The sequence below is a fragment of the Melozone crissalis genome, unplaced genomic scaffold (genome assembly GCF_028551555.1).
Source record: "Melozone crissalis strain CALT ecotype California unplaced genomic scaffold, PUWL_Pcris_2 ptg000027l_1, whole genome shotgun sequence".
Classification (NCBI taxonomy): domain Eukaryota; kingdom Metazoa; phylum Chordata; class Aves; order Passeriformes; family Passerellidae; genus Melozone; species Melozone crissalis.
This window is the reverse complement of record NW_026535805.1, coordinates 25,132,009-25,202,631: the sequence shown is the minus strand read 5'-3', so window position 1 is coordinate 25,202,631 and position 70,623 is coordinate 25,132,009. Positions and strand designations below refer to the sequence as shown.

General features: G+C 43.0%; 1 protein-coding gene across 1 annotated transcript; it reads left to right on the top strand.

Annotated features, from left to right (window-relative positions):
- The first annotated feature begins 27,753 nt into the window (after positions 1 to 27,753).
- On the top strand, positions 27,754 to 60,302 carry EGLN1 (egl-9 family hypoxia inducible factor 1). The gene is made up of 5 exons (XM_054280200.1): positions 27,754 to 28,816; positions 53,588 to 53,707; positions 55,781 to 55,917; positions 57,254 to 57,321; positions 59,099 to 60,302. The coding sequence occupies exons 1-5, from the start codon at positions 27,896 to 27,898 to the stop codon at positions 59,161 to 59,163; spliced, it is 1,311 nt and encodes a 436-aa protein (XP_054136175.1). The 5' UTR covers positions 27,754 to 27,895; the 3' UTR covers positions 59,164 to 60,302.
- Positions 60,303 to 70,623: the final 10,321 nt, after the last annotated feature.

The following is a 70,623-nucleotide window of genomic DNA, read 5'->3' as shown; positions in this document are numbered from 1 at the left end:
TCCCTGAAGTCTGCTGCTTTGAGCAACAACTTGCTTCAGCAGCACTCCTACACAATGTCCTTCAGTGAGGCTTCTGGTCCTCTGCAGTACTATCAGCAGAGACCACCTGGACATGGCACTCAAGGGAGCAGGAAAGGAATCCTTCCTTTCCCGTAAAAGCCTGAGTTTAACACTGACTCAGCTGAACTCTGTGAAGGGCAGACAGAGGAGTGTGGTGGGTCCAGCTCAAGAACCACACTAGTGAGGCTGCTTCAACACCTACAGCTTCAAGTAATGGAACTGCAAAGAGGTAGGACCCAGGTGATTTGTCAGACACATGAAATTACCACTACCATTTCTTTCTGCCTTCAATCATTTTGATGTAGCTCTGTGGAAACTGTTTAAGATCTCTGGGATCCCTGGCAGAGCTCATGGTGTAGCTCTTTATGCCCCTGTATGGCTTGTATATCTTTAGAGACAAATGCTATCTTTGTGGTGCCCTCCCATGTTTAAATAACCAGCTTGAGAATGTTTCCTAAAGTTCCTGCTAAAGCAGAATAGCACTATGGATAGTTAGAGCTGGAATTATCCCGGCGTATCCTTTTGGGTTTCATTTTACCTCATGGCATGGCGCAGTACTCTTGGAGCAAGACTGTGAGGTTGCCTTGGAGATGGAGGGCTTAGCCACGGGGCAAGCTGTCACACCGAAACGCTCCCAGTAGCCAGGGGAGCTGTGAAAGCTTTCCACAAACAATTGAGTGAAGTGAGGTGACAAAAAGCTTATGAAAGGGTCACAGGGGAATTGCATAAACTGGGGTCAGATGTTCAATTTGAGACTGTTCCATGAGCGAGGAGTTTCGCAGCTGGTTGAGGAAAGGAAGGGGGAGGTCAGCTGGTCTCTAGCTGTTATAACAACAACCTGTTATGTTTCTCAGGCAACAGAGATGCCAACAGCAGAGGCAGGATGGATCAGGAAGATGATTTCCTCATTTCCTGGAATAAGGTTTGAAAGCTGTGAATATTTTACTGCTGGTAGAATTTGAGATTTCAGGATGCAAGTGCTAATACACCATGGTGCAGTCTTTGGGTGGATCAGCAGGAAGACTTTAGGAATGCACCATTGATTTATCTGACTTGTAAACAAGTGAGTGGAAAAAAGGACAGAGAGAACCCACAGGTTTGCTGCAACATCCATCTGGGGAAAAAAAAAAAAAAAGAGCCCAAACTATGCATCGTCTTTACTCCTAATGTTTAGTTTATATCTTCCAAGGGAAAACTGGCAAGTGACCGCCTGTGAATAATGTACCCATGGGGAAAGTTTGTTTCTAAACATGAACAGTTAGTGCCTGGCTTATGTCTGGGTGGGTGTGCTGGCTATTTCATAAAGATTTCATTCTACTGAGGCAACCACATAAAAGAATTGCTTTGGAGGAATTCAAGGTGAGAATATCTTTATTTTGCATCAACACCAACACCCTTAATGCAGTAGAAGTGAAATGCAGAAATTAACCTTTCTCCTTCATCTCTCCCATACCCTGCTCTGTGTCTGAGCCCCTTGCAAAGTCTAACTGAAATTATATGATCCTTTGTATTTCGACAAGGAAAATGTAGAAATGCTCCAGATTGGCTTGATTGTTAAATGCTGGGCTTTTCTGCCACAGCATGGAGGTAGGACACAGAAAATGTAAGAGCTAAAGTTATAATGTGTTGTAGTTTTGGAAAAGATGCCGGTGGAGTAAGAGCTGCAAACAAAGAAAACCTAAAATGTTTCCTTCAGCTTTGGGAGTCAGGAAAGTGAGGGAACCTGAGGGTATGGCTCTCATCAGAAAAGGTAAATCCAATTACATAACAGCAGATTTTGCTTGGGTTTTTTGGGGTTTTTTTGTTTGTTTGTTTTTGGTACGCATGTCTAGGTCTCTCATCTGAACCCTATGAACCTTAAAGAATCTCAGATGCTTTTCAGTTCCTGCAGCCCTCAGGATCCCCTGCTGCCCCTGCACTGCAGTGCCAAATACATATTCTCCTCCACCCTCTTGGTGCTCTCCAATGCTGCAGCTTGGCAGTAATGGCTCTTGGCAAAGGAGTTAATCTGATTCATCTGCACTTAACTCTCTATAAGAAGGAATCTGAGAATAGCCTTTGTGTCTGCATCTGAGAGAGGCAATATATTATATTATATATGGAAAGCCCTTATTCACGCCGATGTAAATCAGGAATAATTACCTTTAAATTGGGTGCCATTGAGATGACTATCAAGCCTTGAGAATTCCCAATGTACAGAATATTTTATGCTGCGGTTTAGGTTGGGCAAAAAAAACACAGCAAGGCTTAGGTAGTTAGAGAAATGCTTTCCTAACAATTCCCACCAAAAAGTTCTGTTAAAAAAGCAGTTAAAGTTGCTCCAGGGCAAAACACACCCACACAAGAAATGACAGGTTAGGGGAACCTTCCCTGCATATGCTATCCTGCACACCTCACATTAACCACTCCCAGCGACAGACTCCAAACCCCAATGAGAAGCTCCCCTTGTTCTGCAGGATAGAGAAACAAACCAAACACCTCCTGCAGGCTCCAGTGTGAAACCCTCTGGCTTTTGGAGCACTAACATTAGCAGCTGGTGCATGTGGAGAGTCTATGGTGATTATAGGGGGAAATGGAGATAAAGTGCCCCCTGAGCATAGACTCTGTTGGTACTGCTGGTCTCAGGGACCTTCTGTGACTTCATCAGACTGTTTTTTCTGTGGTTGGCCACTCCACTTAGTAGAACTCTTCCACAATGCAGAGCTGAAGAGCCATCTGTTGCTTTTTATTACCCTGGAGAATGAGCTATTTGATATACTTACACCAGAATAAATATTTTCTCTTGCTGAAAAAAATAGCTACATCTGCACCAGGTATTAGTATGCAGCTTCTTTTAAGTGCTTTATTCCCAGTTGGGCCAGAAAACATTTTACATGAAAGCTGTTTTGTCACCCAACACTATGTGGTGGAAGGATGATGACATGAAGTTGTAATTATAATTAAAGCTGTATTTTTTTAAACAGAATTTTATGATTGGCATAGCATACAATTCTGTGACCAGAATCAAACATTATTTTTATCATTAGAATCAGCATACCCTAAGTTTCTAAGTAGTTTAGCTCAAAATTTGTATCACAGGTGGGCTTACAGTTCCTAATGACCTGGATGCTCTGCAGAATGGGTCAAATCTTTAACTTGGCTTGCAGTATCAATATAATAATCATAATATAGAATAAAAATGTGGAAAAATATGAATCACTCAGAACTCTGGGGAAGCAGATGATGGTGAAAGTATACCTGACCACTGGGAGATCATGGGTTTTGCTGTCCAGTGGCAACTGTGGTGCAAGTCCCACTGTGGTCTCACAACTGCTTGATTTTCTAGACAGTGCTCTGTGTTCTGCCACACCTCCCTGTTTTGTGATGGTGTCATCACAGCCTGGGTGCCTGAGACCTTCAAGGCTGGTAAGGAAGGGAGCCCAGGGCCCAGGAGCCTTGAGGCTGATAGGGAACGGGGCGAAGAATTCTGTCTGGTGCATGGGACCTTCCAGACCTGATGAGGAAGGGGAAGGAGACTGATACATGACCAGTTTGGTCACAGAGAATGGCCATCTGCCTTTTGAACTGGCATTGCTTAAGCTAGCCATACTATGAGGGGTCAAGAACAGGGGGTGCCAGTTACAGATTTGCATTGAAGAAGCCTTTGCTTCAGGGTGGTGCTTTTCCATCTAGTTCCCTACATAGCTTTTTACCTTCCCACAACTAGTGGCTGCTTTCATCCAAGTTTCTTCTGCTCAAGTGGGTCACAGTGACCAGTACTGACAGGTTTCACCTGGTTGTTTAAATGCTGACACAGGGTTAATTCTGCCTTTTTATGCCCCGGTACTCTGGAATAATGCTTTGGCATCATACTATAGGCTTTGTCTGTTACCCCTGTGCCACAGGGGGCTTGTGAGTCTTCTCATACTCTGCAGAAAGGTAAATCTGTGTTAGTCCAGGCACAGAAACCAGAATTTTTATGCTTAGTCTCAGGGGAGGGTTTTGACACAGCTACATCAAAACAAAGAATTCAAGATGAGTAGAGGAAGTACTCTTGTGTTACAGACCTTTGTCCATTCAAAATGAGCTGGAGAAGAGGTAGTAGGCTAACAATGTCATTTTGTGGCATGGATGATGACCTTGAGGACACTGAGGGCTGTAAACCTCCTCTCAGAAACTTTCATACATATGCCAAAGTTGTGACTTGGTCACAGGCTGTTACTTCTGCAGGTGTCTCCAAAACTCAGGCCCAGCTATTCCTGAGTGCTGCGCTGCATGATCAGCTCTGGCCTGGAAAACTGCAATCGTGTTAAAACTGTGCTCATTACAGACTGAACATTTTATAGTTCTGTCACAGTGTGAAGGCCCCAGAGTGCAAATCAATGAAGGTTTTATAAGCATTTATATTTTAAAAATCACCTTTAAAAAGTCAGCATGAAGTTTTTGTTTCCTGTCCTCCAGGAAAATCCACCTATTCCAACAAATCCCAGAGAATCAATACTTGTTTAGAAAACTGTAATAACTGAAACATTAATCCTAATTTTAAATGCTTCTATTACTGGTTTCTAAGTTTATCACAGGCTATGTAAGGGTAATGAACAAATCAGGGTAAGCTTGGACCACAGGTCTTATGAGGATACCTATAGATGACATGCATATCTCTACTCACTGGTCCAAGAATATGATCTCAAAATGGGTGAAATACTTCTTTTGTTCCCATGACAAGAATACATCCCATATGGAAGTCATCAGTATCAATGCTAAGCTTCCCTGTAAGCCCTTTTGAGCCACTCTTATTAAATACACATTACACATACACCTGTACAAGCTGAAGTCTTGGAAGGACATGTCTCTTCCCCAGAAATCAAAGTGCTTCAACGTGGATGCCTGCGGGGGGACAGTGATCATAAAGCAGCCAGAGAGCCAAAGGAATGCTGAGATTTCAGAGCCTGTGTGATTACCCACAGCTGTACAAACAGTACAGTGGAGAAAACAGACTGACCTTGGCCATGTTTTGAGAGTGCCTGATAACCAGGTCCTTCAACAAGCCCTGTTTCAACATGAAGAGGAAAGAAGAGACGGTGACCCTGAGGAACAGGAGGAAACCCAATAATGACTAAAGCAGCAACATGGCAAGTCAGCAGCTTGAACATCTTCCGGGGACTGGTCTGGGACAAAACTGGTCAGTGATCACAGAGATCTGCCTTATGTAGCTGGCAGCATCAGAAGTGGATTAAACTAGATGTATGACAGCAGTATCTCAAGTACAGCAGACAGCACACTTCAAAACATTAATTACTGTGCTTTGACCATCCCAGAAATATCCATGGCAGAGAAATTTTAGTCTGTTTGCAAGAATTTTGAAATAGAATTTGAAAAGCAGAGAGTGTTTCAGTGTATTTTTAAATCCACAGGGTTGTGGCTATCTTTTTCCAACTTATTAGTACCTATATCCTACTGTATAGAGAGAACATTGAGGAGGCCCATACTAGCAAATAATTGTAATGCTCATCTCACTGACCTCCCTTTCACCCTTGCAAACAGGTATTTTCCTTGCTGTTTCTTCACATGTCTGGGGAACACACCCTCCAACACTTGCAAAAACAAACACTATCACTGGGCTGGCCATCAGAGTCCCCTCTAACTCTTATCTTGGGCTGTGTCCCTCTAGGGTTGTTAAGTTACACACTTAACCTCAAGGAATCTCTCTCCCCTCCCTGTGGTGGACAAAAACTAACTTCTTCCAGAATATCTCACACCTCGGAGCAGGCTGTGGGGATGATCCTCGGAATGGTTGTAAGAAACAGCTTGAGGTTTGAAGGAAACTTTAGCTTTGTTTGAGCTGGAGGACTGAGCGTTACACAATACTTGTTTTTCTCACCTTTTGAATTCTGCCCTTTCAATGTGCAAATCTGTAGCATCCCTGTGTTCACTGCCATCCAGAATCTTGTTAAGAAGAAAAAAAAAAAAAACCCAAAAAAACAAACCTAAAAACAGAACAAGGGCAGTGAGAAGATGGAAGAAGATCAGAAGGTGAAGGTCACTATTGTGTCACTTAGTCATTTGTGGAGAACTCCCCTCCTAGCACAGGCAGTATGAAAGTGTTTCCTTGTTAAGTGTTCCCATCTGTAGCTGCTGCCAGCTTGGCAGGGAAAGCAACTCTCTGATGAAAACAAATTCCCTTGTTCCCATGACATTGAGTTGCTCCTGCAACACTGCAGCTGTCAAAAAACTTGAGTGACTCCAAGGAGAAACTGCATTTACCCTGGCTGTTTTGCTCTCTCTTTTCAAACACTAATTTTATATTCTACAGTCAGCCAAGCATCTCTTTACAAATTTTACAACCCATTCTCCCAAGAGCCCGAAGGCACAAAGCATTCACACAGTGCACAACCTGAGAACTAAAGCATAAAATGCATGAAAACACATAAAGCCTGTATGGACAGTCCTGAATAAGGTCAGGGAATCTGCTTGCACCTTCATGAGCAAGTGCTCACCTGACTAATAAGAATTAAAACCAGACCACGTTAAAAGTTGATGAAAGCACAAGAAGATACAGCATATTAATCTGCCACACAGTAATCCTGCATCTGATTTACAAGAAAGTGTATAAAGCATGTCCTCACCAGATTATCCACCAGCTGCATATCAAGAGCTTTAGAACAAATTTAGAGAATGAATAACTACAAATTGTATGTAATGAGTAGCTGGGAAACAGGATAAGATGCAAGATGAGTCTTTTAAAACTACACCATGCCAAACTAAGCAATTACCTTTCTTAGATGTGATTAACTCAATCCCTCTTTAGGCAGAAGTAACATAGTCTGTCTCAGCTATTGGACTTCAACAAAGCATTTGATTCAGTGCCACAACTTTGGTGATTAAAAGGCAAAGTGGAGAAGATGAAGATTAGTCAGCAAACTGTAAAGTAGGGAGGAACTGCCTTAAGGGAAGAATACAAGTTGCATTGGACAGGTGCTGTGCTGGCATGAGGGGGTTCCACAAGTACCAGTCTTAGGACTTTCAATGTTTTTACTGACAGTTCAGATATTAAAAAAAAAAAAAAAAAAAAAACAACAAAAAAACCCCACACCACCAAAAAACCAGCGGTATTGTGAAACATGACTGATCTGTGATGAAATCTGTCAACAGTAGACAGCTGGAGGGTGTTGCTGGTACTCAAAAAGTCATGGATATCACAGGCAGAAATCTCTCAGAGATGAAATTATACAATTAGAGTCAAATGGTGTAGTAAGAATCAGACAGAAAAGCAGTAGAAATTTTTCTAATAGCATTGTTGAAAAGACACTAGAGAAACTTCATCTGGAATATTGTATACAATTCCAGTTAGATCTATTTTCAGAAAGCTCTCAAACTGGAACAGGTGCTGTGAAGATATATCCAGGATATCCAGGAACATTACAGGGAATAAACAGCCCGTTCTATAAGACATTGGAAGAACTTCAGAAAAGCAAAGGATGACAGAGCTTATGATTTCTCACTATAAACAGTGTGGGGGGACAGGAGGGAAAAAGTAAAGCTGTTCAATTTGAAGGACAATCTGACTCAAAAATATTTGACTACAAGCTGGTCATCAGCAGATAAAGTCTTGAAATGAGAGCAAAGTTCCTAGTTACCAGAGGCATGACCAAAAAGACTACTCACAGAGGAAGACAGCAGCAAACATTGCTGCTTTTTGATATGAGATCTCTAGTTTCCAAAGAACCTCTGCTACATGGCTGCCTGCAGTGACTCAGGCCAGTGCTCCAAGAAATCAATCCCTGTTCCTGCCCCTGTCCTCACAGCAGTTGCTGGTGGTGTCCCAGGAAGGTGTTCCTCAACTCTGGTCTTACACAAGCAGGCGTTTCACTGGTTGCACAGACTTGAGAGGCAAATCTTTGTAGCTCTGTCTCCCAACCCTCAGGGAAGGTCACTCCCTTTTCTCACAGTGGTGTTCAAAATACAAAATCCTCTTCTATTTCTCCAGCTGCCAGTTTCCCAGAGGCGTTCTTCATTTTTATCTTTGGCAGCAGTTGAACAGCTCATTTCTCAGCCCAGGTGCTTCCTCCAACACGGGACAGGAAGCGAGCAGGCTCTGAGGCAGGCAGGTTACTGAGCCCCTGTGTGGTGTTTCTGCCCCTGTCCCAGCCCTGCTCTGTGCCCTGCCCCTCACAAGTGCCTGTGGGGACCTGCCTGAGCCAGCACCTGCTCTGTCCAAAACACACACACTACTGCACTTGAAAGAGAGGTACACACAGGCCCCTGGGGAGAGGAGAAGGAAGGGGGGGCACACAGCTGTTATTGATCATCCATGCTATGGCTACAGATCCATAGGGCCTTTCCCCATAAAGGGAAAGAAAAGTGTATTTTGAAAGGTTGAATGTTATCTTTTCTGGACCCAGCTACTTTAAAAACAGCATGTTAACTATGGCAGACAGTCAGGTGCTAAAGAACAACACAGAAGTGCTCTTTCATATTTTTGGACTTCAAAAACCCCTTCTTGGAACAAAGGGCAGAGGAGGGTGAGGGTCAGGCAATAGGACTGTAAGCTCTGTCAACTGTACCAACTCATCTGGAGCACCTTAGACCCCCCTAAAGCCATTATCATCCCTTGGGGACTGCTGTTGTGTGTGATCATAGCGATGCACACTTTCACCACCTGCTCTGACATGCAGCTGCACCTGCCCCTCCTTCCCAGCCTTGAGGCTGACCACGAGGAAAATGCCCTTTGTCACTTTGTCATTGCCGGCCATGCCAGGTTTACTAAACCACCCACCTTTTTTATTCAGCATTTTACTGGCCTTGTAAGATCTGGAACTTTTCCAAATACTGCTTGAAGCCACACCACCTCTGCTCCCTCTCCTTGCTGGCAGGGGCTTTCTGCAGCCAGATGAAGTAATGGGTACCTGCAGGGTGTCTCCTGCACCCCAGGAAAGCAGGGTCTGCTGGGAAGGTTAACGCTGACTTTTCCTTTGCACATGCTGGCATCAAGAAGGTGTCACAGAACTTGCCCATAGTTGCAGCTCATCTGAATGTCAGCTCTACTGGAACCCAGGAGTCCCCTGGGTTTTGAGAAGGGGATCTTGCCAGATTTCACAGAAAGCATTAACAGGGAACACACTGTGAGCAAGCTTGTGGAAGGCAGAGAATATGGGACAGGACTGTTTTAAATTTCTGTTACTACGGTACAATCCTGGCCTGGGCTCAAGGCTTCTCAAAACTGCCCAGTACCCACTCTAATGGTGATAGCATTCAGAGATAAAACTGTTCCTATGCAGATGGGACAGACAAATGTCACAATAAATAGTTCAGTAGTCTATCTTTAGAGCAGAGCTTCCGCACATAGACACAAAAGTAGCTGTTTCGCCCACTCCTTTGTATGTTGGCCCTGATGTCCCAGTCTGACTGACCTTTCACTAGTGTGAAACCTCTGAGGGCTATTTTCATCCTGCTGTAAATCAGCAGAGCTTCAGGGTTGGCATCACAGTAGGTTCTTACCTCATGGAGACTGTTCCAGTACAACCTTCCTCTGGAGCACACCTCTGGGCAGGAGATAACAGGATTTGCTGTACATGCTGACTACTGCTGGCTGTGGCTGTCCCCCCACCAGAGGAATTCTGCGCCAATCATTTAGCATTTCCCTCTTCCCATCCTTAAGAGAGGCCCCAAACAAGTACCAGTATCTCCCCTTCAGGCAGTACTTCTGCCACCCTGCTACCTCGCTGCAGCCAGTGAGGAGGTGAGCACTGCAGCTCTCTGTGATCTTCTGTGGTCAAGAGAGAGGGAGGTGCCTGCAGAAAGCAATTTATCCCTCCTAAAATCTTAACTTCTCTCTCTCTGAGGAAGTACCCAGGACAACTTTGTTCCTGACATTGGTGCTTCATTTAGACACCTAAAATGAGGTGTGGACAAATCCACACCCTTCTGCTTCTCCCATGATGTTTCACAAGCAGAAGTGTTGTAATTCTCCTGCTTGCTGCTCTCAGCCACTAATGTTGGATAGGATGTTAGATAAAATACATCCACCCACATTCTGGCAGAGCCCTTTCCCCCAAGTGACATAAATGATAACTTTCATCTTGCTTCACTAGATATTCAACATTGTGTAGTGCAAAGCATGCATATTTTCATTTTTGGCTGTGATCAATAACTCAGCTCCTATCTCTGGCAACAACAGCCCAAAACACCGAGGGCTGGATCCTCTGTGGCGGTTGTAAAAATGGCAATATTTTGTAATCAATAGTGTGAGAGTCTTTCTCGGGACGATTTGCATTGCAGAATCAACAGCAACAGTAGTCCAAGCCAAGCTGATGAAAGAGACAGTTAATCCCAAAGAGCCAAGTCCCTGGAATGTGCCCTGCTCTGGGAGGGCATCACTCAGCTACGTGCATATAGCTGGGTATGTCTGGTGTAGCTGAAGCTGGTAATTAGCCAGAGGTTGGGGCTTGGTTGGTGGTGGGGGTTTTTTTGCCTTCTTTTCTTTTTTTTTTTTTTTAAGTAAGAAAAACATCCACAGTTGTTCCACAGGAAAAGAACAAGTAATCTACCCACATGGAATATATGCAGTTGTCTTTGTTTCCTCCTTGCTTACTTTCACCTTCTGCTAGTGTAATTTGAGTGACAAGATTTTTCCAGACACCAAATTAGGATAAACTGCAGTTGCGTGCAAGAGATGAAGGAGAATAACTGGCAGGCTTTTAACAAATCAGGAATATGTGCACAGGGCAGATACTGAAATGCACAAACTTTGCACTGTTTTGCAAAAACAGCCAAAGGCAGAGTCGCATAGTTAGAGTCCTGCAGCTGTAGGGTGTCTGTGCTTCACTTCCCACTCTCCTCTTCCCCTGGAGGCAGCTACTGCTGAGCTGTGACAGCTGAGCTGTATGTGAAGCAACTCTTAAACCACTTAAAGTTTTCAACCTGACATGTTAAAGCAAACTCCCCTTTCCCAAGCAGGGGAGTGAAGGGAAGCCCAAGGCATGATTCTTCAGGGAGGTAAAACACCCCAAGTGACACCACATCCCCTGGTGTCTGAGGAGGACCATTTGCACACATGAATGGTCAGGAAAGGCCAGGACACAGTGGTTTGCACCTGCTTTGCCCAGATGCACAGGCCTCCACCCTGCCCCGTGCAGTGAGGGACACGCTCTGAGTCACATCCAGTGCAGTCAGGTCTGAGCCAACCGCATGCGAACGCCTGCTAGAAGGCAGCCTGTAAAACAGGCTTTCCTCACCACAGATCCTATGGAGCTACACACACGCTGGCAATGAAGCACCATCTCTGAAAAGCATCCCAAACACAAGCAAAACCAACAATGACAGTCAAAGCTAGAACCACATGAAACTACATAGGCAGGCCATATCACCTATGGTGTCTGAGCATCACTCGGCTCCATGCAAAACTGCTGACTGGCCAGTGCAAGGCCTGAATTAAATGTTTTTTAAGATGAGGTCCAGTCACTGACTATCTGCACTTTCCTAGACTGCTGCAATATAAAATGAAACAGGTCTGTGTTGATCATAAGTGAAGGTACCAAAACATGTCAACACCTTGTGTGGTGCTTGATAGAGCAGACCCAGGGAATGTTGCACTTCAGGGCACCCGGTTGGGTCTGACTGGGCAAAGCCATTTCTCTTGGCTCCCCAGCTGAACTGGCAAAGTTGACTTTTGCCACTCCAAGGATAAAAGACCAGGACTGGGACTGGCTCTTACCACTCAAGAGAAATGGTCAAGCTGTTACAGGGAGCTGCCAGAAGATCTTGGAGAGCTGAGTATGCTGTAATAACACCATCACAGGAGGCAGAAATAGCAGAGGTGGGAGCAGGGCAGTACTGTGTATCCTCCCATTCCAGCTTCCCAAGCTCTGCTCTAAAATACCTAGGAAAGCCACCACCATTGCTGCTGCTTACTTTGCCACCAGTGACAGACAACTTAAGTGATCGTTCCCCATGTCTTCCTGCCTCAAAGCCCAGAAGCTTCATTTCTCCTGGTGGAGGCAAGATGGTGCTTTTATTTCTCTGTCAGGCTTAGATAGGAGAGCCCAGATAAAGGAGAAGAGCACAGGCTGAGGATGGGGCCAGGCACCCAAGCCATCCATTTGCAGGAAACCCAGCATGCCCAGCGCAAGGCACCTGAGCACTGGGTGGAAACTAAAATGTGGGGCGGGGAAGTCGTGTAGCTGAAAGGGATTTACATGGCCGTGCCCTGTGTGCTGAAAGCTCCCCCTGCTCCTGTGCTGGGAGGGACAGAGTTCCTCCTGCCTGGCGCAGAGCTGCCTCAGCCCTGGGCTGCGTGCTGCCCAGCTTGCACCTTGGCCCCACTTGGATTCACACACACCACACAATGCCTTCACACAGATATATTTATCAAGCTAAAAAAAGTTCTGGTTAGCTGTTGTGTTGGCTGTGAGGCTGAGTTGCGCTATCTAGGAGGGAAAAAGAGGCCACCTGGAGCTGTAAAAATGTCACAAGCCAGTAAAATAAGGAGGGCAAGCATGCTGGTGGGAGGTTGGATATTTACTGGAGTGGAAGAATTCCAATACAGAAATGATTCATCTTCACAGCACGGTCCCTCCCCCACATTAAAAAAAATTCCTTTTACATATTTCCTAGAATATGTGATTGTACTAGAAGAGCATTTTATGCTCCTGTTATGAAAGGGAATCCAGACCAGTGGGAGAAAGTCATTCTTGGAATAACTTCCAGTGAAATCAAGAGTTGTAACTGGACTGACTTCAGTGTAGCAAGTCCTTGGGATATTGGTGGCTGCTGCAGTCATGTTTTTGTAGGCAGTCTGGATCTACAAGTTTTCCTAGTATAATAATTGCAGTAAGAACTGTGAGGTTTTGTAACCAAACTCGTTTATGCTGGCAAAATCCCTTCTTTGGATGATAGAGAGGTGACTTACATCACTTAATTTCTTCCAGTTTTTACTTGGGAGTTGCTGTTCTGTTATATCTTTATGCTGTCTGCACAATTGGTATGAATGATTACTTCTGCATTGTTGTAACAGTACCCTTTTCTAGCATAGACAAACTAAAATGTCTAAACTATTTTATTTTTTATAATGCAAATATTAGGATATGGTTGGGGAAGAAAGAAACTACTATCTTACAACAAAATAATAGATTGATGACCTACAATAGCCTGAAAGATAAATTCTGTGTGACAGTAAGAGAACAGAATTTACCAAAATAATCTAGATTATTTTCTTTCATTACTTTTATCATGATTGGGATCTTTATTTCCTAAGCAATCTCTATAAACATCTGCATGAACTTATAGCCTGTATATGTCTATTTTCATTTCTAAGATCCAAGTTAATCTTGTTTGCAGCACGCACAGAACTTGAGCAGGATGTGATACCACTTTATGTCATCCCCACTCAGAAATGCAGTAGCCCTGCAGTATCACTGCCTGGCCAGCCCAAGGGGTAGTGGGACACCCACAGATTTACCATTGCCAGTTTGACTGAAGATGATCTAAGGAACTTCTGGGAAGCAGATGTTTCCTGGTGCATCTCCTGGAAGTGAAAGGGAGCATGATAAAGAGAACAAAGTTGCAGGGGTAAAAATCTAAGCATAGTGAAATACAGCATCACCTTGAAGGAGGGATTTCAGCTTGTATTTTGTCCTGGAAAGAATGGAGATAGGCTTGGAAGGTTCTGAAAGCAAAGATAAGCAGGTGTGTTTGATGGTTTAAAATCAGTGAAACTCAATCTGTGCTTGTAGAGAGCAGCTTTACAATATTTCCCCATGTATGGCACATGGAGCAAAGTCGCTCCACCCGTTGTGCACAGCAAAGAAACCCATCTGCATGCACAGAAAAATACCATCAGCCACAATATAAATGCACTTGTATAAGTTGGGTTGAATTTTTCTCTTACTGAGGTAAGGAGATCAGTGGAAAGGGGTGACAAAACAGCAAGCAAAGAAAACAAATTTTGTAGCAGCCCTGTGGATGTGTACGCAGCTTCAGGGTCAATGAGTCTCACAACTAGAGAAAGGATGTTGCAGCAAGCAGTGTAAAAGAAGGAGAGTTTGGCACAGTTTGGGCTATCAGGCTGGCTAAAAAAAAGACTGTATCTTGTAGCTATTACCCAAAAATAGACTGCAAGACTAAAAATAGCATGGATATATCAACGTCTAAAAAGAGATCAAAAATGAAGCCCATAAAGATTGTAAGTCATATGAGATGCAGAACTTTAGAGCTTATAAAAGAGAGTGATGAAAATTAAATTATACTAATTCATACTACCTAGTTTCAATCACCAGAGGCAAAACAAGCAGACAGCATTATTTACTGTTCTTTCATTTTTTCTGGGATGTACAAACTGAAGGTGCTGTATGCCAGACCTCCCATGCTTCTCCTATACAGACCATGTTTCCTGCTTGCACAGGCCTTTCTCTTCTGCCACCACCTCAAGCATGTGCTTTGGTGGCTACCTCAAAAAGTGCCTGGAGGACTGAAAAGGTGAGAAGCAAGAAACTGGCTGTGTCTGGAGGAACAGGCTGTGTGAATCCCACTGTGCAGGTCAGACATCTGTCTCAAGTTTGCAGGGTTTTGCAAAGTATTTCACGTGCCACCTTCTCTTGCCCATGGGTTAGGATGCCCACCAAACAAAGTTGGTGTCCTGGTCTTGAAGAGACAGCAGCAGATCTGACTGAATAGGGACCAGCAGCTCACACAGGCTGCTGCTTAGCAAGTCTTGGCACCACCAGGGGTGTAGCCAGCTGCCATGGGGCATTTTAAACTTTACTTACAGACCCAGGACCCTTAGTTAAGATATATCCTGCTAAGATACTCTAATCTTTCATCTGATTTAACCCTCCATCCCTGCTCAGGGGTATTAAGGGTTTAGTTCAGCATTTGCAACAGGACTCAGATAGATGAACAGCTTAAGGTGAAAAGACAAACTAAGCAGAGGGGCTGCAGCAGAGGCTGATTCTTGTCCCATCTGGGGAATACACAGAGCCCTGTCATTCGTGCTGTGTGCTGCTGCAAGCACTGGACACGAGCTGGCTCAGCATGAGCAGTCTCTGCATGAGCACACCAGGCTCAGGTGAGACAAGGAGACAAGGAGAGCCACAGGAGAGGCAGGCAGGCTGCTGGGGCAGCATGGGGAAAGGAAGGGAGGGAACAGCTCTACTCAAAGCCCTGCTTGTGCAGTCATAGCCTGTCTGCAACCACAGCCATATGGACTGCAACCTCCAGCCAGGCTGGAGACTCAGGCTTCCAGCTGTTGTTGAAGTGTCAGTACCTCCATCCAATCCCACCCTGGCTGTTACAATTCTCCTCCTAACCATCACTACCCTGTCAGCAAAACTGTTTGTATGCTTCCCCTGCTCCTCTGCTATCAAAGTGAGCCGTGCTAGCTCAGGCAGCTGAAACACAAGGTCTGCCTATATCTAGTTCAATGCTAGTAAATAGGTCAAGAAAAGCTGGCAGGGTGTGTGTGTGCCTGAGAGCTGGGTGAGCAGTAATCTCCTCAGCCCACAGACCTGGAGTTTACACACTGACAGGCACCTCTGTGCTGCTCTGCCCCATGCACCCAGGAGCTGGCTTTGGCTTTGTTCAGGGCAAGCTACACCAAGAGGGTGAGTCTGGCCAGAGCAACTCCAAATGTGCCCCACACTTTTTCATCCCTACATTCTCCTTGACTGCCTCTCCCCCCCACTGGCAGTCAAGGAGGTTTCATTGAGGCCCAGCTGGGGTCAAGCAGAGCCACCATGCTGCACACACTGCCAGGGGCACAGTCCCTCCCTCCTGGAACAACAGGGTGTGAAAGCAGAGTGTGGATGGTCCTGGCCATGCAGGGTGCAGTCCCTCTGCCTCAGCACACCAGAGCATGATGCTGCTGAGCTGCCTTCTCACACCAGCAGTTTTCATGCCTCTAGTTGCTTGCAGCTAGTGAGACATGGTTTTGGTGATGCTTTAAATGCTCAGATCTTGACTACTGGGGCCTAGCAATGCTCTCCTCCTAGGTGTAATACATGTCCTGTGGTGTAGATGGGTTTGGGGTTGAGCTTATGAGAGCAGAGAATTTGCAAGTTCTCACCTCTTCCTTCCTTCCTTCTCAAGCCTCTCAAATCAAGATGCCACAAACAAACCACTTGTGTGCAAGTGCCTGTACTACTTACTGTTTTATGTAATTCAGAACTGCAAAATCACTTTCTCCAGTACCTTAGCAGGCATCAGTGTGAGATTCTCTGACAAGGGATCCAAGGAGACCTGGTGTTGACTTTTCTGTACAACAAGAACCTTTACTCTCTAAATAAGATAATTATCAAGACGGTGTTTGTGCCCATGCTTGTTTTCGGGGACTCTCCTTTCTCTTTGCCACGATGACTCATAAAACTCATTAAGCCAGAGTATGCCTAGCAGAACATTTAATTACACAGCAGTTGCAGGGTAGTGACAGAATCTATGTTTAACAGGCTGACAGCAAGATGGCTTTATCTACAAAGCTGCTTAGATGTCAGTATAGCCAGTGCCATCCATAAGGCTGGCCAAGCCATACCAGGCACCAAACCAGCAAGGAGGAAGGTAAAATTTGTGCCAGGAGTAGGCTCAAGACACTAGAGATTTGCATAAACAGTCTGAAAACCTGCCTGTCATCACCATGTCTAGGGCAATGTGTGGAAACATTATCTGGTAAATCAACAGCCTTGCACTGCACAGTGACCTAGATAGGAAATACGATGCAAGAAGGGAGAAGGCGAGACTGTGCACTGTTGTAACACAAAGATCAGCTTATTTGCTGCTGCATTTACTCTACCTATGAGTTTAATAGTCAATAAACCACTTGAAAACAAGTTCTAGCCTCTCCGTTCTTTCTCAGACTCTCTCACAGCAATACAGCACGCAGCCAGACTAATTTATGAACAATTTATTTCAGTAGTTAGCAAAATGTTAAGAAAATATTCTTAAAACCACTGTATGCATGTCAGGTATGGGTGCACAACTTCAAGAGTACAGCCTTAGGGTGTCTGAGAAGCTGCTCAGAGAGATTACACCAACACTGGAGTGACTGCTTCTCTCTTGTGTGTGTGTGAACAGGCTTGTTTACATCAAGAAACTCTTTCTATTGGGGCCTTGGAGATTGCAGTAGACAATTCAGTTGCAGCAGCCTGGGAATGACTTTGCTGACTGGAATAAAAAAGCAAAGGGAAGTTTTTGGGAGTTAATGCATGACACTGTTAGAAATCCCCTCCCATTTGTACATTTTGTCCCGATTACTTAGAAGTCAAGCATGACCAAGTGATTTGTCATCAGTTTTGGTTTTGTGAGGTTTTTCTCCTTGTAATTTACCTTACAATTAGCAGTTTGTATCATACATTCTAGCCCATCTAAAGGGCTGGTCTTAAAATTCCACCATAAAACCTCAGCACACTAATAGAAGTAAACTCTGTTCTGGTACAGAGAACACATCTCCCTCACCTTTAAAGAGATTAAGAAATTGTAAGCTTTTTTAAAGAAATTGTAGCTGGATGATACAGGAAGGCAGAGGAATGATAGCCTTGTAGGGCAGTGGCTCAGTTTTCCTATATTATTATTATTTCCATGTTGTTTTTACATCAACAAAATTAAGGTTTCTCTTAACTCTGAAACTGCTGGCAGGAAGAAAAACATTTAAAGATTGCATACAAAGGTCTTTGAGGTCAAACAATAACTTATCTATAGACAACCGTTCAATATGCAGTCTGTAAGGAGGAAAATAGTTTGCTTTCATTTTTTCATTCTTCTGTAGACAGAATATTGCCTCCAAAATTAGCCTTGTTCACTCCAAATTAGTGAGCTTAGCCAAAATTAGGCCTCTTTTTTATATTTTCAGATTTTTTCCCCCCAAAAGTAACCAAACAAGTAATGGAGTATGCCTCTTTCAAATGTATAGTATACAAGACTTCGATATTGCCATGAGGCTGAGCTATCAGAAGTCTGAGCAAAATTTTCCTTTTTCAATATAATTTTTTGAAGTTATTTATTTAGAAAATAATACATGAAACTTTACCCAAACACAACTTCTCCCCCATATTTAAACTCTAGCTAAATATTGGAAAATACAGTGTAGCTAAATTTTGGAAGACAGTGCTTTTTAATCTGCCATCACAATCAAGGAACTTCCCTACATTAATGAAAAGGGAGAGTGTTAGGTCAGACTCTTCTGGTTTCTGTAACAATCACCTGATTTCTTTCTGTATTTACATATTTTTCAGAAATAAAGTTCCAAGTGTTTTGCCCTTGGGACTTCGTCTAGAGTTATGTTTGTGATTACTCTCTCATCTATTACCACACTCATGACAGTCCATCAGAAAAATTGAAAAATTTCTACATGGTGAACTACAGCATTTCTAACAGCATGTATTGCCGTATTCACTGGTCCCAGTAAAACCATTTCTCCATTTGTGGTGGGGAGGGAAGGATCCACTCTTCAGGGGTGTTTCTTGACTGATTGAGGCAGGCATCTTTTTTTGTCATTTCCGGCTGACGGTCACTGTGGCTTCATTTTCCACACTGCTGCAGTACTCTCTGTATAGCATCTAAGGGAATTTCTCCTCCAAACACATTTTTGGGAAGAGCCTTATATCTTAATTATTCTCCTCTCAACCTGTCCTCACACCTCATCTCACAATCAAGAGGATCCTGTTCCCCTTCCTGGTTCCACCACACTGCTCCCTAACTCTGCTCCCTCTGCCTCCATTAGAGCTCAGCACTCCTCCACACAACATTGCAAAACCTCCTCAGGGATGAAGACCTCCTCTATTTATAGAGCACTGAGGCTAGATGAAAGTTTCCAGGGAGTTTTCTGGAAGAGCTCACATCTAGCTGCTCTGAAGGCTTACAAAGGGAAACAAGATTCCACCTTGCTTTAGAGCTTTGCTCAGCTCTAACAATCACTGAACCTTTGCAGTACAGTATGTAGTGCACCAGGCATGTGTTTGATGTTATATTGGCATTTATGAACCTCTGAAAACTTTTCTTCCTGACATGCTTGGGGCAGATTCTCTACCAGGAACCCATATTCTCAATTGATTTTTGTCCTAGGTCTGTGATGCAGAGCTGTCTTAAGATAACAGAGAAGAAAAACTGTTTTTAGCTTTGTGTTGCAGTTTTTCCTTAAAAGATTGAGGCTGCTACTTTAAAATCAAAAATAAGGTTCCATTAACAAATGCACTGCTGCACAGTGCTCCACAAAGATGTGATTCAGCATTTTTTTACTTGTGTCACAAGTTAAATACAGAATATGCTTTAAAATAGTGGATAAATGGCTGTAGCTGTAGCTAAAATAAGGTAGGAGTCAGGGTGGGTTCACAGGGGGGCAAATCCACAAACACAGTCTGCACATAAATGAGCAAGCCACGTTCAACCTCTGAAACTGATAAGTTGCTGTTTTAAAAAAAAGAAAAAGGCAGCAAGTCTTTGACTACTTCTGCCTACAGCACATGGCTTTTATTGGAGGATGTGTTTGCACAAAGGGAGGAGTGTTGCCTCCTACACAAATTTCAACAACCATTTGTACAATTTGGTAAATAGATGAGGACAGAGCCTTCATCTCTTGTCTGCCTGTCCCCTCCAGTCAGAAGTCAATCACACAGTGAGGAAGCTCTAAACTAAAGGAGAAATACTTTTTAGGAATCTGCTTTTTAATGAAAACTCCTGAACATGGTCCTGACATTACCGACAATCTGAGGGTAGACACATACACGCTGATACAAACAAATGAACAAACAACAATATACACCCAAAACAACAACAAAAACCAGAATAATTCCAGGGAGAAAATATAACCTAATGCAGCAGGAGTGGAAAAAAAGTGAAATCCACCTCCTGACAAGATAAACATTATCATCTTCCCTTGTACTCTAAGTGGATGAAGAAGGAGCGAGTTGCTTCTTGACCTGTTTTTTGCTTCTGCATAAAAAGGAAAGGCCATTTCTTCTAGTACCAATAAAATGCCACCTTTGCTCTAAGTCACTAATTAGCTGACTGGAGGAGCAAGGAACAGGTTCAGGTGACTCAAACAGTGACAAGCTGATGCAGAATGATAGCAAGACTCCATCACAACCCAGCACTAATTACAGCTCTGTAGCACATACTATCACTGTGAACACAAAACAAGGACGTTAATAATACAAATTTAGCTGCGCACTTACACAAAATCCTTGTAAGCTTAATTTTCCAGGACTTAATATTTCACTACTGCTTTGTAAAAGCTCTCCAATGTACAATTCCAACATTACGTTTCAGTGGATTCATGAACAGCATTGTGCCATCTGAATGCCCACTGAAAGAGATAAAATGAGTAGTGTCACTTTAGATCATGCAGGGAGAACAATTTTTGTAATACAGGAATTTAAATTACTGTATATCCACTACTAGCATTCCTGGTTTATAAGTATCTGTCCTTGGTAGAAGTTGCTTGGAATGTACTTTCAAACATGATGAAATATCTTACTCTGGTATTAGTCGAAGAGTATTTGCAGAGAGGATAGGAAGAATATGACAGAGAACACCATCATAACGAGTGTGCATCAATATCACAAGTTTTAATACCATATGAGTTCAGTTCTAAAATATCAATAACTATTATCATCAACAGCCAGAACCTTTCAACTACTAAAACCTGAAAAGAAAAACAAAGAAACAAACAAAAACTTACAAAATTGGAGTCCCTGGCATGCTATTTGCACCATCAATAGCCTGAAACACCTCTCCTTGCATCCTTAGACAGCAGTATCAGGTGACACTGGCCATTATCCTGTCTTGGTACAAAATACCCTGCCCTTTGCATCTGCTGATTCTCTCAATTCAGTTTCAAAATTAAAAGCTTCTCTTCAATCAGAGAAAAGAGAAAGTAGAAATGGATCAAGTTACATAATGTGAAGTAAATAAAAGTGAAGTTACATGACATGACCGAGTCAGCTTACTATTCTGACTTGGGTGGTCCTGCTTTTCCCTCCCAAACTCCTGGCCCTGCTGGTCCACACCCTCTCTTACACCACATCAAACCACTTGGTAAGCTGATCCAACTTGTTAATCCAACAGAAAACTACTCTCTTGAACTGACAAGCAAAGCGCTTGACAAGAGCGATGCCAAGGAGAAAGGCTCTGGAGGGAGCAGAACCACCCCTTCTGGTGGCAGCAACTCAACACTGTGTCTTAAGTGAACCACAAGTGAAGAAAGCCTTGAAGAAGGGCACGAGAGGAGCACTGAAAGCAAAGAGAGAGGCATAGAGTAAGGGCACTGTGTCTTTGCAAAAACAGACATCACAAAGCCCTTGGGATGGGATAGACACTGAAGGGTGCAATGGCAGGAGAGCGACAGGACACTGGATCGAGTTATGCATCAGAGGGGGGCATGGGAACACAGGCACTGTCCTGGCAGAAGGAAGCATGGCTAGTGACAGAAAACACAGTACTGAGCCACCTGGATTGCAGTGGCTCTTTGGGGCTAAGGCTCACAGTGCTCTTGTCTGTGCACATCTGTAGCCAGCCCTGGCAAAGGTGAACTCTTTGGGGCAGATGTGCTACTTTGACAGTTTTAACAAAACCTGAGCTGTAATATTGTATCTCCATTGTTCAAGAAAAGAGGGAGGATACCATTGTTCACTCAAAAAACAAACAAAATGAAACCTGTCCCCATTCTTCTCAAGGAACTGCCTCATCAAAAAAAGAGAGAACAAAAATCAAACCACTAAGTGTTATTGAGGAATACCACCTAGTCAGTCTTATCAGCTCAAAATCTCACTCGCTATTATCTTTTGCTTCCTCTCTTAAATTACTGAGACAGGTCTCTACTTTCATAGCAGCAGATCTTTTGAGATCACCATTTTCTTGGAATCTCCCCTACTTGCACAACTGCCTCTATAAGGAAAAGAGTTTAGGGGTTCAGAAATTATGCTAGTCATCTGGAGACAGGGAAAAAATGTCCAGGTTTTTAACAAATTTGTCTTCATAGTTTTAAGGAACACTTCTTGAGTTCCTCTCTTGAGCTCTGGGTAACTGTTCATAGGTAATCAGAAAAATAAATGAAAAAAGTGGAGTCTTTGTAACTCATTAAATAGCACCATATATTGCAATGCATGAACTGAGGTATTCTCAAGCTTCCCAAACCAAGGTACAGAGGGCAAACTGTCCTTGCCTACACCCCAGGGCATCCCTGTTCTCTTTTCCAAGTACAAGACCAGGCACTGGCAGAAGTATGAACTACGTGCCTGGCAGCCGAAAGACAAGGAAAGAGAAAATATGATGTGCAATAAATCAGGTACACACAAAATAATCGTGGCAGGTCACATCATCCTAACACTGCTCGGCATTGTTTCCACCTTAATGATCTTTCAGCATGTCACCATGCTGAATCATGATGACAGAGAGGCAGGAAGCACATATCAGATGCAGAATGAACAGGTCTTTTTGTGATTGTGCTGCTATGAAGCACTGGGCTTTCTTTATGTTGGAGTCCTCTGTTCTCACTCTGGAAGACTTCTCTACAGAAAAATCAAAAAAAAATTCTGGAGCAGTTCAGATACATTTGACCTACATACAGATAAAACAGGAATCTCTCTCTTTTTTTGCCCTCAAAACTGCTTATTGCTCTATCAGTGAGTGAATTTCAAATGGGTTTAGAGAGTGTTCTTTAAAAGTAATTTTCTGTTCATAACTGGACTTTAAGCACCCTGAGGGCCTGCTGGCTTGCTTAAGTTAGAGGCCAAAAATGTACATAATTGTCAATCTTTAGCAAGACAGGGAGTTCTTTTCTAACCAGAGCCAGAAATACTCCCTCTGGAGAAATCTCACAAACAATGTGAAAAAAAGCTTTTGAACTTTCCATGGTACAAAGTTTAAAATGAGGACAAAACTGGAATGAGTTGGTCTTGAGGATTTTCTAAGCTATGCTGCATTTCCATTGCTTTACAGATACAGACATCTGGAAGCAGAATTTTCAGCTAAAAAGAAAAAAAAACCCCATTGTTTTGTATTTCACTAGCATAATTAATTTTCCTTAAACATGAATAAAATTATTACAGTAGACAAAAATTTTAATATGTATAAATCTCTCTGGATCAACCCTAACCATATTTTGGTGTAATAAAAAGAGGCTATATTCCCAGATATGAAGCTGCATATAATTTCAGACAGATTCAGGGACAGCAAAACCAATTTTAGTTAAACAGCCTGGAGGAATCTCATAATATTAAAGACAGCATTAAACACAAGTTTACATAAAGTAATTGAGAATGCTCCTTATGATTTAGTCCAACACTTATAAACTCAGATTATAATGACAGGTTTTTTCTTTTAAACATTGGATCATTATGATATTCAGTGATAAACAACTTATTCTATGACTTTAATTTCAGCAAAAACTTTTAGAGAAACTCTACAATGGCATCAACTAACCAAAATGAAAGATGGTACAGGGTGCTGCAAGATTATTTTCAGAGCTCTAAGCCAAATTTCCTGTTGTCCCAAGGGCCCTATGCCACTTCATACTGTGGAAAATACCAAGTTCCTGGCATATCAAAGCCTGGATCTTGAAAAGTTCTGAGACCCCTTCAGTTGTGCTGCCCAGGTGACTTGAGGGGACCCTGTGTTTGGTCATGGGCTCCTCTGTAATGGCTGGCACTAGTCCTGCCAGGCAGTAATCCCACACCTTTCAGATCACATCTACTGGGTGACCCTTTCCTTGCCTTCCAGAAACAGGGGCCAGGGAGCTATCTGGGAGATGAATAAACCCTTTGAGTACCTCAGGAAAAGAGGGTGCATTCAACAAAGGAGCACTTGCATAGCCTTGTGGATGTACTCTGTACACTTTGTCCCGATTAGAAAGGAAGTGAGCTTAACAGAGAATCCAACTCAGACAAACAGTTCTGTCCTTTAATTTGGAAAATCTGCAACCTGTTACAGTTCACTTGCTAGTATGAAAAGCAAGCTTGAAAAATGGCACTGTTGAGACCAGTGAATAATGGTTTAAGTGGAATAGCAGCAGTCAGGGTGAAGAACATGGTGGAGTGGTCTGGGTGGAGGAGAGCAAATGCAACAAGCCCCCAAGTTCTGACTTTTAATTATGATGCTGTTGTGGACATGCATGTGTCTCACTGATGCCTGACACTACCACCCACCTCAGGAGCACAGGCAGTTTCCAAGAGGCCTTCTGGTAGCAATGAAAAGCTTAGCCTGGAGTCCAAGCACTTTTTTTCCCATTCACAGTGAAACTATCTCAGCATGAGATTACTTTTCATTTAAACTTTATTTCTGAACTGACTTTGTAACCTCCTATAATCTTGTTACTCTGCATACCCCTTCTCCCTGGACTTCAAAGATTCTGTTTGGGTTGCTTATATAATCTCAGTGCTGCAGTACACAAGCTAGCTAAAGCATGCTATAAATGCAGCTATTATTACTACTTAATAAAAACAGAAGAGTTATTCATTGACCAAACCTTTTTTTTTTCCCTTTCTAATAAACATATCAGATCCATATCTAAGTGGTGATTAAAAACTATGACCTTGCACTAAGTTTATCCCATAACATCCTCATCATGACTGGTATTTAATTTTAAAGACTTTTCATTGCATTCTCTGCAAAGCAGTATGTCTCATCATTACCTAGTTACCAGTAAAGCTTTTTTCCAACATTCACTGACACAGACAAGAAATTGGCTATCTTAGAAAGGCCACTTTAGGGGCCAAGTGAAGAGCAACCAGCTGAAAAAAAAAAAAAAAAAAGAGAAGGAAGTCCTTTCCTCCTCTGTTCTGGCAACCATCATATGGATCATTTTACTTAGTATACCACATGTTGCTTTTTGTTGTGCTTTGTCCTTACACTGTCTTTTAAGGCACAAGTTCTTTGGCAATGAATAGAGGCTTCTATGCTTGGAAAACATTTCTAGCATGTTGCAAACACTACTGTAATATAAATACTCATTGTCCTCCTGAGGTTCCTTACCACCACTGCTCCTCAACACAGATTTGTCACTTGTTTTACAGTTTTACATTAAGTTTTGTGTCACTGGTGTAGTGCTGCAATAATAAGGCAAATGCTTCATACACCCAAAGATGGATTTTGTTGAAGTTGGTATTTCTGTTAACCATGCTGTGAAACAGTATGATGTCAAGACAACCTGAAGTAGCTTAGCACATTAGCAAATGTGAAAACTAAGACCTTTAATTATATCCCAAAAAACATGTGGAAAAGAGAGGGAAAGAACAGAAGACTTTTGAAGCCAAATTAGCCTGTAAATTAATAACTATCATTAGATTTTAGCCAGGCACCATATTTGTGCCTTGGTCTCTTTCCTAGTTGTTTCATGGTTGGATGATTGACCTTCAAGTCTGTGACTTTCATCTCCATTGTGTTTGCTGAAGGAGTACACAACAAACGCAAAAGATCTTTAACTCTTCAGTTCCTATCTGGCAGAATACCATTGTATGCATTTCTCAAGTTTTTGAAAATAACAGCCTTGACTTTCTTCTCATTTAGCCCAGTTTAACAATGCTACAAGTCCAAGGAAATCAGCTGAATTAATCTCTTCTTAAGGCATGCTAGAGGAATGCCTAAACCTAGTATTTTTGACGTACCTCATACATCTATAGTTGAAGGAAAAACTCTCATTACACATATATAAAAATCTGTCCACTTCATGCACTGGATTTAAAACTTGGTTTTAGTCCACTTTCTTCTGCCCTTACCACAAAGAAATTACTAATCTGGAACTCTGATTTTAGTTTCCATCTTTTCCAGTCCATTTGCCACCTTGTTTTTCCTTTGGTGGTTGCTGTTGTTTTTAATTCTCCCTTGGAGCTCACTAGTCATATTCACCTTGAAATTTTATCCACTGGGCTTTCATGACCTTGTCCTCTGAGAACTCCTTTTGCCTTTCTAATAATTCACCCTAGTTTTCCTTCTCATTTTTCATGTATGTACCACAAGGCACTTGTAGCCTTGGTACACTTTGTTTCTCCTGCATTCTTCATATAGTACATTCAGTGCCTAACATTTCTTGAAGTCCTATTACTATGCCAATCAATCCTAAATCCAGTTCTATAGGAGAGATAAGAACTAAACAATTTTTTTATTAATTGCATGAATAAAGTCATGTCACTATAATACAAGGATATTGCAGTGTTACACCTCACAAAAGCCTGTGAGAAGCAAAAGCATTAGTATTCCTCTTCTAAAGTGGCAGAGAACAAATCACTTATCCAATGTCATGTGAAGTCTTGTGGCAGCCTCTGGGTTCATTTCACCTTTCTACCTCAAGATCTGTATACTGGGTCATGTATTTTACACTTCTTGGGCTTCAGAATGCCTTTGCTTAACTTACAGGCAGTGCAGACCAATGGCATGCATGGTGTCTCACCAGCCTACAGAGCAGCGATTTGCTGTCTGCTCACCAAATGGTTCTCAGAGAAGATGGATGGGAGAAGATCCAGCCCAGGAGGAATAATTGCTCTGCCTCACCACACAGCTCTGAAGCATCAATCACTGTGTTGGGCTGTACTGCTGGAAACTCCACTTTCCTAAACTATACCACAAGCAAGCAAAGCCATGGTTAATTGGATCAATGGAAGCTTAAACATCACCTCAGAGGAGTCCAGATGCCCATGTGGCTTTTGGCAACGGACGTGACTGAGCTGAGACCTTTGTCCCCTCTACCAGCACCGCTCTGCCAAACGAGCTTCCTTTTGCCTGTCAGGGACTTTGCCACGTTCATTACAGCACAGGCCCCAACTCCTGGGCTCGCCTTGTTTTGGCAGCTACATCAACTGGCTCTTTCTTCCTGCTTTTTGCTTTTTCATTTCTTAATCACCTAGTTCCAGCCTTCACTACCACTCCGTTAGGCGGGACACAAGCCACGTGTTATTTATGAAGGAGACAGCACATGTCTCTCCCGCGCTACCAGCTATCCGGCGCGAGTATTTTGGGGCCTACGGGAGTGACAAAACCTGGCTCTCCACTGTAGCCAGGTGCCGCCGCCGCCACCCTGCCTGTCATTGAAGCCACAGCGCCCAGCTTCCACGTCCCCCGCCGCTGCCCGGAGCCCCCGCCTCACCTGCGGCAGGCCCACACCCACGGGGGCGGCGGGCAGCTCGCTACCGGGGTCACGGGCACCCTCAGACTAGCGACCTGCCCAGCGACGACGGGGCGGCCCCGGCAGCACAGACCAGTGACATCCCCAGCAATTTCTCCACTGTCCCTGACGGAAAGGCCGCACTGGTCATAGCGGGAGAAGGGCGCCATCCCCACGAGATCACTCCGGCCCGCGGCCCACCCGTGCGCCCACGACCGGAGCGGCGCCGCCGAGCCCCTCACGCAGGGGCGCGGAGGACGCGGCCGGCTCCGAGCCGGCCCCGCCCGCCCGGCCACGCCCGCCTGACGCGCCGGCGGCGCTGGCGGGCTGGAAGTGGCGTACGTGCACAGCGGGCCTCTGGAGTGGCGCCTCCTCCTCCTCGCCCCGGCAGAGCGGCGGAGGCGCGGTGGGTAGAGGCGGCGGCCGCGCCGGCCCGTGCTGCACCGGGCAGGGAGGCCGGCAAGGAGCGGAAGGCAGCCCCTCACCGCGCCGCTCCGCTCCCCCTCGGCCGTTCCGCCGCCGGTGGGGCGGCGATGAGGCGGCGCTAAGCAACGTTAGCGGCGCAGGGAGGGCGGCGCGGGCCCCCGCGCGCCGGAGGAGGCCGCGGGCCGGCGGAGGCGGAGGGCGGCGGGGGCCGCGGCGGTGCCGGAGCCGGGCGGCCATGATGCAGTAAGCGCTCCCTCCCCGCGCGGCCGGGCGGGGGCCCGCGTTAGCGCCGCTCCCGCCCGCCTCCTTACATAACACGACCCGGCGGAGCGGGGCTGCGGCGGCACCACCAGCGCCATGGCGAATGACAGCGGCGGAGGCGCCGGTCAGGGCGGCCAGGGCGACAGCGGCAGCGGCGGCAGCAGCAGCAGCAACAGCAACAGCAGCAGCGAGCGGGACCGGCAGTACTGCGAGCTGTGCGGGAAGATGGAGAACCTGCTGCGGTGCGGGCGCTGCCGCAGCTCCTTCTACTGCAGCAAGGAGCACCAGCGCCAGGACTGGAAGAAGCACAAGCTGATCTGCCGCGGCGGCGGCGCTGCGGCGGCTGGAGCGGCAGGGGGCGCTACCGAGCCCCACGGCGGGCACCCCCCGCCGCCCCGCGCCCACGGCGGGGCCGCGGCGGGCAGCGGCAGCCGGGCGGGGGTCGGGAAGGGCGCAGCGCCGCCGTCCCCGGAGGCCCCCGCTGAGGCCGCTCCGCTGACAAACAATCACGTCGCCGCCGCCGGTGCAGCTGCCGGCGGTGACGCGGAGGCATCGGCCGGGGCCCAGTCCCCGTCGCCCTCCGGGGAGGCAGTGCTGCTGTACCGGGACAAGTCGAACCTGTACCCGGGCGGCGTGCAGGCGGGACCCGGTGCGGCCGCGCTGCGCCCCAACGGGCAGACCAAGTCGCTGGTGCCGCAGCGGCTGGCGCTGGAGTACATCGTGCCCTGCATGAACAAGCACGGCATCTGCGTGGTGGACGACTTCCTCGGCAAGGAGCTGGGCGGACTGGTGGCCGAGGAGGTGCGGGCCCTCCACCACACCGGCCGCTTCACCGACGGGCAGCTCGTCAGCCAGAAGAGCGACTCCTCTAAGGACATTCGCGGCGACAAGATCACCTGGGTGGAGGGCAAGGAGCCGGGCTGCCAGACCATTCGGCTCCTCATGAACAGCATGGACGATCTCATCCGACACTGTAATGGAAAGCTGGGCAACTACAAAATCAACGGCAGGACGAAAGTGAGTGAGGGAGGGAGCTGGGACCCCCGGTGCCCGGCCTCCCCCTGCTCCTGCTGCCGGGGGGGCTGTGGCGGGGGGGCGGGAGCGGGGCCGCGGAGCCGGCGCTTCCCCGGTGCGGGCGTGTGTGCGCGCACGTGTGCGGCTGTCTGCGGGGCTGCGTGCGTGTGCGCACGTCCGTCCGGCTGTCTGTCCGTCTGTTCTGGGCTGTGCTGAGCGTGTGCGCCCGCTGCCGCTCCGCTTCCCGGAGCCGACTCATACTTGCGAGTCATGTCCAGTTCTGGGCTCCTCAGTAAGAGAAAGAAGCTTCTGTCTTTTCTCTAGAGGGTCGCAAATATGATTAGGGGTTTGGAGCATCTCTGTCATGAAGAGAGACTGCGGGAGCTGAGCTCTTTTAGTCTAGTGAAAAGAGGATAGAATCTCATTAATGTATGTAAATATCTCAGGTTGATGTTAAAAAGACGGTGCTAGACTCTTCAGTGTTGCCCAGTGACAGGACAAGTAGCAGTCGCCATAAAGTAAAGCACAAGAAGTTCCACCTCAGCAAGAGGAAGAACTTCTTTACGTTTAGGGTGGCAGAGCACTGAACAGGCTGCCCAGGGAAGTCGTGGAGTCTCTATCTGGAAGCATTCAAAACCCACCTGGACGCCTTCCTGTGTCACCTGCTCGAGGTGACCGTGCCTGGGCAGGAGGGTGGGACTGGATGATCTCCAGGGGTCGTTTCCAGCCCTCACAGTTCTGTGTCCCACGCCCGGCCGCGGCGGGACCCGCAGCCCCAGCGGGCCTGGGCCGCAGCTGGGACGGGTGAGTTGCTGTCCCGCGGGCAGCCTGGAGATCGCTCTCTGCTGGGAAGGTGCGAAAGGGTTTGTTTGCAGGTAAAAACGGTGATCTTGTTTATATACCCGCGTTTTGTTAAAAGCCCCTTGACCTGGAAGCTTATCCTCTAGGTGATGAGTGTTGAAATGGGAGTTCTTCCGTGTTCTCCCAAAAAACGCGGGTCAGCCAGCTCTGCCCAGCTGTGGGAAGCGGGGGCTGGCTGCGGGGTGTCCCGGCAGCGGCGCTGGCTGAGGAGGGTGGAACCACTTGTGCACAGCGTTTGTAGGCTGGCATGAATGTGCCGGGTTTTGGTAAACCTTGGCTCAGGATGTGGCCTGCCACGTGCAGGACTTTAAAGTGTGGTCAGGAGACCCGCACCAGTGAGTTAGTGCCCCGGTGGCACTATAAACCCGCGGGTTACAGTGAGGTGTTGTGGCAGGTAGTGGAATCACAGCCATGGAGCAGGGTGGCTTTGGGCAGAGTTTATATTTTACTCTCATTAAGTCACTTTTCCACAAAAATCTTACTCTTTAGCTCTATTTCGAGACCAGAGAACTGAGTCAAAATCTCCTATTGTATTAGCCTAATTTGCGATTCCCTTCCAGTCCTTTAAATAAAATTCATGCCCTTGGTAGAGAACTAGTAATGAATATTCATCAGTATCTTTTCAGTTTAATAAAAAAAAGAAGAAGGGTGAAGCCCCTTCAGACTTTGCTACCTCTGTTAAAGCATAAGGAAGCCAGTGAAATGGTAGGAGTCATCCTGCCGAGGTGGTTGCACTGTCACAGATGGACTGTTGTTGCTGCAGCTGCAGAATCTCAGCTGGTAGGAAGCTGCGGGAGGGAGGGAGGAAGGGAGAAACTGGACGGCCAAAAACAGCCCTGGATTTGTTCAGGGCACGGGAAACTCCCGTGATAAAGAAAAAAGGGTGGGAGTTTTGTTTTTTTTTTGTAATGCTATCTTTGCATTTCTTCAGTTGAAGCAGTACTGTGCTAAAACATTTAAATGGGAACATGGTGTAGAGTCCTCATAGATTCCTGCAGGACTTTGCTAAGCCAACTTAGCTTTCAGGCAGTCTTAAGGCTTCAAACTTACACTCTAAAAATATCAGTGGTTTTGCTGGATTTCAGTTTTATGCAGCAAAAGGGAATACTGCTTCTGTTTTTCTGTGCAGTGGTATGCTTCTGTAAAGAATAAGTGCCAAGGCTTTTGGAGTAGTAATCCTCAATCATGCCTGTAATTCCTGGATCCCACTGTATTTTATGATCCTACTTGGTTTTTGAAATCCCTCTGTTGGGGGATCTGATCAGTAAGAGGGCAATACTTCACTCCTTGGTGGCACAGAAATGCGTTACTTTGTCTTCTCACTTTCCCTTGTTTATTTCCCTGCAAAAGTCAGTGCTTCTAGTGTGCAGGAAAGCTCAGTTCTCTAAAATGCCAGCAAAAGCAGAATGAAAACTGTCATTCACTGTCAAAGATCTACCTCAGAGTTGAATAAACAGAAACAGATGATACCCAGAGTATCACTTCAAATAACTTGCATTGTAACCATACAACTTGTAACCCATTGGTGGTGTTGGCATTGAATTTGCCATCACTTCTGTGGCAAGTGTCTGTTGAAGTGCACTTCAATTGTCTAGAAGCAGTGTATGAAAAAGCAAGAAGAAATTGGTCTGAGGTGTGTGTATATATATATATATCCTGAATCTCTTGGCTTGTAAACCTGCCTGTCAGGGAAAAAGCTATGTTGTGTTAATAGGATCTCGTTCAAATATTTACATTCACCAAGGCCAGTCCACTAAGGCAAAGAACGTGAAATAAGGTAAAATGTTGGTTGTGACCTGAGATTTTATATTTTAAAGTCTCTGGTATGTGTTTTCTCTAGGTTACCTGAGCCACTTAGAACTGATCTGCTTAAACTGGTGTGGTTCTACCTAGTCCTGAGTGTGAGCAAATTACTCTCCAGCCTGAAAGATACAGCACTAGTTATAAACTAGCCAAGTACTTCTGAGGTGTGGGAAGACAACAGCAAGTATAAGAGAGTGGCTAACTATTTACTCATCTTGGAAGTCCTGACTTACTGCATTCCTTGCTTTTGTTCTCTTTCTTTCCAGACTCTGCTTCCTTCTTTTCTCTAGCACAGTGGCACATACGTGCATATTTGAGCTCTAGTGTCTTTCTCCTACTTCCTGTTATTTTCTAGTTTTTACTTCTTTCATCTTTTCATACATTCTCCTTTTTTTCCTTTGTCTTATCAGTTGCCACATTTGTACATGCATGGATTTCTGTTTCTTGCCTGTCCTGTTCTTACATGACTAGTGGAGGTAAAAGCGTGCTCATCAAAATCAGGAAAAGAAATCATCCTGAATCTCACCCAGCTGAGATGGTTTTTCCTCCTTCCCCATATGGAGCGTGAAGAAGGGGTTAGGAGTGGTGTCAGGTTTATGATTTTTTTTGCCAGCTTTCTCTTTCCTGTATTGTGGACTCTGTGATCTGAAGCTTACATCATTTACTGGTCCTGGAGTAATACTGTGACTTCCCAGTTGTGGGCTGGGTTCCTAATAATCACCTTATAACCAGACATCTGATCCATCAGGTGTTCCTCTTTCTGCTCACCATTACACCCAGTGCCAGCCATCTCCTGAACCCTGCCCTCTGCCTTTGGTAGGAAGGACATTAACATAGACAGTCTGACAGGCCCTCTTGGATCCCTTTAGTTTTTCCTTCATTCCTACTTCTAGAAATCTGTCAGGAGACCAATCCTGTTCAAATTGCTGCATTTTAATGCTCTCCTCTCTCTACTAGTATGCTAGTGACACCCACTGCTTCTCAGCCACTTGTAGGTTAAAAAATTGCTTTATTTGTTACATATTGTGTAAACTTGCTTTTCTGCTTTTTCTGGCAATTGCTTATTTCTTACTCTGGAGATCATGGGGTTTTCTGAAGACCTAGGATTCAGACTAGTCTGACCGTGCCCTATTAAATTAGATTCTTTCAAAGTTAGTAATGCTCCTTTAGAAAATAATTCTCCAAGAGTGAGTGGATTTCTTGTACCCTGCTGATTTCTTGTACCCTACCTCTTCTGTCCAGTTTATAAAAAAAAACTGGACAGAATATATAAACTGGACAGAAGAGGCTCTCTGCTCTTGCCACTTATTTATGTTGCAGCTTTTCTACAAACATGTTGGATTAATGTTACCAAGGAAAAGTAAGATTTATGGGTGTTCTTTCCACTGTATCTTATTCTATAAAATATAACTGTAAGCATGTGTGGCAATAAGAAGACAAATGAAAAATAAGAGGGAATAAGAACTTGGCAACCAAGCAGGACTGGAAACTGTGGTAGAAGAAAGGAAAGCAATCACAGGGGCAGGTGTGCAGATCTGGTAAGTCCTGCTCTGGTTGAAGAACCCAAGAGCTGGGACTGGAGATCTGGGCTTAGGAAGGTCTGTAAAGTGGGGGGCTTTCCTTCCATTTGCTTGTGGCATGTGTGATTACATTGATCCCCCTGTGTCATTCTGGAGATCATTTCACTATCACATCTTGAATGTATTTCTTGGTAGAAAGCTTACCAATCTAATTGGTTCCTAGTGAATGACCTCATGTATGGCTTTGAATTTGCCACTGAGTTGTGGGAAAGTCTGGATTGGTTTGTCTCCCAGTACTCACTTGTGTTGCTTGACCTTGATACAGAACATGACCAATGCTCGTCCTTATCTGTTGGTAGTTTCCCTGACAGCAGCACTTCTGTTGGTGATGATGTTGTCTTGTAGATGACTGTGCTGTCTGCAGAGGATTGTGTGGTGATCCATGGATACACAACAGCCCACACATGGTTCTTGGAGATACTCAAATCCCTGTTGGAGTAGAGCCCTGGCATGTGATGACTGTAGTTTTGGATTTCTGTTCCTTGTATACAAGCCTTTTGGGTCCCAGGTGAAGGAGGTGATCAGAAGAGTGATTGGGGTTTCTCCTGCAAATGATCTTTTGATGGAGATGCTCAGGAACATCCAGAAAATACTCTTGTTTACAGCCAGCTTTAGCATTGCTGAAATTCTGACAGGTTCTCCTACTAGAGAAAATTACAGAGATATGCTGGTTTCTGAGAGGAGCTGTGTGGTGATTGCACCTTCCAAGTGTGGTGTGAATATAGTGTGTCCAAGGGTGGGGAGCACCACCTGTGACTGCTAGGACTCTCCACACCCCTGTGTGTTAGGCTGCAGTTCAGTGAACATTTTGGGCTGGCACCGCTGGAGTAGTCACTCTTCTTTGCCAGCACAAGTATTTACATGGCCATCCTGTGAACTGGTTTGGGGAACTGATCCATCTGAAAAATAAACTGGCAAAAGAAGTGCTCCTGGTTCAGTGTTCGGATGTTTGTGCTGGCACAGAGGACTGGCAGATGGTGAGACTTTCTTTCAGCAGCAATGCAAATTTATGCCAGTTTCAAGTGTTTGCCAAAACTACAGCCTTAGTTTAGAACTTGAGTCTGATTCTCCCAAAATTTGCCCTTGAAAATTCAAACATAGTTTAAGAAATCTTTGCTAGCTATGTATTTTTTTTCTTTCTTAACTTTTCTCTTTTTGCTCCTCTGTGTTCAGTGTGAGACTTGGTTCTTGCCATTAGAAACACATACTTCTGTCCTCCAAGAATCTTTCTTACAACAATTTTATACAGAAACTTTGCTCGTCTACCCACCAGGTGATCCCATATAGCATGTACAGTGGAAATATGTGTTTTCTCCAAATGAAAACTGATTTCCCCCATGCTCCCAGCTTCAAAATCAACCTGCTCTTAAGCTTTATTGGCTGTTCCTATCCCTTATTCTAGAGTTTTATTAGCATCAAAGATGTTCTTGACCTCTGTTTCAAGAGAGAGCTGGATTGGTGTCATTTGCCATGAACAGTGTGCTGCAGCTTGATTTTGTTTCCTGCTGGTAAGGAAGGTTCCTGCTCAGCCCCATCCCCTTGTCCCAGCTCCAGTGCTTGTTCTTCTTGCTTTTCCAAGCCATTTTTGTCTGTAACTGGAGTTCATGTTTTTAGTTGTTACTGTTCTGGAGATGAGGAACCTGTGGCATTGTAGTTTGTGCTCATCAGTGATTTTCTTACCCTGTGGATAATTAGTTTTTTCCTGTCAGTGATATCAATGACTTTTTGACCGTGTTGCTACTTTGATGTTCTGTGCTGTCTCTTCTGCACAGAATGGGCTCATTTAATACTGCCTAAGAATCAAGTGGGATGCTTCTCATCATAGCTGTACAGCTTGAGAGGAAGAGCTGTCTTCCCTTCCCTGTGGCCTCTTGGACTGAAATTCTTTGCAAGTGATGTCCTGCCAAGTCATAGGACTGTCTGAACAGCAGTTCTCAGATCCCTGGGTTAGTTGTATCAGTAACCTTGACTGGTTGGTTGAGAGATGTTTTCCTTTTTTTCTAAATGGTGCTTAATTTCTGAATAGGCTGCTAGCTATTTCCTGAAAAAATAAATTGACAGCATATTATTCTCTTCTATGCTATTTACCATGTTTGTTAGATTTGCAATTCAGTTGGATAGCCTGTCTTGATTAATATCTAATGGTTTTTAGCTTGAATAGGCTAGGTTGCTATTGGACTTTTGCAGGATGCTCTCTTTCTAGTCGCTTCTGTGTTCTGTACTGAGTGCTAGTACATATGTTTATACCTCTAGGTATGTACATAGTGTCCTTGGAATTTAAATGAAGGCTTTCTCCTGCTGCAGAAAGGAAACTTGTTATAAAAGGGAAACGGATACTCTATATAAAGCAAAAATTTCTTCTTGCCTATCCAGAGACTAAATAGTTTCTCTTTAGGCTCCTTAGAGAGCTCTTGTACAACACTTTTTTCAGTTCAAAAATTAATTTTGGGACTGTTGTGAGTGGGTTGGTTAATGAATTCTTCAGTAGGACACTCGTGGGGTTCCCTGGCTCTTGTGCAGCTGTATTTTGTTACTTTGCAGTGCGAGACTGACTGCAGACAATGCAAGGACTGTACAAGTGTTTTTTGGAAATCAGCATATTCAGATTATATCAATTCGAGTTCTTTATTCATTGGCATGTTTTTTACACTCCACTAAGACAACAGTAAAAAGCAGTTGAAAGCAGTATTTTTAGTGAATAGAACAGTAGAGTTATTTGACTTCGCAGTTATTACTGAGTGAAATAATCGTTATTTATGACACCCTTTTTGTCTTCTGCATTTGTGACTTACTTAGACCCTTCAGAAGGAGCACTAATGCTAGTCTTTGAGGCCTCTTGGGAAAGTCATTTGGTGCTGATGAAATCCTTGTAAACTCCTTTGAGGTTCTGAAGGTTGTTGGTTAAGATGGGTGGTCAGGCATATTTCCAGTGCAGGCTTGTGCCAGAATTAGCTGGTAAGTGGCAGTCGTAAGCTTCAGGTCAGAATCCACTCGCTGTTCCAGGGCAGTGTCTGTCAAAAATAGAGCAATGCTTTTATGCACGTAACAGCTGCTTACACTTGAAGACTTTCTTGTTCTTTGGTATTTAACTTAAAACTGCTTGAGAGTATTTTTGTTAGCACATGATGTTATAAATAGGAATGGGGTAGAAATGTGCGTGCCTGCACGTCTGGGCAGAGGTTGTGTGTGGAGGTAGGGTGGTTATCGATATGTTGTGTGTGTAGTGCTCTGATAAAGAGATGAAGACCATACCTGTAGGGTAACTAATGAGGCCTAAAGAAAAAGGTTATTTAGTACCCAAGGATTAATTTTGTGCATTAATATAGGCTCAGACCAGCTCAGAGCACATAGTTTGATGATGAAGGCATTCTGCATTGTAGAAATTATGTACACCTTTGAGGAGATGATCCTGTGTCACCTCCATGTGCTGCAGTGGGTGCAGAGCCTGAGACTGCCTTGCTTTGTTTCAGCAAAAACAAACATGATGTTGAAAATGATACAAAGATGAATGCAGTGAGGGAGTTGTTGTTTTGGGGTTTTTTTTTGGTCCTAGCAGGGTAGAGGAATTGTTGCATTGACTGTCAAGTTAAAAAATGTACTAAATGCTGAAGACATTAGGACCTTATATGTGTTTGCTTGGTTTGGTTTATTTTTCCTGGGGTTTGTTTGTTTTGTTTGATTTGTCTTTTTGTATGAAGATATTTTAAATCCATTTCCAGGAAGAGCTTGTATTATCAATTCACATCAATTTGTTCCGTTGATAGCTTGAAATTCTTGGTGGGTTGGCAGAGGCTATAGGATTCTCTGCTGGGCATAGCCTTGCTGTGGTTTGCTCCCCTTCTGGTATGCCAGGGTCTGTTATCTTCCTGCTTGAGCAGGTCAGACTCAGCAGTCAGCTCCAGTTATATAGTTTATAACAGTCTTGACATTGCTAGTCAAATGAAACAAAAATCTTTCAATAATAGTTTACCTGACAGTTGTGATAATGTGGAATTTAAATTGCTATAGATTAAAAACTTGTCCCAACTTTGAGGCAGCAATCCTCATCATAAGTTCTCCATACTGTGAAAAAGTCCAGGGATGCAACATGTGTAAGGTTTCCAAAGTAGTTTATCATTGGCTAATAACATATCTCTCTTGTTGCTGCTCTCTGTCCTGTTCAAGCATCTGTTCAAGCCACTAAACCTTGCCATGGGTGCCAAGATCCCTCAACAGCTTCTGCTGTATTCGAACAGTGTGTGGTCTGTTCTCTGCTGAAGGCATTGGGCCCTTCCAGTATCAGTGGTTGCTGCATTGTTGTTCAGGCAGCTGGCATGCAGCCTTACTGCTGTGAGAAAGGAGACTGTGGCCAGTTGATAAGGGCATCTTAAACTGACTCCTTTTCAGCTGGCACACTGGATGATGCCCAGTGAAATCGATGCTGGCTGAATTGTACCTCTGTTTGGCTTAACTGTATTTGTGTGTGCTTTAGCCCCTCTGTGACAGCACATCAGCCAGGCAGTAGCACTGTTCATAGTGGTGGATTTGGTCTTTCAGGTCATACAGGGAGATGCTGAGAGAGCTGGAGCTGTTTATGTGATAGAGGAGAAGGTGTGAGGAGACCATACCAGTGTTTACAGATACTTGAGGGGAGGAGTGAAGGAGAGGGAGCCAGACTCTTGGCAGCAGTGCTCAGTGGCAAGGCAGTGGGAATGCTGAGATGCAAGAAATACCATTAAAATGAAATAAATGGTTTTTCCATTGTGATGAAACAAGAAGCAGGTTGCTACAGAGGTTGTGGAGTCTTCATCCTTGGAGATGCTCAAAACCTGATTACTGGTCACCCAGCTTTCTCTGGGTGACCCACCTCTCAGCAGCGGGCTGGACCGTGTGATCTCCAGAGGGGATTGCCAACCTCAGCACTCCCATGAAAAAAAATACTGCAGTTTGAAATGGAAAAGATACAAAACAAGCCAAATTTTGCAATCTGTTAAAATGCTTTTTTCCAGCAATGGCACTATCAGTATAAGTCCTGCTTATTGCATCTCTGAATGAAGTTACCAGGAGTCTGTCTTCCTACTAGTGTCATTTGCTCCCTAAAGGGTCATTGTGGTCAAATATGCTGGTAATGGAAACTGTTTGAAATATGATCCCTTTTGGTCATCCAGGTGGTCACTTAGTAATAAGTCTGTGCTGCTGCCTCTTTCCTCTTTTCTCCCAAGCTGCCTGTTTTTTCATTCATGTGTGCATGTGCTCATAGCACAGTCCTTTCCTAGCAAAGCTTGCTAATACAAAGCATGTGTACACTCCATGAGACTGATTTAAGCAATTGTTTAAGAAATTAAAGTCAGTTACCTGTAGGAGATTTGTACTTTCTCTCCAAGATTATTTTAAAGTTATATATGATCTTGAGTCCACTTTTGTACTGAGAGGGCATAGCGCAGCAGGCATAGTTATCCTTTTCTTGCAAGACAGGCAGAAAAATTAAATATGCTGTTTGAAAGCCACAAACTACCAAACAATGCTTTTACTTTTAATATTTCACATATTTTTACCTTTTTTTATTTGTAACAAACATCTGGCCAAATATTATTTTTGGTACATTTCAGTTTTATTTTACTTTTGAAAAATTCCACCCACTCCATACTAAAAAAGAGAAGTGTAGGGAGGGAACATTTGAACTGGTAAGACTCAGGTTTATGTATTTTGCCAGGCTGTTGAATAAATAAAAAACCTGCTGCTCTCAAGTTACGATCCTTACCTCTTCCATCCACTTTCTAGTTAATTTCTTTCCTCTGTGTTCCCCACACAAACTTGCTGCTCCTGCCCGCTTCCATGCCGCCTGTGCTCCCCCGGGGACCCTGTTGTGCAGGGGTGCGTTCCTGTCCTGTTGGGGCGGAGGGAGGAGCAGGAGCTGAGAGAGGCTGGCTGCCCCAGCAGGGAGCAGGGGCCGAGGCTTGCCTCAGCTGCTGCTCTCTGCAGGTACAGCAGCTGCAGGCACCCTGTCAATGGCCTGTCCCCCACAGGGACTGCGTTACAGAGATAAGAGCCGTGTGCCTCTCGGGAGTGTCAGCTTGGCCATCCCTACCATCTATCTAGTGGTGAATTGAAGCCAGATGGAGTTGTGTTCATCTGAAGTGACCTTCTGTATCAACTAGATGCTAGGTCATGAATTGTAGGTTAAAGCTAAGCATTTTTGAGGACTACCCAGTCTTACTGTAAAAAAACCCTAAAATTTAAAGCCATTTGTTCTTATCATTCAGATGCTGAAGACCCACCCTGCTCACAACTTAGACTTTTGCATTCTGGCTAATTTGATTTAGGTTCTAGCAGGCTGCCTTCTTGTGGTTGCTCAGTGGGAGTTCTCCCTTATCAAATGTCTGTTTCACACAAGTATTTGCCATCTAGTTTATACTATTATGTAGTTGTTGTAAATAATCAATAATTGTTCTGTATTTAAAGCTTCAAAGGGTATATAAAATTATGTTCTCATATACCACTTAGCTGTGGCAATCGAGGAGCTCAGACAGAGGTTGTATCTAGACCACTGCCTGTAATACGTGCAGATGGATGGACACATTTGCCATTAATTTTTGTAATCTTGTTTTAAAAGCCATTTGTACTTTTGGCCTCTGCAACATCCTGTAACAGCGAGTCCTGCAGTTTGATTAGATGGAAAAGGAACTTCCTTTTGTTTAAACCCACTGATGGTGATTTCAGTGTCTCCTAGACTGTATTGTGAAAACTCACTTCCCAGTAGTTTTACTTGTCATATTCTTAAAAAAAGTCTGGCATTTGCTTGGATGCAATTTTTTCAGCTGACATGCTTTCCCTCCTAAATTGAAGAATTGTAGTCTTTTTTGTGTTTATCCAGTTGGTACTGTTTCATGATTCTAGTTATTCCTGCTGCACTTCTGTGCAGCTTTTCTGGTTATGCTGATCAAGGTAAGGCAAGCAGAAGCACAGTATTTAATGTACAAATATATCCTGATTTGTGTGCTGGCAGGGTGATGTATTCTGTGTTGCCTTTCCTTGTTTAGTGATTTATGACACTTCAGTTGCTTCCTCTGCTGTGCTGACATGAAGTTCTTGGGAGAACAGCCTATATTTACTGAATTTTTTTCTAAAGTGATGGTATCCAGTTTAGAAGACACCACTGTATAAGAAAGTTAGGGGCTTTTTTTTCCCCAAGGGATATTTCTTTGCACTTACTTTTCTGAATCTTTCCTGAATTTCACCTCCCGTTTTGTTGTTTAGGCAGTTGGTATCATTTTAGACCCCTCCATGTGCCTTTTGCAGCCAGGGCTGAGAGGAACTGCAGTATATTTAGGTATTACAGGTAAACACCATCCCTCTGCTCCTTCACCCTTGTTTCCCAGGTCATATAGAATTAGTACAGGTCCTCTGGGAATCCTTCTGGTAACACCCCATTATTCAATAAAAGGAGGTTAGTTTGCTGTAGTGAAGTTACAACTGGAATTTACTATTTTATTGGTCTTTACCTTTCCTGTTCCATTATTACAAAATGCCTTGGAAGTAACATCCATGGTTCAAGTGTTTTATATTTTAAAATGTTCAATGTTTGCATTAAAATTAATGGGTTGAGTAAATTTGCTTTAAGTCTCTGCTATAGCTTGGACAAATGACATGTAATGACTCTTGAAGGCCTCCTAACACCTGGCACAGACTCAAGAACAACACAGGAGTTCCTATACTGGAGTCCTGACTTTGTCATTTTCCTTAGTGAAAATAGAAAATGGGAGTTGTCTCACTCATGAGCCAAGGCTATGCCAAAATTACATTGTAAGAGGTAATAAGATAAACATACATTATTTTTACCTGTTTAGTCCTATAGCTTTATAAAGAACCTTGTAAACATGGAAAATAATATTCCACTGCAGGACATGAAATGTAGATGAAGATGCTATCAACTAGCTTTATTTTCAGTTTAATTGTTCATATAGCAACTTGAATTTTGTAGATTTCTGGTTTTTACTGTCTTTTACTCTTTCTACACTCACATCCTGCTACTTTGAAGGAACACACCCACTGAAAGACAAAGCTAGTAATAAATGATGCTTCCTCACCATTGAGACTTAGAGTTCTGCAATTCAACTTAGAATAGCTCCATATTAAAACCCCAGAGAAAACTTGCCTTTGAAGAGCAGAAATTCCAATGCACACCACCCCCCTTCCTCCCCACCCCCCCCATCCCTTCCCTTTGGGAACAGCTTTCTGGAGAGAGTGATGGAATTCTTCAGGGGCTCAGTAGGGAACAGAATTTGCCAGTGATAGGAAGAGGGAGTCCCTTTGAGAATTTTTTTTTCCTTTGAAAAATCTGTTACACTTTTTTTTCATCATCTAGCCTTCATTTTTAAGGAATGGTTATCTTGGTTTGGGAGCCCTTAATTAAGGGTTGTCTTTACAGAGGAATAAATTCTTGTTTTCTGAAGCAACTCTCAGTTGTCTTCATGGTAGCTATATCACATTGCTTGTATTGATCCTGGAAATAAAATATATTGATCTTTTTACTGATTTTTATGTGCTCCAAGTGGGGAGATAAATTGGTCAATAGGCTTGAGGGCAGAGCAGGCATTCAGAGAGGTAAGTAGGTTTTTGTGAGGCCACTCCATGCAAACATTTTACCTGGAGTAGAGATGATGTGAGCAGCCTTGTGCACACAGTGGGTGGATGTGAGCGCAGTGCTGTGCATGGAGCAGCAGCTTTTTTCTTATCTTTGGTTGCAAATCTCTGTGCTGAGAGTAACCTTGGATGTCCAAGATGTTTTGTGGTGCGGTTCATGAGGGGGCTGGAAGACACCCAAAAACAATTACAGCTGAGGCCTGCTGAGGTATCATTGGTTAGTGCTTGCAGCCTCATTTCACGGGGTTAGTGGCAGGGTAGCCGCAGTTAAACCCGAGCTGTGGGGCTGGCTCCCCTTGCTACTGCAGCAGCACAGCTTGGCAAGTGCATCCACTGTCCACGGGTCCTTGCTGACTCCTCCCCTTCCCCCCTGTTCTTCCCTACAGCCTTTCCTTGTCTTCACAATCAGCTTTCCTCTTGATTGCCCATCTTCAAACAAGTGTGACTTGGAGAGAATACAAACAAAGTTTGGACATCTGTAGTGTCTTTAGTATAAAGATACAAGGCCCTTTAATACACATTGTAGAAATTAGTAAATCAGTTGGCTGCCCACAGATAATTTCTTGAAGTGCAGTCTCCTATTTAGAAACTGCTACCCAGTGTTAGTGTGCAGTACTGAATACAAGTTTAGGACATCTGTTATTTATTTTCAACAATTATGTGTAAAATTTCTTTCAAAATACAGTCTCTGCCTGAAAGACTGTTCCTGCCAATCCTGAAATCTGAAGTGATTGCTTGCTGACTTGAAGGGGAAGTTGGCTGTGTAGAAATCTGAAATCTAAGATTTTTAGAATTGGCTGCCATTCTGTTCCTCCCTTAATTCTTGTGGTACTTGGTGTTACTTTCTCCCTTTCAATAATGCAGACTTTTGACAATGTCCTTCTGGTGTCTACTTTCTTCATCTTCCTTTCATGTCACTGTATGTTGTCTGTCCATCAGTAATTTCCACTGCTGTTGCCTGAGTTGATGATGAGTTCATACCTTGGGTATGAGTTGTTTTGGGTCATTTGCAGACTGAGGCAAACACTTTGTCATCCATTATGCTCTTGTCTCTTTTTTTTCTTCTTTAATTGGCACAACATTAGGTTGGCAACAGGCTTTACTTAAGCTCTGCAGATCTTGCATGTAGGTTGCATAAATATGTGCTGTGGAACAGTCCTCTTGTTCTGACGTGACACCTCTGATCTAGGCTACTATTGCTAATCCCCACAATCTCTCCCCAGTGAGTACTGTAGGTTGCCAAGCCCTAGCTGTCCTTTGGTTTACCAGGAAAGTTTCTGCTGATTGGATTTTAAAGGACATACAAATAAACCTTTCTGCAGAAACACAAAAAAAGGAGGTGTGCATATCCTGTCTTGAAATCTGTTATTTCTAGATGGGGTGTGGAATAGTCTATTTCTCTTTCTTACTAAATACAGTGCTTTTAAGAAGGTTTGAGAGTGTGTAAGTGCTGGCTGTATGCTAACAGCTGATGTTGAGATTTTTGACTTTCTGTGTGAGCATTTGAGGGAAGAGGTCCTGGTTCTGTGTTCTCCTGAATGCCTTGGCGAGGGGGTGGGGGTGGGGGGGAAGTCTCTGTGACAAGTTGTTAAAAGCTTTCTTGTTCCTGTCAGATTTTGTACACCATGGCTTTTTGTTTACATCACCACTTTGTGTGGAGCTTGGATTCTGTCACTTTCTGCTTTTTAGAGTGGGGAATTTGGAGTTTGAGGTTAGCCTGTGACTTCTAACCACAATACTTGTTGAGTTACAGACAGTCATAACCAATTTGATTGACAGAAGCCTTGTCACTTAACATAAACAGGCTTTTTAGTTGTTGTTCACAGGAAAGGACTAATCTATGGAGAAGCCTTGCCTTTTAGGAAGGATGGATAATTTTATATATATACTAATAAATACTATTTTTGTTGCTGCAATAGTGGCAAAGGTGAAAAGATTTTTTTATTGGATGGGTTTTCTTCATAGCAGCTTTCTAATGCCAAGTATAAACAGACTTGGAACAAACCAGATGGGTCCATTTTAACCAATTTATAGTTGATAATGCAGCATGTTCTATTTTTTCCAAGGCATGAGAGTGATGTGTTTTTCCATCACGTTGGTCTCCTGAGCCAGTGGTTATGATTGATGGGGAGACTGGGAAAAAAACCTGTTGAGGCAGCACCAAGGAGCTTTGCAGGAGGTCCTAACCTAGTGATGATCTTGTTGCTGTCATGAACATAAATTCACTGCATGGTCAGTTGAGTTGGCATTGCAGGAGACAGTGGGGCTTTTGTATCAGCCAGACAAGCACAGACAGTTTCCAGGTGTTTTTTCCTCCCTGGAGTCAGTGTTGGGTACGTTCAGATCTTTCTCATGCTCACAGGGCCTCACGCTCTCAGAGCAAATAGATTGCATTCCTGAGCTGCTCTCCTTGCACCGAGCCAGTGCAGCCTCCCTGTTTGCAGCAGAATGCCTCCATGACCCGGGATGACACGGCTGGCTCTGCTGGGACATACACAGAAGGGCTGGGTTTGGGAGTCACTTTTCCAGCTTGGCATGCCCACATCAGCGGTCCTGCTCCTGGTGTTTGTGTTCAGCCTGTAGTGCTGCCTGGCCTCAGCTATTCCTCAAGGCTTTGCCCAAGGACTGGTGGGAACTGGGACAGCTGGAATATCAGTAGATTTGTTTAATGCCTGCGTGCGTTTGAACTGGATACATTGGGTGATCTGGTTAAAACAGCAAAACCCCTAAGTGTTGTTTATGCTAGCTGGGAAAGAGGCCCTGTTACTGGGCTGTGGTGGGATTGCAAAGAAAAGCTTGGATGGAGACAGTTTATGTGTGAAACCCATAAAACGTAGCATGGGCAGAGTCAGCATTTCTTGCATTTAAATTGTAGGTGGCTTGAAAGCATATTACAGGCTGCTTGTTGCTGTTTGGCTTTAAACCTTAGTCAGATTTCTGTGCAGTACTGATATAAATTAAATCTGTCTATAAATAAATGTCTAATAGCATTTCAGTGCATAGTTACTTCTTTTTCTGTAATATATAAATAATTTCAAAGGATTATCTGGACTCTAATATTAAAGAGTCAATGCTATAGCATTTAATGTGAGGTTTGGGCATGCTGAGTCATGTGTGTCCCCTTGAAAATAGCCTTAAAACCTGCTTTAAAATCATTCTCCTTGGCATGCTGTTTATGACAGTGACTCTTTCTGTGGTTAAAATCCAGAGGTACCTGAGGCCTAGATTTGGACATTTTACTGCAACTACATTAACATTAGCTAAACTTAAGGAACTTGCAGTGCACAAATATTTCCAAGTATCTGGCTAAACTTAGTACTAAACACACAATCCTGTTCCCATGCAGTTGTGCAACATTCAAATTTTTATATAAAGATACTTTTCCTGCAAGCTAAATTTCACTTATGTGGCTATTTTATTCCCTAAAACAGAAACAAAATTGCAGTTTTAAGTAAGAAATGAATCTCCCTCCTAGCAGTTAGCAAAATGATTGTGTATGGTTTATCTTGTAGGAGAAAGAAATTCTAGGCTTGTCAGTATGTATAGATTAGAAGAGAGAAAGGCAGAGATGATGAGTGATATCCTTTAAATGGCAGATTTCTCAGCCATTTACTTTCACAGATAATACAGTAATGTTTGGTTCAAAAAGAAAAACAAAAAGCAACTACCTCTTGCCCACTCTTAATCCTTAGTGTTTCTTCTTTCCCAGTCTCTCCTGGTGCTAAGAAGTCCCCAGGCTCGGTGTTTAGGCTAATGTGTGTCACAGGATCATTAAGATGAAAAAGACCCCTTAAGGTTGAGTCCAGTTGTTGTTTACCCAGTAGATCTCACACAACTGAAAAAATTCACTGATAATACGTAATAATCTAAAAATAGGTAACCATGCTTTTTTGTGTGCTGTGCATCAGTGTGCCTGCTGATGTCACTTGGTTGGCTCTGGAAGTCTGGTGTGCACAAAGAGCTGTCAGAATATATTTTAAGTGATGTAGCTGAATGAGACCTAACTTCATACTGTTTTAGTGCACTGTTGTAATTTGTTTTAGTGTTATGTTATTTTTAGTTCCCAAAGGTGTTGCTCTGTGCCCTTTTTGAATGGGTAGTGATGAAACTAGGAAGTTGAATGGTCTTATGCGAGAGCAGAAAGCTCTGCCCCCATGTTGGGGAAAAAAGTTTCAAAGTACTTATTTTCTAAATGGTTTTGTTCATTTCAAAGCAATTGTGGTGTTAAATTAAAAACAGACTCTTAAAATCTGTGTTGACTGACTTACTTCTCTGTCAGTTTTTATACAGCGCCAAAGCAGTGAGTCATGAGTCTGCTTCTCTTGAAGAGAATGGGGAGTTAGCCATGGAGGCCTGCCAATTCTACAAACATATTTTATATTATTCAACAGTGGTTTCAATCTGAAATGTATTGGTCAACTTATTTAATCATACTCTAGACAGATTTAGACCGACACAAATCAAGTATGCTTTAGACCCTTCCTAGCTGCAAAGCCAAGTGTTGTGTTTGCTCCTCGGCTTTTAAGAAAAAACTTTCTGCCTCTGGTGATGGTGCTTTTCATCTCCTTTCTTTGGGAAGCCTCAATTAAGTATATCTGGGGGATTTTTTTGTTTGTGTGTTCTGTGTTGACAGTTTTTTTTAAGTTTGCTGTAGACTTTGATATCAAAACTATCAGATTATGTTATATTGAACCTTATAGGAGGGAGCTATTACTGCTTTGAAGCACTGACATATCTTGGATGTGCTTATATAAATGATTTTTTTTTCTTTTTCTTTTTTTTTTTTTTTTGTGGGGGGGAATGTAGTTGGTTTAGACTTGAAGACATTGTCTGTATTTAGAGATATGTTAGATAAACTTTTGGTTTTTTTAATAATTAATCTGTTTAAATCAGTGCACAGCTCTCTGTGTACATTTTTAGATTTGAACTCTATTTTATTTTCCTGATAAGCAGTTAGATTAAGTTAATGGAAACTAGGGCTTCAGGAGATTGAAGGACAGCAGGTGTATTTGCAGTGCCTTCACTCACTCAATTTTAAAACAGCACCTTTTTGTTAAACTGGCACAATTTTGAGAATAGGCACGTCCCACCTTAACCTGGCTAGCAGCCTGGAAAATGCCACTGTGTTGTGTTACAGAAGATACAATCTTTCTTTTTCCTTGCTGTTTGTTAGCTGACTCAGCCCTCTCTTTGCCTTTGGAGATTTGAGACTTGCAGCTTTACAAGCTGAGGTATAGGAGAGCAGAAAAGCTCATTAATGTTTAAGCACTTTTATCTCAGTTTAGTAGCAGTGAGAGCTGCAGAACTTCATCTTGCTGTTGTGTCTGTCTTTAGCACTGGTTTCAGTTGCTCATGGGCTCACCTTTGGAGATGTGTTTCCCCAATTGCCACGCTCTCCTCATGGCTCAGTCAAAGCCTCCGTGCAAGGAACATGCCTTCTGCTGTCCCCATGTTAAAAATCGATACCATTTCTCCCTGGCTAATGCCTCTTGCTTAATAGTTTCACAAAAGCTTCTCTATCCTATTTCTTATTTGTTAGATGTATTCATCAAAGCCTAAGCACATCCCACGTGCACAGTCATTTCCTGAATATCTGACTTAAGCTGCTGCAGTTCTGTGTTTTTTCCTGTGCCATGTGTAAGAACTGATGAATCATCTAGACTTGTATGCACATTTCTTCAGCAATTCAAGAGCTGAAGAGCATTTCTTGGAGTCTATGGGCATGCATGGATTAAAGGAATGATACTTGAAAATGAACTTTGTGTGCTCCTGCTGTTGAGCACAATTAGAATATAATGGTAAAGGGAGAGTACCAAACCAGTTGTTGCTACAGGGAAAAATACCTGAGCTGTTTTATTCTCCGTGGTTACATTCAAGCTGTTTGGATCCTCTGCTGGCCTTAGAGAGCTCAGCTGAATGTGGCCACTGAACCAGCATGGAAACTGCTGCCTTCTGGCTTGTGTCGCTTTATTAGGATGTTTGAAGTGAATGTCGTGAGCAGGTAAATGGCACATAAAAATGAAGACAGGAACAAGGCCATTAGTTAAAGAGGAATTAACTGCTGGTTGGCAAGGCTTTTTCTGAAATTTGGGCTGAGAAATCAGCATCTGATTGGCAAGTTAGAAATAAGCAATGTATAAAGGTATTAATGTGTTGTGCCAAAATTTTGATGGTTTGGTATGTTATGTTGCTTGTGTATGCTTATGAAATGTGGTTCTGTCCAAAGCAAGTAGAAATCTTGTGATGACCATTGCATTGAAAAGCCTGGGAAGGAGGGGGGTAGGTCAGGTTACTGAACTCCCTAGAAGGTCATGGAAGATGTAATCCATGTACATAGCTGTGTGCTGATTCTATTAATAGTGTAAGCAGCTATGTCAACTCTCAGTTTTTCCTCTCTCCCTTCCTGTCTGAGTTCATTTTTCATCTCTGTTCTGAGTTCAGTTTGCCTTCACCTTGCCAGGCTTTCCAACTTTGCTGTTAAAACTTGGCAGGATACAAGAGAGAGTGACCTGTGCTTGTCATCCTTGCCTTCAGTTGCTTGGGTTTTTTCCTGAAAGAGCGGATTACTCTGTTCTCACAAGAAGGTGGCACAAATAGCAGGTGTATGCTGCAGTCAGAGTTTATTAGTTTGGGTGGTTGTTGGTTTCTGTTTCAGTACTTGGGTTTTTCTTGCCTTCACTCTGCAGCTGGGTGTTTACCATATCTGCAGAGAAAAAGGCAGAAGAAAAGAATGGTTCCTAACTCCTTTGCTAATGGACAAATTGAATGGCTGTAGTGGTTATTTAATATTAGGAGAAAGGGGTTAAAGATCAGTGATTCAAAGCTGCTGCATCATGTCAATTCTTTTCTTAATTTTAGTTTCTAACTTGGAGTTTCCTCTCTTCTCTTGAGGATGTGTAATGCCTTGATTAATTTTTAAGCTGCTAAGTAGCAGTTTACTTTTCTCTTGCATATTCTGCAGTTGATGATGACTGCAAGGCGTGAATTTTTAATAAAAAAATCTTTGCAGGGCCTGATATTTCTCTCCAGGTTTTCTAGTTTCACATTGTTGACGTGTGTGAAAACTTGATTCTCTAGCATTGCTTACTAAACCATGGAGAATAACAGCAGGAAATTTTACTCAGATGGAAGTTAGTATAGAAATATTTAGATTAGCTGTATCTCAGGTTTATTTTACCTTTTTTTAGATTGCTCTGTTTTGGGTAAGGCTGACTGGAGTTTCTCCCTGTTGCCATTTTCTTTCTAGTTGCAAGTTTCTGTCTATGCTTGTGAAAGATTTCTCTCCTAAATTTGCCCTAAACCAGGACACTTATGAATCCAAGCTAAGTTGTACCATGCTAGCATATGTAAGTCAGTAATCTTGATCCTCCTCACAGAGAGTGACACTAAACCAGTCTTTTGTTCTTTTGATTTGACTGTTACTTTGTTCAACTTGTGAAAAATCATAGCCTGATGTGTGCTTAAAATGAAATATATTTCCTCACAGCTCTTGTTTGTCAGGCTTGAATAAATCTTTGGAATAGAAATACATCACAAGCCAAACAGGGTTGGGTCATTTTTAAATTTAATTCTATTTTTCTTTGGTTCTTCTTTGTAGTGGTGTGTGAAGTTTTTTTCTTTGAATAATATGTCAGATGTCCAATGCCAAGGATTTCCAGTGAAGTCTTTGTGAGCACATCTGATAAATTTTGGTAGGAAGTCATTGGTCTTGCATTTAGACATCTTGTTTGGCTCACTGAGATTTGCAGTTCCTTCAGCAAACAGCAAAAGTGACATCTCCTTGACTGATGCAGCTTTAATATGAGATTAACAATAAAGTTTAAATATTAATCTATTTAATAATTTTTAAATAAATTAATACAACACACATCCTCTCCATTGCATGTTTGTGGTTTTGGGGGTTTTCCCCCCTTAGAGAATTTTGTGTTCTCATGTTACTGGTATTCTCCTCTCTTTCCTAAGAGTTGGCTTTGATGTTTCCTTTTTTTTAAAGGAGCGATACCTAAGCTTTTAGGCATCCAGCAGTGAGAGGAATGGAGAGGATAGAAGATAAAGCTTCAGTTTGTTTACCTTCAAGTCTTCCTTCTTTATAGATGGGAGAAGCTGTCATACATTTGTGTGAAAGGAGGCTGAGATTAGTCCCAAACAAAACAATGTTTTCAGCTGCACTGTTATACTGTTCCTCCCAGGGCTGTCTTAGCTGATGTCTTTACATTGTAAAAAAAAACTATATGGACTACGGTTTATTCCCTCTGATGCTACCTTTGTGCATTTTATTGTTAATTAGAATAATGCCTGACACACCAAGGATGCCTATTCTTAGCAGAAAATCTGTGGTTTCAATTAGTTCTTCTGTTAACAACTTAGTGTTGCTTTTTGAGCTGATGGCCTTATTTTCTGGACTTAGAACATTTGCACGCAGAACATCTGTATATGAATAGGAATCAGCGGGAGCTTTAGCATGTGAGCACTTCAGACTTGATAGACACAAGCTGGGCAGATATCAGTGAGGGAGGGCACCTTCATGCTTTCTTGATTACTCATGAATTCCAGGGGGTATCTTAGGACAGCGCTCATGTGCTAGACACGAGTGCTCAGCCTAAAACGGAATGCTCTTGGGTTAAAGAAGGTTAATATTAAAAGTGTTGGCACAGGGATCCTGTGAGTGAACAAATCCAGTGTGACTTTAGTACATTTTTTGCAGAAAGTAAGTTCACTGAATGCTTAAGAATAGTAATGCCCAAAAAGGACAAAAGAGGAGGCTCCTTTTCTGTTAAGAAAATGCAAGTAATACCTTGAGTTGAATTAACTGATTGCTTCTATGGGACAGCTTATGAGCCACCCAACTGGGTGTCTCTTTGTTTTGGAAAGCTAGGAACTTTATTGCTCATAGCTCAAAATGTTAGGAAATCTTAGACTTTCAGGTCTCAAATGCCTGTCTGTACTGACTGCCACTAACAGTGTTTGGGAAAAAAAAATTGCCACAGACACAAATTTTTCTCAGTTCATGATATACATGTCTTTGCTTTCTTATTTATACTGTAAAATGTTAAAACAAACAACAAAGGCTTTGCTATTTATGTGGATCACTTCTATGTCCTGTCCATGTGGATAATTTTGCACTACATGACAGTTTGGCATGAATTCACTTCATAAAGTTGCACTAAGCAATATACGTGCCATGCCTGATAAATTGTTATATTTTGTACCTTTCCTTATCATGGGTTAACTGGGGACGTGGCAGGAGCAACGTATACTATGCTACAGCAGCTGAGTTGCAAATTTATTTGCTTTCCAATTTGCTGCTGAGGGCTGAATCATTCTCAGTGTTATAACAAATACATATTAGATAAGTTATCACAGCAAAACTGTTTGTCGTCACTTGGCGTTGATATAGGAGGTGTTTGAGACTCTGAAGTGAAAAACAAGAGGTCTTTTTAAAGACTGAAAATATTTTAGACGCAAATGGTTGTATGAAATGAATATGGCTGCTCTTTATGTGAAATTGGTGACAACTGGTGTTTCTCAGACATTCCAAAAAGTGTTGTTTGTCCTCTTTTTCTTCAGCAGTGTGGTGGGAAATATTGCTTTGTTGCCTTGGAGTCTAACTCCCCATTATCAAAGTGAGAATTTGCATTGCTCCAGCTGCTTGATCTCAAAGTTCACCTCATTCTGAGAGATTTTTAGTAGCTGTTTTCACACAGATAGTGAGCAACAGATAGTGTCAGGGTTTAATTTGCATGATCTGTCTCAGCAAAGCTCCTTAAATTAAAACTTTCCTGCTGTTAGGAATACTGTTCCAGAGTTGGACCTGGATCTGCTTTCAGCACTGTTCGTGCTCCATGAGAGCTTGCTGTGGTTGATGCGGTACATGGGACTTTTTTATCAACGCTGTTGGCTTTCAGTGAAAACCAAATATCTTCTTCTTCCAGCCCAGCTTTGCTTTTGTTTTCTTCCTTTTTTTTTTTTTTTTTTTTTTCTCCAAAGAAAGGAAATTACAGAACCCTATTACATTATTTGGTATCTTTAACTCACTGTTTTGATTTCTGTGGGTTTATCTTCCTGAAGCAAAACTGATAAATCACAACTTTGCCAAATATTAGATCACATTCTTGATATGTGTAACATTTTCATAACATGAGGCCAGTAATCATAAAGGCATTATGATTACAGTAAAGAGGCTAGGAAACTGAAGTGCCTAATGAAAATTAGAAATATATTTGGATTTTGTATTTCTAAGTACTTTTCATGCAGTGTAATCACTTCCAAATGATGTGAATGAAGTTTGGCTTTATTTTTAGGATTCTTTAAAGTCACAGGCTTACAACTTGGCAAGTAGTGTGTTCTGATTTCTGCCTAGACATAGCTACTAAAAATTGTTGTTTCCATTAGTAGAGTATATATGGAAATAAAGATTTTTAAAAGGCTGCTGCTATAGCAAAATCCATTCTGCTGACATGTGATATGCAAATATTTTATGGATTGAACTGCAAGTACTTTAAACTGTTTCTCAGTTTGCACAAAGCACAGTTTATCCAGTTACCTGCCCTGAATGTATTCCTCAACACTTGCAAGTAATACAAACTGTGGAAAGCTTTATTTGTAGCATATGAAAGGAGGGGGAGGAATTTAAAATTACTGGTATAAAGCAAAAAAATCACTTTATTGGGAAAATATTTTTTATGTATTACATTAGAGGTGAAAGGGTTTGCAGTGCAGAGCTCTGACTTACAGTTCTAACTTAACCAGGCTAAATCTAGATAGGAATGTTTGTTTATACAAGTTTTTTCTACTTTTTTTCATACAGCAGACAGTCATTGAGATTAGCAGTGTGTTGGTTTACTGGTAGACATTCACCTTTTGGTTTTTTAAAATTTTTTAATTCATGCTGCGATTTCTTGCCGGTAGGATATTGTCACTGTGAGTACTGTGGTGACAGTGAGTGACTTGACTTGGAAAACTTTGTTCTGATCTCTTTCAAAAAAGTGAAATAATTATTATTTCTAGCAAAGGCATAAAGATACAGAGATGTGCTGTGCAACGAACCAGCCACGTGCTCTGATAGCTAATCAAGCTAATCAGGCCATCTGGGAGCAAGGGCCACTTTGTTTCACACGCACATCCGTGTGTCTGAAGAGTCAGAAATCGCCTTCCAGGGGGCTTTCAAGTCAGCTGAGCAAAGTGCAGCATGGGAAGTTTAATGCACTGCTGTACTGGGAGTCGTTTGATGTCAGAAGGTTATTGCAGATTGCTGCTCGGTGTCTGTTTTCCATTTCTCACTTCTGGTCTGAAAAGGATGTTTTTGTTGTACGTGTAGGTTTGTTTCAACAAAGGTTCAAAGACCTCCTATGTACAGGACAAAACACAAGCCCAAGAATGCTCTTGGAGTGATCGAGTAACGTGGGCTACTGGTTTTGTCTAAAAGTCTCCTAAAAATAGAAGTTTGACAGCACTTTTTAAGAAGGAATTCTTTGCATTGGAAACACAGGGGGAAAAAAAAAAGATGAAAAGATAGCTGTCTGAACTTGAGCCTGGAAGATTTCTTATCACAAGGAGAAGCTATTAAATTACACGCAATACATTCTTCCTCTCTTCCATGTCGTTCAGGGGAGGGAGGTCTGAGTGATTAGTCACAACATGAGAGTAGCCCCACCTTCCATGCCTTAATTAAGTGTTCCTCTCAGTGTCTGTCATGCCTTTGTTGTCAACTTCTGTTTGAGTTCTAAACCAGTTTTTAACTAGAAAGAAAGCACAGCTAAAAATTCTAAAAATTTCTTTGACTGTTATTTCTGGTTTAATTTTTCTATTGCTTATGTATTAATTACTTAAGAATTAATGTAGATAAAATGTAGACTTTTCCCACACACAGAGATAAAAGTAATTCTTGTATTTGATTCTTTGACTCCAGGCTATGGTGGCTTGTTATCCAGGCAATGGAACAGGTTATGTGCTCCACGTTGATAATCCAAATGGAGATGGAAGATGTGTTACATGTATATACTATCTTAATAAGGACTGGGATGCCAAGGTATGCAATAATTTCTTTCTAAAATGTTTTTTACCTCCATATATATGTATGTATATAAATATACTTGTTACTGCACCTTTGCTTGAGGTTTTTGTTCATGTCCTTATTTCTGTGCCTTAGTTGTGATTTTACATTGTGTTAACTGTGGTTGTCCTTTGCCTCCCTAATTCTGTTGTTAGTGAGAGCAGATAGAGGTGAAGCATTTATTTGCAAGGTTTTGCATGATGTCAGCAGGATCTTCTTGACAGTAAGAATGGAGGAAAGTGGTAGATGCCCCCCTATACACAAAGAGAAATTAAAGGCAATTTCATACATTCTTTTTTTTAAATTTTACTTATATTCCTGTTGAATCTTGTTTGCTTTTTGTGGAAGTAGATTGCTTATTTGAGTATGGTTCTAAAAAGAAAGATGCTATAGCTTGGGAGCATTTTCAAATAAGCCAAGTGTTACAGTCATTGCTACATCTGTAGAGTTCAGAGCAGCACAAGTCTTGTATCACTGTAGGTACAGGGTGTAGAACAGATTTATACAGTTCAAGTAGTGGCTAGTAGTAAAGTGAATTTTTAATAAGGATTTTCCTAGTGATTCAATGGGACTAGGTAGATTTGAAGGACAGATGTAGCTAAATGGCAGTATTGAGACCATGAAAGAGTAATGCAAAGACAGCTTTGCTAATCCTTTGATTTCTCTGCCATTAATGATGGACAGGTTTATTCTCATAGTGTATGGGGAAAAAAACAGGATAAAACTACTGATGCCTCATCATGCTAAGAGAGTAGCATGTGGAAGAGTACATGGGAGCAGTCAGATTCTGTGCATAGTGTGCACCAGATATGGATAACACAAATTGCAGATGAGAGTTCTTATTTTTCTTTTTTCCCTAATAACATACTTGCATAAAACTAATAGATCAGAAAGCTGAGTCAGATGAATGCACTTTAAGCTTTCTGTTTCTGATGTGCTCTTTGACATGTCAAATTGAATCTTACAAGTAGAAATTATTTTTTTTTGCCATAATAGCATCTTTGCATGTAAATGGACTGATTGTACTAAATATCTTAAAGTGCAGCTTTTAGGGATTTTTAGTTGATTTATGGTTTCTCTCTTGGGAAAAAAACAAGAGAATAAGTGCCAGAGTGTAGAAGTCAAGCAAATTGCATTTTCACAATCATTGTGAGAAATTTACAAGCTGGGTATTTAATTGATGAACAATGGCATTCATTTCCTGCAAAATCTATTTCAAATTACGAATTAATATACTACCAATATATTGTTTATTGAAAAAAGAATCTCAAACTTTTTTAGGAGAAGAAATGGGTCTAAATTGTCACTTGTTTGCTGACTTAGATCACAGATGCCCCATCATTTATATCAAATTGCCTTGTTAGTACTTGCATTGTTATGTCTGTTATGACATGAAGGTCTGTGGTGGCCATCTGTAGTTAGATTTAACAAACATCAACACCATCAGTAGGAAGAAGTTAATTTAAATATAATTTAAATTAACTTAAATATAATTAACCCCTCCTACTTGTGCTTACTTCTAGGCATATATAGGTAGGGTCAACTGTTTTCAAAACATGAAAGAGATCTAAATTGACTATGAGTAGTACAGATTCAACCTTTAGTTTGAAGTCTCCTACTCTTTCCTTATTTTAATTACACATAAACTTGTGCTGCAGTTAAAAGAAATAATCTCTTTAATGGGGAAAGGTGAAACTCAGATGTGAAGTAAAATGCTCCTCCCATCTATATTGGGGTGTTTTTAGCCACCTGTGTAATAGTAGTCAGCCTTGTCCATTTTTGTTTTGCTAATAGTAATGCATCAACCCCCCCCTCTAACTCACAGCTTTTACTTAAACATGAAAAGATGTAGCATTCTGAAATCACAGTGAAAAATGTGTTAAACAATTTGTTAAATGAAAAGCTATAGATTCATAATATCTATAGCACATTATAAAGGCTTTTGTTTCAGTTCCAAGTGTCTGGGATATTTTCAAATGTGATATTTAGAATTATTAAATACAATGATACATGGCTCTCAAGTACTGTTTGCAAATATTTCATTTGCAGGTAAGTGGAGGCATCCTTCGGATATTTCCAGAAGGCAAAGCCCAATTTGCTGATATTGAACCCAAATTTGATAGACTGCTTTTCTTCTGGTCTGATCGCCGCAACCCTCATGAAGTACAGCCAGCATTTGCTACAAGGTAGGAGTGATGAACTCTACTGCATGGTGCCTCTCTTAGCCAGAAATGAGAAATTAGGGACACTGGGAGATGTTACTCCTGACATATAGGAGAGTATTTCTGCTAATGGGTGATTAGGCTTCCACTGTGTTGTTGAGTTTGTATGTTGCCTGATCTCTTATTTTGGAGAAAACCTCCTGAGTGTGTAGGTGGGAAGTTTCTGAGCATGTGCTTGGCAGAACTCTGTGGGAGCACACAGAGCCATAAGCAGGCCCCAACATAGCCAAAGGGTGCCATCTTCATTATTTCTCCGTAGTGGCTTTATACCCCTCTGACTTGCCTTTGTCCTTACCACCCTACTGTGTTACTGGAAGATTGACTGGGTGCTTCGGTTTAGTGTTTCCTCTTGTTGGCAGGGAGCTGTCAGAAAATAATAATTTTCAAGCAAAGCTACCATATCTAATTTGGGAATTAGGTGAGGGCTGTGGAACAGAAGCAACCATCAATATACAAATATTTTTGTGGCATATTAAAGGAGCTGTTCCCAATCTGAAGCACAGGGGGAGCTTGATCTCTGTTTTGTCCCTCTGTGCAGGGCAGTGGTTGATGCTAAAGGTACCCACATTGACTGGCCCCCTATCCCCCATGATAAGTGACATTTCCAGATAGTGGCAATAGGTAAATCATTTGATTCAGACTTCCTGTTGCCCATGCTTTAGCATGTTTGGATGGCCAGTGCACTGAACATTGACTGGAGCTGTGAGATAACAAGCTGCGTTTGCAAGAAGTAACTTGAAACTTGAAGCATATCCTCTTGCAGCTTTTCCAGAAGCTGTGCCGCTTTCCCCTCCCCCTCTCTACTCCCAGAAGAGTCGTGGTGAAATGCCATTTACTAAAGCTCCTTAAAGTCTTTTCTCAATAGATGGCATTTTGTATTGAAAACCTCTACGGGCAGTGCAAAACCAGAGGAGCCGTGTAAGAAGGGGTAGTTAATTGTGCCTTGTGGCAAATATCCAAAAAAAATGATACTGCACTGTGACTCAGTGATGAACTTGACCTAGTAAAAAGATGAGGTCACAGGGCAAGGTGATGTGGGCAGAGACTTTATTCTGGACAAGAACTATAAATAGCATTGGGGAAAAGAGTGTAAACTTAGAGCATCAGTGTCACCCTTTCAATGACTTTTCAGATAATACCTACTAGTAGGAAAAGAACTCCAAACCCACTGCTTGTTTATGAAAACTTTGCTCTGTCAGACTGTGGAAGTATCATCTAATTTAGGTTGTGTTTCATGTCAAGTGTTTCAGTGGTATTTTGCTTCATAATTCAGGAGTTCTTTTTTCTTCTCTTTCCTTAGGTACGCAATAACAGTGTGGTATTTTGATGCAGATGAAAGAGCACGAGCTAAAGTGAAATATCTAACAGGTAAGCTCTTCTTAATATCATGGTTACTTTTTTGTGGAAGAGTAGTTAAATGTAGCCTCATCTCCTTGGCCCACCCTCTGCACAAATAGAGAGAGAAAGTGGCATAACTTGAGTTAGGTTTTACAGGAAAGGTGACCCAGGGATTCAACTCCTGGGCAGTGATTCATGAAATCCAGGTCAGTGCCTGTCCTGCTTATACTTCCTCTGAGGCTGCTCAGTATTTTTACAAGGGGGATACAGTTTTTCCCTACTCTTGTCTCCCTAATATATGTGGAGGATAGATACACCAGAGACTGTAAGGCCCTGCAGAACTGAGAGCTCTGGAGATAGTTTTGATCGAATGTAGGGATTCAACAAGTGAATGCAACTTTGCTTGACTAGAATTTTTGTATTGGAAAAACAGAAGCCTAAAATTAATATCTGTATTCAAAGAATGGACTTACTTCCTTCATTTCCAATTTCACCTATCTAGCATCTGTTTTCCTTCTCTGGCTTCTCCCCCAAGAGGAAGTTGATCTAATTTTCCTGTTCAAATTAGTATTATAAGGAGAAATGGCCTAGGACTTCTGTCATGCTTGTAATTGCCATCACAATTTTGTGTTCATTACAATAGCTTAAAAATAACCCAAAATCAGGTGTACAGCAAGTGCACACACACACGAACATGGCTTTGGCAAGAGCTCTGAAACCAATGATGTTGAAAACGTGTGCCAGTCATTTCCAGCTGAGACTTCCATTTATTGCTGTCTGGAGCTCCCAAGCAGCCCCAGAGCCGTGTACAGTTCAGCCAAGTCTCTCTTGGTGCTCTCAGTGACCGTGCATTTTGGGAGTGGCAAGAGCAGCGCAGCTCCTGCCTGGCTTTCCAAGGGAGCCCCTCAGCTCCAGCCGGCCAGGCTGTCCCAGGGCTTGGTGGCACATGCCTGGCAAGGCACAGGTGACTTCCCGGGCAGGCAGCCTGCCTGGCCTGCATGGGAAGCCTGTCTGTCTCTTAGCCAGCCTTCATGTCACAAGTGTGCAGCTCTGCAGCTCCTGGGGTCAGCCTTGCTGGATCAGAGCTGTAGCCTCTGCACAGCTTCAGTTGCTGCCCTTTGCAAGGGACTGCACAGAGATGGTTGGGGGAGGGCTCAAGCCTGAAGGGAAGGTGCTCCCCCTTCTTCCCCACCTCCCTGTCCAGGGTCCCCAGATTGCAGGCACTTAAGGAAGGAAGGCTGGGTTGTTTAAATTTCACAGAATCACAGAACCACTTAAGTTGGAAAGGCCCTCTGAGGTCATCAGATCCAACCTCTGACTGAACACCACCTATGAACTGGACAGTGGCACTGAGATGGTGCTGCCAGAGGTGGTGACTCCACTGCCTGCCTGTGCAGCTCATTCCAATGTTTAATCACCCCTTCTATAAAGAAATTCTTCCTCCTTCAGTATTGGTTTTCTCTGTAATGGGTTTAAATTACCATATTGTTGTGGTTTCGGTTTCCAGTTGCAATTCAAATTGCATTCTTTGCTCTGTATCTGCAGCAAGAATTGTGCAAGATGCAATTTATTTTCTACTGACAATAATATGTGAAATTATAGAATGAAATGTCATAACATAGAAACCTGTTCATTTTTTGGATAAATGTCAGTCTAACAAAAGCCATGCAGAATGTGTGTGAGTTTTTCTTGCTTATGGGATATTGTGTTTTGATAGTAAAACTTTATTTTGGAAAGTGATGTAGACTGTTAGACTGTACTTGGATAAATACTGAAAAATACCATTTTCCTTTTCATATTTCTGCAGGTGAAAAAGGTGTGAGGGTTGAACTTAATAAACCTTCTGACTCAGTTGGGAAAGATGTTTTATAAGCCTTTGGTTTAGCAACTCCCCTTGCTGTTCGCCCTGATAAATCTTGATGCTATCTATTAACTTTTGAATGTGAATAACAAGATAAAGGAAAATCAACAACAAACCAACATCTTAATACGGAAGCAAACAGTGTTTCAATGTTGCATCAAAAAGAAGGTTCTTTGACTGCTGAAGCATTGTACTATGTGATTGTGACTCCAGGCCTGTGACTGCTTATGTGAAGAAGATAAGCAATCAGTAAGAAACACCATATGCATCTGGACATAAATAAGTGCCCTACATAGAATTTGTCCATCCTTATATTTTGCCAGACCTGTCATCCAGCTGAATCCATTTCATCTCTCCCTTTTTTTATATGGTAAAAGTTTGAATTTTGGGTAATTTTTGTATGACCAGGTACAGTTTATCAAAATTGAGTCTTAAAAAAAATGAAAAACTGATAAAAAGGAAAAAAATTACAGTATTCTCCAATATAACATGGATCTATTTTTGTAAAACTGTTCATACTGTTCTCCTCTGCCATGAAAGACCTAATTTAATGTAAGGGTTGCCAGTAACTGATAATCACTTTAATTTTTTTTTACAACTTAATTCAGAAAAGGAGCACTTTAATTACCAGCTAAAAATCTGATTGTTTTGTATCATATCTCACACTAATCTTAACTTTTAAAGATTGCTGCTGTATTGGTTTTTTTTTTTTTTTGACTATGTTCTCTTGAACCTTATTAACAAAAGCAAATCAGTATCTTGCTATTAGTAACATTCAGTTTGTGGTTTTGTATGTTGAATACACAGAGGGGAAGTTTCTGTCTCTCTTCTCTTTGGTTTCTTTTTTTTTTTTTATTTTTGGAGGGGGGATGTTTGGTTGTTTTTTTATTTTTGAAGTGACTGGCACTAAGTGAACGTGACACTATCAGTTGCTGTCATTGGCTTTGGGGACCTGGTAAATACATCGAGTTACAAGAATATACAAGGGCTTTCCTAGGCTATTAGAGGTACCCAGAACCTCCTTACTTACTTGACAGAAATTTTTGAGCTTTCTCCGTTTTATAAAAGATACTTGCCACCCCCCTTTCCTTTGTATATAAGTTAATAGAATATCTAAAATTCACTTTTGTAAATTTCCTTTTCCAATGTTGGTGTCCCATGCAGTCTGTAAGTTGACACCTTGATCTGTTATATAGTATCAAGGAGGTGGTCAGCGCACTGAAGCTGAAGTGCATCACTCTGTAAGCTCCTTGTGCAATAATACATCTTTATAAATTTTCACTGTTGCTGAAGGATTTCCCCAAAAAGGCACTGCCTTTTGATCAATACTGAGGTATATATTTAGTAAGAAAACATTTGCTTTCTTTTACATTGTTTTTATTTTATCCAGAAGATGGGATATCACAGAATAAAAGTGAGATGTGCAGAAACTGTGATATTCTTATTTTTAAGAAATGGATGTTTTGGACACAGACTTTTTTTCTTCTTCTTCTTTCCTTTTTTTTTCCCTGAGCTTTAAAAGCTTGAGAAAACAAAAGCAAACTTATCGAAGACAGCATTCATATTTACAGGAGTTTGGGGGTTGTTCACCTTACCCACTGCAGTTTTCTATCTGTCCCTTATTTCCTTACTTAGCCAAAACAATGTGAGTGTACAGAAATATTTCTGTATATATTACAACTTGTGACAATTTTAGCATCTGTATAGTTTGTATTCAATTAAAGACCCTTTCTATGGAAAGCTCAGTAATTTTTTATTAAAAACATTACTATTGTTCATGTAAAACATGAAAAAGCTAATTGTTTAGTAACAAACTGACAGAAGGGGAGAAAAATTCAGTATTGGTATATCATTTAGGAGAACCAACAGAAATCCCAGCTTTGTTTTGATTTCACTTTTCCTTTTTTAAGTAAGTTCTTGCCCTGTACAGTTCTCTTCCTCTTTCCTCTCTTCTTCCCAGAGAAACAGACAGGATACCTTTACTGTAAGTGCCTCTGCCAACCTGGCCAAGGAGTGCAAATCTTCATTGCTGTCTGGTCTGCAGTGCTTTTAGGCTACCAGTGAAACAAGCAAAAAGTCACCTCTTCTACTTCATCTTCATTAGTACTCCTTTAACAGAAGTTTGGTTTTGTTTTAGAAATGTAAGCATAAGCCTTTAAACTCATTTCAGTCCCTCTGTAATTCAAACCGCTGCAGTCAAACAGCGTATCAAATTCTGATCACACTGTAGGTTTGTGCTTGCCAGACAGGTTTAAAAAGTGCTTAATTTTTCACTCCATGTAAGTCATTACAACAGGGTCAACAAATCAGGTCAGCCATTTCTTCCATGTCCTTTAGAAACTGTTCATTTCATGTCGGTTGAATATTCAGTCTCGAGCATCACCAAGCAGGTCCTTGTTTTAAAACTATTTTTTAAACTGTCTTATGATCTGTATGTGTCTAGTCCTGGTTAAAAATAAAGCTTCATAATGCTATTTTTATTCATGATGTTAGCTGGCTGTGAAATATGAGACCTTTATCTATAGCAGGCAAAGAAATTCAGGATTCATTTACAGGTTGCCTATAAAGTTGTGTAATTTCAAAAGCAGTGTTCATTATGAAACATCTCCTCAAGTTGCTTGTAAAGCTAATCTAATTAAAAAAGATGATGTATAATGGTTCTTGAAAACTATGTGGTTATTTGTGATCTTTTTAACTTTTAAAACTACTCTGTAGCAACTAAGTTATGAATGCCTCCTGATAAAGGGGGTATGTGGAATTTTGGTTGTTTTGTTGTGGGTGTTTGGTTGGGATTTTTGTTTGCTTTGGGATTTTTTTGTTGTTTTGTTTTTGGTGGGTTTTTTTTTTTTTGGTGGTGTGGTTTGGTTTGGTTGGTTTTTTTTTTTTTCTTTAATCAGAGCTGTTTCTGCTCTGGAGAAGGATTTGGGACTTTTTTCCTTTAGACTGCCTACAGTTACCTGGGTGTGGTCACCATTTTCCTGATGATTTCCTCCCTCAAAAACAGAACCCTTTTTAGGCTTTCTGAAGAGTGATTATGAGGTAGAGTCAGCTCTAGTTTTTTCCCCGTTTTTGACAGGTTTGTGAGGTACAGAATGAGTCACATTCAAACAGGATGTGTAAGGTTTAATGGGATGTCTTCAGTTTCACATGGCTCCCAATGAATTATAGGCCCTTGAGAGAGGACAGAAGAATGGTAGAGGCTGCAGGTGCGGAACTGTAAAAGATAGCACACACTATTCCTCCTCTTTTGGTGAGCTTTGTATTGGCTGTGTGGTTATCAAGGAAGGAGCTGCCTGGCTGGGCTTCTGACATCACTCTACCTGCTTGTCTGTCTTCAGCTGGTTCAGAAAGAGTTACCTGCATCTTCAGAGGAGTCTCCAGCATTAGTGCACCTTTCATGGCACGTGGGTGCCAGTCATGCACCTTTCTGCTCTAAGGTGATGGTTCTTGGCATTTTCTTAGGTTGAAACACAAATGTAGCAGCACTGAGCTGATGGCAGAGTGCTTTGAAGCTTTTTCCATGTTCAATGCTGTATAACTTCTTACAAGTTCTCCTGAAAGTACCTCTTCCCCATCCTAGTTTTACATTGAACAAGGAAGAAGCCTTTCTTGCAACCATCCTCTGTAGACCTGATTTGGGTTCTGTTTTGTTCTTTAAATGATCACATGGTTGAGCACAATATGCAGGGGGGTTGTTTTGCATAGTAAATTAAACACTGCACCAGGGAAAATGAAGTGTTTCTCTTGGGTGTTTCTCAGAAAAGACATTTGCAGATTTAAGAGCTGACAGCCTGTATCATATGTAAAACATCTGGCTTTGCTGACCACTTCAAGGTCAGGAGTGGAAAAATCACATCTCCATCATACTGGTAAGTGTGGCCAGACTGAAAAGTGCCATTTTTGTGCATGCTGAATGCTTTGAAGAAGAGGGGAGAAGGCCAAGTGATGATAGCAAACTCAAAGTCACAGAACTCCAGGAGTCTCCCATTTGCACCTTGCCTGCAGGCATGCAGATAGCAGCATGCTCTTGCAAATACTTAATAGGAATTTATGAGTACTGAGCAGCAAAGACTTTGAAGAAATTCAGGGGTCTTAGCTGGATTTGGATCTCACCTGCTGTTGGGAGGGGATGGGGGTCAAAGTATGGATCTGTGGGTTTCCCATTGTCAGCTTTTTTTTTTTTCTTTTTTCACATGTAAAGCTTGAATGTAAGTAATTACTGCACATGTACTGAAGTCTGGTTGTCCAGGAGCTGTGTTCACTCTGGAACATCTGCTGCATCAGAGTTGCTTGACCCTGTGTGTTAGGGGTGGAGAGCAGCTGACAGAAGCAGGTTTCAAGGTCCTCTCTCCTGCCAGCCAAAACCAGTTCAGAGAATTTGCCCTGTTGACTTTTACTACCACTTACTGAGTTTCATCAGGCTTTTCCTGATGCCTTTGAAGTTGAGTGAATATACAGAACATTCATCTCTTTCCTGAAATATGAAAAAAGAACCCCAAACTCATAGCTCCCAAATGAGTTGGCACCAAAAGTGGAAGGTACAGATGAGATTTAACTTGCCAACCCGTTGGGGATAGGCTCAAGTCTGTAGCAGGAGAGGGAGTAAGTAATGAGTTGGATAGAAATGGTAAGGTGGGATGTGAAGAGACTGGCACATGAGACCAAGATACAACATGTTGGGTGGTATGAGGAATATGGGACAGCGCAATTAAAAATACACTCTAGGTGTCTGCTTTGGGAGGAGCATGAAGTGTGGAGAAAAAGAATGCACAATATCTTTGTCTCAAAAAAGACAGTTGATGCATCCCATCCATCCTTTTCTTCATGCATGTGTGTTGCAAACAAGCATATTTTCATCTCTGGAGATGAGATGTTCATAACTACTTGAAGTAGGAGCTGGTTTCCTTGTCTGTATTCCAGAAGCAAGTTGTTGGACTTTCCCCTTATTAAATATGTAGTTTGGGATTAAACTTCTAATGTTAATAATTTATGGAGTCTTCTGGAGGAGTTATTGTAACCATCTTTTAACATGGTGATAAATGCTGGAAGTGGTGACGGGCTCATTTAGCCTCTAAGCCCAGTACTGTCCTTTCCATATGGCTGAGTGTTTGCAGGGCATGCCTCACATCAGAGTGGGAGGGATGTAAAACACAGAGATAGGCTGACAACTTACCAGGAACACACACAGGCAAGCTGTGATAAAAGGCACATGCTTCAGGGCAGTGTCTGAACTGAAACCCATTATTTTTTAAAATACTGTTGGGAGATGGGAAGTAACATTTCATCTCTGAATATTCTGAATATCCAGTGCTCCTTGTGGGCTTGTCTGTCTGTGTCAGTGTGGCTTGCCAGGATGGAACCAGTTCCTCTCCTGGGTTTGTTTCAAGGCCTGATGTGGTGCTGTTTTATTTTATTTAAAAGCAAAAAGATGAAGCCATCATAACTAAAGTGTAGAGATTTGACTCCTACTCACAAATTAAAAGCCTGGTGCCTGAATATCATATTTGGTTGTGAGTTGTATTTTGCTACCAGGGTCAACCAAAAAACCAAGAATAAAAACCTCTCAAAACTATCTGAAGGCAAGTCACTTTGGTTGTAAAAGTATCTTGTTTACATTACTGCATGTAAGCAGGCTTTATAAATCTAGTAAAAAAGATTGCATTCTAGCAGAAGTCATGGTGACAGCTCTAAGGATCACAAGGAAAGTAGAATTTTGGGGCTGGATTAATGGCTGTTGGAATCCTGAGAATTTTTTTCATGCAGTAAGATAGGAGTGAATCAACCAAGCCCTACAGAAACAATGCCACCACCCCTAGATCTGAAAAGTAAAATTTTGGTGAGTGCTGTACCATGAGTTGCCAGAGCCAAAAGATACTCCAGAACTGTTTTTATAGGAGCACTTGAGAACATCTTTGGACGTCAAAGAGAATATTTCCTCAGGGAAAATGTGACTGTGGACACTGCTAATGTTTGCCAGAGGGCCGTGGCTAATAACAATCTGTTTTCTGAGATTAGAGTCCAGTTGATGGTGTTGTTGATAGCAAGGAGCAAAGTTTGAGCTGTCACATTAGGCATATTTATTTTCCCTTCGCTTCCCCTTCCCCAGCCACAACATAACAGTGAGTAATGTGGTGCTGGACACGTGTTCTGCACAGTCATGTTTTAATGAACAAGCAGAAACTACAAAGTAAACTCTGTTCAATCCCAAATATTTCTTGTATCTAGAACTTCTGTAGGTAGCAATTTTGAAACTTCTTTGACTACTTTTATTTTTTCCCACCTGCACTTAAAGAACATTATAGCTGTTTGATTTATTTTTTGGGCTTTTTTAACCCTTTATTTAAAATAGCACATTAGGAAATTACTGTATCTAGCTGAGAGTTGCTGTAGCTCTGCCACCATGGAACATTATGCAATGAGATGGGAAAGGAGAGCACGTACTTCACGATAAACCCAAGGCTTACACAAATCCAGGAGGGCAGGTGGGGAGCAAGGGGCCAGCTGTGGCCAGGCTGTGCCTGGGACACCAGGAGTGGGATGCAGGAATGCTTCAGGCTCCTGGGACTGGAGAGAGCAGGTGGGGTCCTGCTGTGTCACCTCCCAAAGCAGAAAAACATGTTCTTTGTGTCCCAGAGGGGACAGAGACACACCGCTGTCTTACAGGGGGAGGATGCTGTGTGACACAAAAATCCACTGGGGCAGGGATGGAGGAGTGGGGAGAGTGGGATGGGGTGGTTACACTCCAGTGCTCACAGCGGGTTTGAAAATGTGCTCATTGCCTCGTGTGAGAGTGCCTGGAGAGCGACTGCTCTGTGTCCAGCCTGCCCTTGCCTTTCTGCTCCCACGTGTGCATGGGGGCCTCTCCTGCCCCTTGCTACCCCAGTGCCCTTGCATCCTTCCAGGGCTCCCCAAGCACTGTCAAATCTCCCACCTGCTGCCAAAGGAGCTGCAGGCCTTTCTCTCCTGCTGTGTCCCTTCAGTGGGGGTTGGAGAAAATTGTAACATGCTTGGCCGAGGAAAACATTTGGGGTAGGGTTTTTTTGTGAGATGGCAGCTGGTCACAGCCTGGTGGCTGCCTCTCCACATGGTCAGGTGCTGCCCAAGCTCTGGCTGCACAAAATGCCCTGAGAACAGTGGCTACCAATCATGGCTGGCAGCACAGGCTCTGCCTGGGGCTGCTGCCCACCTGAGTTGGTGCTGCCTGACAAAAGCTCTGTGTGCTAAGCTGCTGGCTGTCTCTGCATTGCTCCTTGTCCTTTGCAGAGGTGGTGAGGATATACACGGCACAGCTGAGCTCATGGGACATACCCTTCACCTGGCACTGCATTTATGCATGCAAAAACCACCCAACAACAGCTTCACGCCAGGCTTGGGCAGCCTTTCTGCTGAAGAGAGGTAGAGAGAAGGAGACTGAAAATTGTTGGACAGGACATCTACTTGTCAGTCTCCTAAAAATGGTGTCACTTCAGCACACACCCATCCTGGGTTCAACATGGGATCAACCCATCCTCTAACAATTCACAGCTGGGTGAGAATGCTTGGCCAGCAGCAGAGCCTCCCATCCCTCTCCTCTTCCTGAAGAAGTTAAGGCAGTGTTTCCCTCCGTGTCTGCTGCAGGGTGTGCATGGACTGACTGCAGCCTCTGTATGGGTCAGTGTGTGCACAGCTGGGGATGTGAGGCATTGCTTTAGGGTGGGAGTGCTGCAGAACTGGTTTGGAGAAGATAACATTGATGGGACCTGTACAGGGATTAAGGCAACAACTTTTCAGTGTTTTCCTTCAAAGTGAGGGCTCCCCATTCCTTCAGGAGATGCTTGTGTTTAATGCTTGTGTCTCTAACACCTTGCAAACAGCTCCAAAGTCATGGCATTGCTTACCACTTGGGGTGTGTATCTGCTTCAGCAACATTGCATTTCATGGCCCAAGCCCAAATGTCAGCAGTGAGACCTCTTGGCAGAGTTGTCTTAACTCTGCCATATTGCCTGGGAAATGCTGCCTGATAGCTTGGATAGACTTAGGGTTTTGCATTGCAAGAAATACCTCCTATTTCCTCTCATGGGATGCTTTCCTGGCATTCTAAATCTCCTCTAGGTACATTCAAAGTTAATTAAGTCTGAGTTTTAATTCGTGCTGTCTGCAGGGCTGATAATCCTCCCCCCACAGCGTGACTTGGAGAGGATTCAGCAATCTGGCTTGGCAGGGCAGAGCTTCCTTGTACCTGTCCTGTGTCCTGGCACCTGCCCAGCTCCTGCCTGGAGTCCCCCAGTCCCTGATGTGACAGGAGACTTATCCCCCATGCCCAGGGTCTGCATGGTGGCAGTGATGAGAGCTGCCCACACCAAACCTCGCAGGAGGGGAAGAAATGCTCAGCTGGTCAGAGATGGTGTGAGCACCTCTGGATATACCAGGGCAAGGGCCAGCAGGTGGACCTTAATTGCCTTCAGCTGTAATTCCAATTTGACCTGAAGTGCTCCTGGGGCTGTTAGGTGGGAACTCAGGGCTGTTTATGTGGGAAGGGGCCCCTGAAGGTGGTCTGGTCCAGCTCTCCTGCCTTTTAACAAGGTTACCCAAATCCAACTTCCTAAGACCATGCCCAGTTGGGATTTGAGTATCTTCAAGGATGGACCCTCCACAACCTCTGCAGAAAACCCATTCCCATGTTCAGCCACCCTTGCTGAAAGAAATTTTTTCTCTTCTTTTAATTAAATTTCCCATGTGGGTACTGCTAAATGTAAACCAAAGGAACAAGCCAAAGGATTCTTAGCAGCAAAGTCTGGGGAACAGAGCAGATTTAAGACTGGAGTCCCTTACTTGCAGCTATCCATACTCCTGGCACCTGGTACAGGTGCCATCCTCTCTGAAGCCCCTGGAGTGCTGGCTTATCCTCAGGATGACTCTTCCCTTTGGATATGTTTCTCTTTGCCATCTGCCAGAAGAGCCCAGATCTGTGCCATGTCCTTCCAGAGCCACAGTACCCGGAGCAGCCCATGCTCAGCCCTGTGCTCCTGTGACACACCAGGGAACTTCTCTTGCTTCTCTTGGTGCTGTGACACACCAGGGAGCTTCTCTTGTTTCTCTTGCTCTTGGTGCTGCAGCCAGGCCCTGTCCCACCCTGCAGAGGCTGCACTGGCATCTGCAGGAGGGCACCTTCCAAGTGAATCACTTGCACTTCAGCTTTGTGCCTGCCTCCAAACACAACACCTTCCCAGCAAATCAAAAACTGCTTATGGATGAGTGGCAGCACGCCCACCGAGGGGATCCTCTGGGGAAGAAAGCCGATCATTACTGGGATGCTCCAGGGAAGAGACCAGTGGCAGTGGGAAGACAAAGGCAGGGCAGCAAAGCAGTGGAGAGAAAGCAGGGTGAGAGCAGAGAGGCCCTTTGGCCATTCCTGCCGTTGTAGAATTGCTTATTGAAGCCACAAGAAGAATTAAAACCTCCAACTAAACCATATTCCTACAGCTGATATCCTGTAGCCGGCCTTCACTGAGCTCTGAAGAGAAGGTACTTGCAGTAAACACACAAACTATGATCCAGGGATTGACATCAGTTAAAGAAAAATAAAGCAGTGGTGAAGCCAAATACTTGGCTTGTTGGGTTTTGCCCCTTTAAAGATTATTTGCTATACAGTTTAGGAAATGTCACGTCCAAGACATACTAAGGCAAAAAAAGCAGGTGAAATTATGTAAATGAAAGGTGATGGATGGAACAGAGACAGGGTGAGCTATTGAGGCCAAGCTGCTGCACCTGCTTAGAAATTTAATCTAGTCTTAAAGCAGCCTGGCCTGGCAGAAGCTAAAAGGAAACAGGAATTAAGGCCATGGCCACATCCCATTTAAGCTTTCACACCTGTAGTACACTACCCTCCCCTGTTACACCCCTCTGGCTCCCTGGCTTAGCCAACACAGGAGTTCTGTGTTTTAGAAACCCCTCTGACTTCCTAAAACTCTGTCCTGCATCTCTTGCAGAGCCGTGTTGATGCCAAACGATGACAGAAAATTAGCTTGGTCACTGCAATGGATGCAAGCAGTGCAGTATCTGTAACCCACAAAAGGATGTCTTTGGGCTTACTCCTGAGCCCTGAAGTGGAAAACCGAGCTACTGTCTCATCTTCCCTTCCTTCTTGCAGCGAAGTTAAAGAATCACTCATGGAATCTAGTTAGCTGTGAAGTTACTTTTCGTTTCCCAGCTAGTTGCAGGTATTTCCCCCCCACACACACCACTATTGCTCCTCCTTTAGCTTGTTTGTGGTCCAGTCAGGGTTGCTGCTGGTCCACGTCCACCCTGGAGTGCAGGGTAGGCGAAACACGAGCCTGCAATCCTGCACTCTGCTCTGTCCCCTCGCAGGTTGGAGAGGACGAAATTAGAATTCCTTACGTGCAAGGAGTGCCACCTAACGGCCCGGTGAGGGATCCCAAAGCTCCGCACAACGCTCTTTTTCTTTTTCCATACAGGAGTCTATGAAATCACACACACATATTTTCACATAAAGTGAAATGCAAGTCTCTTTCATGGGCTGTCTGTCCACAAACCACACTTTTTATGCAGAGCTTTACATTCATATTTTTAAAAATAGTTTATTAAATCCCAAGGCTTCAAGACAGCTGTAGTAATCCAGATGCAAGTAAGAACTTGGGTATTTCAGTTTGGAGTGTAAAACTGACGAATGCTGGCTGTCTGCTAGGGAGCAGCTGCTGGGATCCAGAGGTTGCACTGCTGCCTTCAGCACGTCGGGCAGCAACAAACATGCTCACAGGGGCTGTGGGCCAGCTGGAACCTTCACAAGGTCACCCAGTCCAACATTTCACGGCCTTTCAATTTAAGGTGACAAGATTCAACAAAAGGCACAGACATGGTGCCTTTTGTTGAAGGCACCTTGTCTGGTCATCATCTAGGATGACCAAACCCAGCAGTGCTGAGGCAAACTGCAGCTTCTTAACATTCTCCAGCCAGAGCAGTCTGCATCATCCCACCATCGCCATGGATTGCTCCACTCACTTGGAAGGGATGTCCATCATTCTTTTTCCTCAGAAACTTGTTGTTGATGCCTTCTTGCTGTTAACCCTTCAGTAAAGTCTAACTTGCTTTACTTGAAGAGATGCTGTGTGTATGGAAAATGCAGGAGAACTGAGGGGCTCCAGAAGAACACACAAGGAAGAAAACCTCACAAGCTATTTAGTGTCCTCCTGCTGCAGCAAGGGAAGGCTGAAGTTTGAATAGCTACTTTGCACCTCAGGAATTATTACTCACTTCTTGTCCAGTTATGCCTAAGCCCTCTCCAGCCTTTAATTTTGTACTAGATTATTACCTGGTGACCTTCATTCATTACGCTGGCCCAGAGGCAGGTAGCACAGCCTGTTCCAAATGAGCAATATTTCTCTGGTTGTTCTCTTGGGAAATGTTCCTAGAAAGGGGGCTCAGGTAACAGGTTCCTGGTTCCACTCTGAGCAGCAGGCCCTGCCCTGCCTGAG

Coding starts and splice junctions, on each gene's coding strand:
- EGLN1 (XM_054280200.1), top strand. CDS start 27,896: ATGGCGAATGACAGCGGCGGAGGCGCCGGTCAGGGCGGCCAGGGCGAC. Junction 55,918..57,253: donor CAGCCAGCATTTGCTACAAG/GTAGGAGTGATG, acceptor CTCTTTCCTTAG/GTACGCAATAACAGTGTGGT. Junction 57,322..59,098: donor TAAAGTGAAATATCTAACAG/GTAAGCTCTTCT, acceptor ATATTTCTGCAG/GTGAAAAAGGTGTGAGGGTT.